The sequence below is a fragment of the Sander vitreus genome, chromosome 4 (assembly GCF_031162955.1).
Source record: "Sander vitreus isolate 19-12246 chromosome 4, sanVit1, whole genome shotgun sequence".
Taxonomy (NCBI): Eukaryota; Metazoa; Chordata; class Actinopteri; order Perciformes; family Percidae; genus Sander; species Sander vitreus.
In genome coordinates, this window is record NC_135858.1 from 17,732,739 (window position 1) to 17,802,676 (window position 69,938).

Here is a 69,938-nt window from a genome sequence, read left to right on the forward strand (position 1 = left end):
CAGCGGAGGAGGAAGCAGGTCTGAGCGGTCACTGGACGGAAACACAGGGTAAGTATGAGCTCAGGAGAACAAAGACAAAAGCTAGGGTGCACAAGACAACACAGACACAACTTGGGCAAACTGAGACCTCAGAGCCAAGTTACCACATGGGTATAGATAACAAACTAGCGCCGCAGAGGTGATCAGCCCGGGTTTAAGTATTGCTGGAATGAATCTTGTAGATGAGCTGCAGCTGTGAGGAACGGCTGTGCAGTTTTGATTCGGCCACGCCCCTTGACCTACTTTCCTCTGAACACACCTCCAGCACTCCAGGTGGAAAAACACAGATACACACAGACAAACAGAACAAAAACACCCAAAACAGGGCGGAGAGAGAGCTGCCCATAACAGTAGCATTCATCAACAATAGCCTAATTAAAAAGCTTTCAAGCTTGTTTTTCAGATCCACTAATCACAGAGACAGTCCAGTATTTATTAACAGCCTGCGTGAAAACAAACATACGCTGCCTTGCAGCAAATAAATCTCCAATAATCCAATTTGAAGTTCTCTACTTAAACGTAATTTGACTTACTCTTGCACACGAGGATACTGTCTGCACTCAAATATATAACACACAATATCCAGACTGGAAACTTGTTTGAAGTTAGGCAATGATAGTGGCAGGACAAAACAAACGACATATCAGATGACAATGCTGCAACACAGAGCAGAAAGCGCCAAACACATCTGGCAGAAAGCAAAAGGTTGTGACTCCTGGATATGTGAAAAAAATCTTACCAGCACAGCATTGTTCTGAAAGGAAAGAGGGAAAGAAAAAACACCAAAGCGACCAACCTTTTAAAAGCACTGATGTTCATTTACTTTAATGAAATTAGTAGAAATACATTAGTCAGAAAATAAGCTTTACTGCGAACTGGGACTAAGAGAAAGCAGCTTTCAGAAGCATATATCTGTCTTTTTATTTTAGTTGTATGGCTATTTGCAGAAGATGTATGAGTCTCCTGTTTGCAGTGTACCTACCACCATACTAGCGGGATGACTTCATAGTTCAGAGGGACGTAACACTGTTATGCTTGATTACATGCTCTCTCTTGGCCTTTCCCAAATCCTGTGAGTACATCTCTGTACTTCCCTGCAGGGATAAACATGTAGACCTTGACCTTGTCATTGAAGACAGTGCTCACATGTGACAATATATGCCTAACCTTAGAAGATGAATAAGTCTAAATCATGAAGAGTAAGGAATATGATGCACACTATATTTAAAATCTCTATACCGCTAGAGCTTTGGTGGAGTATTTCGATTTATTTTGGGACCTTTTGTTAGCTGCAGGATTACTAAACTAAGTGATTATCCCCTTTTTAGGCAAAATAGGGCTTGTCAAATGTATGTTTTTGGTCAATTTATTCAAGATATTGTAGGTATAAAATATAACAAATGACAAAAAACTCAAAAAGAACACTATTTTCGGTTATTTTTAAGTACTGTTTTCACCCGTCCACCTGGATATTTACTTTAATTATAAACCTTTAAGGAGTATAATTAACTTCTTAATGTCCTTGACCACAAACATCATATGCAAGAGTCAGGATATCATGGAAGTCAATTATGCTGCCCGTCACACAAAGACTTTATGAGAGGAAACATCCTCGCTGCTAAATAAAATCTATGAATAAATTATTAACTCGGTTGCAAACCTCGACCCCCGGCGTGTTGCACTCCATCATTCACGTTGTTGTTAAATGACTGCAAGCTTCTTTGCCTCTTCACTTCTTTGCGACATTAATCTTCAGTGAATTTATATGATGCTGCATGGAAGCAACAAAAAGGATCTGTAACGAAGGATCTGTAACATATTAAATGCATGTACTATTTTGGGTAGGAGCCACTAAATTTGTTTTCTCTCACCTTGTCCTGAGCAGCAGCAGCAGCAGCAGCCACCTGAGCAACTGGTAGTCTACGAGCATCAGCCAAACAAACCGTTTCTTTTCATCATCAGCTAATTAGTGTGGTAATCAGGCTGATAATAAGTCTGGGCGTCATGCCATTTCAATCTGACACCAGGCCAGGGCTCAGATCCCCACCTAGAAATACCAAACATCTGAGATATCCCTGAAGACGAGTCTTCCTGGACACGAGAGGAGAGAGGGATGACAAGAGCAACAGCGATGAGTGGTGTTTGTTACTTTTGATGATGACAGGAGGGCATAAATCCACACGTTTATGGTTGCAGTGATAATAAAAACAGCTCAAAAAGGTTCAGACACTCTGCTACTGGATTATCTGTCTGCAGAGTGCTTTAAGAACATGTTTGTCTTATCTCTCTGCAAGCTTTCCAGATTTTTCTGCCCTTTCCTCTCAGCCGCACTCCACAGGGAATTGATGCACACTGTAACACATCCTGTTGACCCTTCAGATACACACCTATTGCAACTCACCTCAACCCCTAAGAACACACACATCCCCAATATCACAGTACTTTAATCAAAAAGAATCCAGTACTATCACCTCCCATCTCCCTCCTCTCTCTCTCTCTCTCTCTCTCTCTCTCTCTCTCTCTCTCTCCCTCTTTCCCTCCCTCCCTCCCTCCCTCCCTCCGTCTCTTGCTCTCACTCTCGCTGCCTCACTCATTCCCTGAGCAGCACACTGAACTGGATAACGTCTCCTTCAACCCGCAGCACAGACTCATTTCTCTACACACCAGCTCTGAGTGGATGCTCAGCAGGGGTGTTTGAGATATTAGCGCGCTGTGGGGGGGAAAGGCTCAGGGACTTCTACCATCCACATACAAAGGTAAGCCTCTGGATCCTTCAGATCAGATTACTGTTTGCTGTCAAGTACCAAAGTGAAGGTGGTTAAAGTTACCCACCTGAAACTACAGCCTTTATGTATCACTCATGTAAGATTCTCAGCAGTCCCAGGACAGATATGTAAGACCTTTTCTTTTCTTTTAGCTGTTTGGACATTTGTACATGTGGAAAAATGACTGCTGCCATCATTATCAAAGACTTGGAGGTATACGTCAGTAGCAAAGCGAATAACCTAGAGAAAGTGTGTTGGCAGTCTGACCTGCGGGTTAATCCTTGTTTTATTTGGAGCAGTACGTTTCGAGAGGAACAGTACCAGTCACTGGATGTAATCTTAATGTGCTTAAAACAAGCAGACTTGAAAATATTTAGTCTCACTTTCAGAGAAATTATTTTATTTTGACAAATTGAACCTCCGATCTGTTAGGTTACACCATGTCACTGGTATGTTAACGTTTCATGCATCATATAATGTCGTTGGTGCTGGAGACATATTCAGAAAATTGCTATTTGAGGTCAGTCTCTCAGCACATAAACAAATGCATTTTCAACACTGAATCCACGAGCTGAACTGGATCATCAGTGTCACTGACCGGATCAGTAGCTTTTTGCATTGATGCTCCACTCACAGTTGACAGAGTAGAAATCAAAAGCTACACAGCCTGTGTTCTCACAATGTTCTACAGATGTTAGTTCCCAGAGTAAAGGGAGTCCCCTTTCTCCTGGGGACTTGAAATCGTCAGCGATGATTGCTGTTGGTCAAGTCAATTTGAAAGGATCTGAAAAACATGTCTTGTTTTTGCTTTATTTTATAAATTATACCTACTATGTATGCATTTTAACTGTAGCATGTGACAGGTGTCTTAGTCTGCTAAGTCTGCTTAATTTGTATTTATTGTTGTAACAATGTTTTAATGCTGCCCTCTTGGCCAGACCCCCGTCATCTGCAGAGGCCTCACTGTGGTACACGGGCATAAAGCTGGAGGATGTTGTGTAGAGCCGCAGCTAGAGGACGTGAAGCAGATTTTCTCTGTCACTGCAGCTTCTTATTCTGTTGCCGGTTGTCTTAGTTGATAAAAATACAAATACACTGACTGTTACCTTGCACTCATAGCAATGAGCAGCAGTGAATTTAATTTATTTTATTGACCCTGGGTTTTATCTCTCAGGCTACACAGAGGCTGTCCTAACCATTTGGTTGGTGGTCTGCAGGACAATCTGCAAATGCTACTCAGGGCGAGAAAAATACCACTCCAATAATGTTTTAATGAGAAACAAAAATATTACTGATATTACAGCTACAAAGTTAAATGAGTTAATAATAATAATGACAATACTTTATTTATAGCATGTTTCAAAACAAGATTGCAAAGTTCATTACAAAAAAACACAAGATAAAAGAACAAAGAAATACAACCGAATTAAACACAGAGCATCATCAGGTAAAAAGACAGTAAAGGACAGTGAAGCAGCAAAAACTGTATTTCAGTCTGTAATTATTTATCTGTTGTCTTAGGTCTCCTTCAACTATAACAAAAAAATGTATTCAGTAGGGTTTGTGCATTAATGATACAGAAATGAACACACATTATTTATTTAATTTCTTAGACTGCTCTTGTTACAACAGGCATGAAGACCAATGTCATCATAATGGTATAAATAAATGCAAGAAACAAGTCACATAGATGTGTGTTCCATGCTCTGATTATTGACAACCTGCTTAATGATTTCAGTTTCATTTTGTAAAGCCATTTCACCAATGCTTAAAACGTTAGGATATTATACTCTATTTGTACAATTTTCTGAATTGAAATGGTAGGAAGCCATGGACTTAAGGGATAGTTTGGATCTTTTGAAGAGGGTTTGTATGAGGTACTTATCCATAGTCAGTCTACATGGCGGCGACCTTGCCAGAACACAGGATTTGCTGGTCTATTACTGCTTCGATCAGTTAGTTTGTTTCTGTTATTGTGTGACTTTGGTGTTTTAAAATTGTACTAGGGAACTAACAAAACAAACTAACTAACTAACCGATCAAGGCAGAGGTAGACCAGCAAATTGGTTAACCAGTTCTGCAAGGTTAAAATTTCTGTTTTTGTCAAAGGAGTCTGGTGGCTTTGAAGAGAGCGTTATAACGACTTCAGTTCCCCTACGCTTAAACCGATATTTTTTAGGTGGCTAAAATATGTTTTGCTGCTGCCCCCGTCCACAGCAGTACATTGCTTAGCTTCCGTGTCGGTACCACCTCCTACTGTAGGTAATACATTAACTATGGAGTACCTCATACAACCCCACTTCAAAAAATCCGCACTATCCCTCTAATATGCATGAGTTTTATGGTTGTTTAAACATACAATTAGAAATGCATGTTGCTAGAAATTTAACTAAACTGCTACAGTCTGCCCGTATCCTAAAAACTATTTTAAAAGAAATAAAACAGAAATGCAGCACAACTTACAATCTGAGGACATTTAAAGATGTTGATCTTGTATTGACACAGTAGACCGCACATTATTGCGTAGTTCTCCGTAAAGTGAGGCTTTGATGCAGTATAACAGTTTCTGTGCAGTCTGATTCTGAGGATGTCAGGGAAGCTCTAACAAGCCCCTGCCTGCTATTCATCACTGTAGTGCCAGATATGTGCCCATGAGTATTCATCAGGAAGGGCTAATGGGGCACAGCAGTGTGAACCTCTGATTTACAGCCCGTCCCCTGTCAGGCCTAATGATAGAGCAATGGAGCTGGTTATGGAGAAACAGGTGCGGCAGAGTGAATAGATGCAAAGCAATGTTGCTGAAAGCCACTGGTGATTGTCGTTTTGTCCCCTGCACATATGCTCATTTGCAATATTGTGTTCACACATACATAATTATTGTGCATAAAAATGAGCTCTTTTAAAGTGGGCTTATGAGGCCTGGTGTGTGTGTGTGTGTGTGTGTGTGTGTGTGTGTGTGTGTGTGTGTGTGTGTGTGTGTGTGTGTGTGTGTGTGTGTGTGTGTGTATGTTGGGAGGGGGGTTAAGTTGGATGGTTAATTTACAGTTCCCCAAATTGTTTCCAGAATAAATGTCACATTCAATATACACAACAACCCTCTGTCCCATATTAACAACAGATGGAGATCAATGATGAAGTGAAAAAAATTGTCTTAAATGAACTCATACACTGAACAAAATGTATGTGGTCAGATTATTAAAACAGGTGCGCTGAGCCCTGGAGAACTATTATTATTACCATACCATACCATACCATACCATACCTTTTTGGCTTGTGGCCCATTAGAATAAAGAAAAATCTACTTGTGATGCCACGCCACCACCTTTGGTCATAATGTGGAGATGCAAACAGTTTTTCTTTTATCTTTCTCAGATTGTTTCATTTAAAGGATTTTGAGAAGACTGAGGAGCTAAACGTATCCAATATTGCACATGGCATAGGCAAAAAATCAGAAAAAGGAAACATCAGTTTGTATCATAAAAATGTTTTTATTTTTTTATTTCTCAACCCTTTAATCATCTTCTGACCCTTCAAAATTATTGTTGTACCCCTTTATTTGATGCCTCGACCACCCAGACTGATCTCATGAAATGGCGTATGTATGACACGCCAATTTATTGGCCATTATTGGCGTGTTATCAAGACGCATACTTGCTTTTTAGTGTGTATATCAATGCCACGTTGGACCACCAGGTTCCAATAATGACTGGTGTCCTTAACAACAAAAAAAAGCAGGACAAAGCAATCCTTGTGTCACCTCTTACTAAATCTCCCAATTAATTTTCCTTTTGAATTCCTCTCACATTAAGATAGCTTGATGGTAAATACATAAATTATAGAGAATTTAGGCATTTAGCTTTTATCAAGGCTGTCATGACTTTTAAAGGTAATACATGAATGGCCAAAAGGCCCATTTTGTGAATTCAACAGGCTCAACAATTATTAAAGGCTATATAAATTAAACCTGGGCTGAAACGTTTTACATTACTTTAGAAAAGAATAACATGTAAAGTGACAAGCTTTTCTGCAGCGAGACCAACAGTTTCACAACTCCTGTCAGTGAAGTTGTTGTAGGTGTTTAGCAGTTGAAGCTCGCTCACTGCAGGTCAGCTGGCACAGTTTACTGATGGATCACTGCACAGCCCACACACACATACACACACACACACACACACACACACACACACACACACACACGCACACTGGTAGCTCTCTGCCACGACCATCCCACACTCCAACAGTGTCTTTCCCACAGAGCCGGCAGTCAGGAGGAATATGGGCAAATCCGAAAGTCAAATGGATATCATGGAGAAATCAAGTAAACCTGGAAAGCGTCGTTGGACTGTTGCAGAAATCGGTCTGTCTGTGTTGCTGCTGTTGGTCAGCTGTGCCTTGGCCGGGTTGGTAGTTCTCTACACATCGGTTGTGAAAGGTAATGGCTCTTGTCAGGCTCACTGTGGAAAGATCTAGATATTACAGATGGCTAATGACAAGTGTCCCCTTGCTCTGTTTTTGTGTGACTGCAAGCTAACATTGACACAGAAAAATATCCTGACCCTAGAAATGCTTTCAGATATGGCCGTGCCATTGCTTTATGCAATATTGATGCACATATGTCATCAGTTTTTTTTTTTTTGAGATTTTGAAATGTTAATGTTACTCACCAAAATAAGCAAAATAAGGGTTTTGCTCATAATATACACTACACACACAGGGCTAACCTTTAAGTTGGGGAACAACTCCAGGTTCTTTTCATTGCAGTTTTTTGAAAGAATAGATGATCTTCTGTGGACTTTTGTGAAACACAAACACAAGGCTGCATACGCCTCAATTGTGTTTTCTCATGCTTACATGTTAAATTATTGTCATAATTTAGAATAAAGTTGTCCTAACTGTGTATAACGTTGTCTAAAAATCTGTTTCTTCCAACCAATTCAGAACAACAAGACAAGACGAGTGTGTCGAGGAGCTCAACAAGTGAAGGTGAGTGTTCCTCGCTTTAAACTTGAACTGAACACAGGAAGCACTGTGTGATAAGTGGGTTGGCATGTGTCATATTGGAGCCTGCATCTCGGATAGTCACTGTAATACTGTAATTCCCTTTACTGCCTGATCAGCAGTGCCACACAAAAGTGAAAGAACAGAGTCACTGCTGACATTGCCTGTCACACACACAAACTACACCAATGATCTAGACTATTTAGAATGAGCTTGTTTACAGAACATCATCCTCCTTCTCTCAGTTGGGGTGTAGTTTGTTAAATAGTCTGCATGCTTTCTCATGAATGTTGACACTGATTTTTTCAGGCCAGATGTTTCGCTCCAGCCACAACAGTGTGTGCACAACTGCGGACTGTGTTACTGCAGGTGAGAGGAGCTGTTTTTTCTTCGCTCTCCTGCTGTTTAAGTTTTGCAAACAAAGCCAACCCCCCATCCCTGCCAAAAGCTGTTTTCTAACCACATGTGGATCTTTATCACCCTTGTCTCTGTGATACCTCAAAGCTGCTCGGCTCTTGCAGAACATGGATAAGTCTGTGAAGCCCTGTGATAATTTCTACCAGTATGCCTGCGGGGGTTGGCTGGAGAGACATGTTATCCCAGAGACAAGCTCCCGCCACAGCGTCTTTGACATTCTGAGGGACAAGCTGGAGATTGTCCTCAAAGGTCAGCTGGGCTTAATCTTTAGTGGTCAGTGGGCTGCAGCATTCAGAGCCATGCGTGGGCTTCATTCAGAGATGAAATGTCTGCATGTGTTTTGTTGTTGCAGGTGTTCTTGAGACAGAGAATGAACAGGACAGAAATGCCATCAAGAAAGCCAAAGTCCTTTACAACTCCTGCATGAATGAGAGTAAGGCTCTCTTTACACCGTCCAAATAAGGGGTGCTTTACTTAAATAAACATCAACAGCTTGGAGCTGCTTATTTTATCTTTCTCAGCCAGGGTTTCTGCAGGTCTCACTAAGTTAAATTTAAGACTTTTAAAGCTCTTTATAATGCCATATATAGAATGCAATTTAATACCTGTTTCATGACCATACTGGCCAAAGTATGAAAGTATGATGGAAAACTAGTAAAGACAATGTGTCCTAGACTTATTTAATATTATATCACATCTTTTCAGTACTTACTAGTAAAGCTGTATAAAGCAATCATTTCTAATGATATCATTAATGTAATTAGTGCAGCCTGGGCATGGATAAGGTGCATTAAAACGGATGGATGGATTAAACAATTAAAATGATTAAGTTTTATTGTTTTAAAGTTAAATGAACACTTACCCATTACAGTATGAGCTTTCTAGTTACTGTTGCTAGGAGTAGTTACAGTGTTAATTACTCACGTCTCACAGCCCACAATCGGATCCAATTCGGATCGATTTATAACTAACTGCCTACAGCAGGCAAGAGAAATATTTAAGACTTTTGTAGATTAAAGACTTTTTATAACTTTCAACCTAAGCTCTTATTTGAGGCATCAAAATGAGACTTTTTTGCTGCAGATGGAGCTACCCAGCTGTCATGCTGTCAGCTGAAATGTAGCCGTTCAAATTTAAAAAAGAATTCTGAACCCTTAAATGACTTTTTGTCCGTGTTGGCTCAAAGGTTGAGATTGAAGGTTTATTCTTGTGGTGAGATTGTTTTTGTCAACTGCTGTTTCCAAGGTAAAAAAACTACAACTTTTCAATCTCAATAAGGCATGTTGTCTTACAGAATGAATAGTAGAGAGACTACAGTGTTTTTGTGTATTCATAAGTTAAGGTATTTTACCTGCAGGCCTCATAGAGCAGCGTGACTCACAGCCCCTCCTGCAGCTCATTGAGAGTATCGGAGACTGGCCTGTGGCGTCAGATGACTGGAACACCACTACAGGTAGAAACACACTCTCATTAATGCCTACACCTTGTTCTGTATAAACATGCAAATGTGCACATGCAATACATCCACACAAACAAGCAGTCACGTTCCTACTCAAAAACATGTGCTCATGCAGAGCTCGTGTATATTTGCACTCAGTGAATTGCTGAGTGTGAGCTTTGTTGGCGGGCTCAAGAGGCCGGCCAAGGCTCTTCAGCTGAACAGCAAAACAGAATGTGTGGAGTTTGGGAGTGTGATGAGTGGGTAGAGGAGCAAGTCCTCACTCGGGACTGTGAAGGATGCTTTAAATAGTCTACACTGCTCTTCCCCAAGCTCCTGGCACTTGACACTTTAATTAAATGTAATCATGGATGGTGGCTCAAACTGAATTAACCACACATATCTGCATCTGCACACACTGATTTACACAGAGGGCCCAGTTAAATGTGCAACAGAGGAAGAGCCTGATTTTTGCATCCTGCTACATTAAATAGTTCTTTACAGTTAGATAACTGTGTTTAAACTAAGTGCCAGTTTTTTTTCTTCCTGTAATTGCAGAGGAAGCATGGAGCCTTGAGGACACACTGGCAAAGCTTACCGCTCGTTTCCACAAGAAGGTTCTGCTGGACATGTACGTGTGGACAGATGACCGGGACTCTCGGCGCCATATCATTTATGTAAGATCACAAAAAAACAGATTACAGTCATAATGTTATTATACAGTCATTATGTGTTAGTCTGTCTCTTAATACTTTCTAACTTCCCCTACCCTGTTTGTGGCACTTATTTGTTTCTACTTAAGATATAAATCTTTAAAAACGGGTGACAAATGTATAGTTTCATTTTTTATGAAAGATAAATCCAACTACTACTCGTAGTAGTTTTTAGCAAACAGTACTCAAACTGGATTAAATGGTGTATCTGTTGGGGACTATCTTCAGTGGTGGAATAATACACATTTGGTGTGCTTGGGAGTTTTTAGGACGTAAATGTGGGATGGACTACATACAAACTACAGGATGTTGTTTGTTAGACAGTTTAGGTCTATCACAGAAAAATAAACTATAACAGGCTTTACCTCCACAGATAATAATATGTGTTAGTAAGACCAGTTCATTATTAGTTTTGGTATTTTCATGGGATTTATTGACAATAAGAAAAATATAGACTATTGCCAGTCAGTTAATTATACTGTTAAAGACATACCAACATTCTTAATTGTTATTCTTGCTTATTCTGGTTAGATTGACCAGCCAGGACTTGGTATGCCATCAAGAGACTATTACTTCAATGATGGAAACTACAAAAAGGTAAGGACTTCACAGTTACAGCTGCATTGAAACTACTTTCTACTGAAGAAACTGTCCACAGTCAGGTCTTATTATCTCTGGTCTTATCCTGAGTAGTCTCGCTTTGCCAGACCCTCCTCCAAAGCGTGCTGAAGGAGATTCTGGCTACTCCATATAGCATTCGGAGATGGGAGAAAAACGTGCTCTGGTTTAATGGCATTTCTTTAAACCAATCAGAATCATCGTCGAAAAATTCCGCACAGAGCCGCCGCAAACTAGTCGGGCGAGAGAAAACTCAGATTGGACAGATATTCTAGCTTGCTGTCTCAATTTGCCCTGCAGATATCTGGGGAGCAGTCAACAATGGTCCTCATTAATTCACCGAATTTAAAATTCCAACACAAAGAAAGTGGAAGGAAACGGAAAATACATGCATCCGGCGGAATTTCCTGCGGCACAGGAAGTGGACCGTCAAGGATATAGTCTATATCCTGAGTAACCAGTTACTTTTTGGAAAATAAACTTTTCACTTTTTCTTTTATTTGAGTGCTGCAAATCTAATACGAACGAGTCACCTTGGTTGTTCTGACACAACCTTGATTTTGTTGTGGAAACAAAATTTAATAACTTGTGATTGCACCATAGGTTCGAGAGGCCTACCTACATTTCATGGTTTCTATTGCGAAGATAACCCGAGAGGACAGGAACTTGACTCAGGATGATGACCGTGTGTGGGAGGAAATGATGCAAGTGCTGGAGCTGGAGACTGACATCGCCAATGTGAGTGCCAGCCTCAACAGGATGGAATTGTGGGATGAGGGCTTAAGGAAAATTAATAATGACAAGATGAAAAATGAGTACCTCCCCTCTGCTTCCAGTAAATGAGAGAATCAGGCTACTTAGTGTGGACATAGGGGATCAGCCAAGCTTTTAACCAGATTTTTTTTTGTCTGTCAAGAGCATGACGAATGACACTTTGCTAATAAAAGGAGAGCAAAATGTGAATATATATAACCAAGCATCAGTTTATAGATAGAGGCTTCTTCCTTCCTGTTGCTGTACAGGCCACATCACCAGCAGAGGAGCGCCAAGATGTCACCGTTCTCTACAACAAGATGACACTTGGAGAGCTACAAAGCACATTCAGCTTTAATGTATGTGTGATTTCACTTCTTTCTTGTGTGTTACATAAAGTGCAAGCACTAAACTATATTTGACTCTGATTGGAGAAACTAAATGAGTGATTGAGGATGTTGACACTTGTGTCTTTGACAAGGGCAGTTGCCAGCTGTCTACTTGGTAGAAGGCAAATGTAAAGACACATTAATTATATCACATTTATACTATGACCATGTCAAATAAAGATTTCCAATTAACTTACACCATGTCCATTAAATAAATAGCTTTAGAAAATACACGTATTTGCTTTTAGACAAGAGTTAGATGAGAAGATTGATACCACTCTCATTTCTGTACTGTATGTTAATATGAAGCTAACTGGTTAGCTTAGCTCAAAATCTGGAAACATTGAGAAACAGCTAGCCTGGCTCGGTCCAAAGGTAACAAAATGTACCTACAAGCACCTATAAAGCTCACTAATTAACATGATTATATCTTTATTTTTTAATACAAAAACTGAAGTGTAATTAGAGGTTGCCATGCAAAATAAACAGGATATAACATGTTATTAGTAAGCTTTCAGGGTACTGGTAGATCCATTTGATTACCTTTGGATAGAGCCAGGCTAGCTGTTTCCCCTTGTTTCCAGTCTTTGTGCAAAGCTAAGCTAACAGCTGCTGGCTCTTGCTACATACAGTTAGCACACAGACATGAGAGTGGTATCAATCTTTGTATCTAACTCTTGGCAAAAAAGTACATAAGCATATTACCCAAATTGTTAAACTATTCCTTTAAAACAGAAACCTTAAAGGTGCACTATGAGTTCCTGCATGGTTTCAGCGCGATTTCATTTTTTGTCTGAAATTGTAGACATCTCTCCTTGATCCGCTAGCTGCCTGCCCCCTGAATACACTGTGAAAAAGCCCGGTCTCGGGAGACAACACAGGGGTCGTAAACATCAAACAAACACTAGGGGCACAGGCTGTGCACCAAAATACAACAAACCACTCCAGCTAATCACTGACAAGATGGTTAGGGGAGGGGGTTAGTGACAGTTAGTCCATCATGACAGTTACGGAAACATGGGGGGAGGGGCGAGCTTGCTCTGTTTTGTTTGAAATTTACTTGGAACGTCAACAGAAGTGACCATGCAGGAACTCATAGTGCACCTTTAAAACGTAGTTTCAGCTAACAGCTAACAAGGTTTACTAGACTGCTGGTAATCATAACAGAGACGGTTATATATAGAGAATAGAGAATATTATTCTTGTAGTTCCGGAAGTAAACGCCCATTAATTTTCTCCATAAGGATTTTGAATATTAGCCATAATGTCTAAACCATCCAAAGTACACTTATCCCAAACTATGAGATTGTGAAACAAAGGTTTATGCCCCTGTAAAAGCCAGAAGTCCGTATATCAACCTTGTTTTAAGAAAAAATGTTTTATTTGCGATGTCCAGGAGAAGTACTACACTACCCACAATCCTAAACATCAGCAACAACAGCGACGTCTCTGATTGGTGGAGCTCACTGTTACCATGGAAATGTTTACCGCACCCGCGAACAGTAGCAGCTTGCCGCAATTAAAAAAACTAAAGAACTAGAAAATGTCATACAATGTATATTTGTTTAGGAAGCAGACAATTAACATCCCCAATTACAGTGTTCAAGATGGAAATATCAATGAAATAAACAGAGGCAGGCAATCAATTCCTTAATTAATATTGACAGTGCTGAGCTCCTTAATTAAAGGATGTAGCTTGTTCTATTTGATGGCACAAATATATAGATTTTGAATAAACTTGAATCTATAGAGATTTAATTTAGCTGCACTAGCTGAGGCTGTGGTGTTGTTACTTTGAACTTTCCCCACCTTTTTGACATGAAAATTAGCTGGGAGCACTTCCATGTAAAACACATTTAACCATATTGTATTTTAACCATGTTTAACATGCAAAATATCTCCTCCCTTTTGTTTTCCAGGGTTATAACTGGACACGATTTATTCAAGGTGTGCTGTCCAGTGTGTCCATCGAAGTGCAGCTAGAGGAGGAGGTGGTGGTGTACAGCTCTCCTTACCTTGAGAAGATGAATGACGTTCTCTCGAAACACAGTGTCAGGTCAGTTCAAGAGTGTTATGCAAACAGGAGCCCATGCAAATTCAATTATTACAGAATTGTTCCAATTCAGTTCAACACTTTGACAAAAAAACTATATATGTTTGCAGAACTATGCAGAACTACCTCACCTGGCAGCTCATCATTGACAGAGTTAACAGTTTGAGCCGCCGTTTCAAAGATGCCAGAGCCCGTTACAGAAAGGTGCGATGAGCGTGACATAAAAGAGCAGCACATATTAAAATGAGCTTGTTCAAAAAGTAAATTACAGTGTGTTGTCTGTGTGTGTGTGTGTGTGCGCGCGTGTATGGTCAGACTCTCTATGGGACCACTGTGGAGGATGCTTGGTGGCGAGAATGCGTCCGTTATGTCCAGAGCAGCATGGAGAACGCAGTTGGAGCTCTGTATGTGCGTGAGACCTTTGCTGGAGAAAGCAAACGAATGGTAAGTCCTTTTGGTCTGTAACCCCCCTGAACATAACAAAAACATCAGCTTCCTTAGAGAATGGAAATCAGTTACTAACACAGAGGCAGTTTACTGTACATCAAACAATTAATGCAAGCTGTCTCATGCTGCATTCTTGTAAGAAATTCATGTGCAGAAATTAGACCTGGAGGCGCCAAGTGTCGCTTTTCGAAATACATTTCACACTCCACTGTTACATATTATAGTGGTAATGACATTGCAATTATAATTATGAACAAAATCTATTTAGACACAAAATGTATCGTGTTACCTGGAGGCCCCATAATTATGACAATTTGTTTTTGTATGGGATTGTGATTACACTGTTCACAGGTCAGTGACCTTATCAGTAAGATCCAGAAAGCATATGTGGAAACACTAGAGGAGTTAAGCTGGATGGATATTCCCTCGAAAGAGAAGGCAAAAGAGAAGGTAAAGTACACAGCCAGGCTAAGAAAATAGCTTAAAAAATAAAGATGTATCTTCTCTGGATGTTCCGTCTTATCATACTAATTGTTCTGCGTGTCATGTAGGCCATGGCAATCAAGGAACATATCGGCTATCCGGATCATATTCTACAGGAAGGCAACCAGAAGCTTGACCGGGAGTATGCTCATGTAAGTAAAAACTCAGTCTATTTCCAAGACCACTGTTAAAAATAATATGTCACTGATCTCTGATTTGTCCTGTTTTTTTCCAGCTGAATTTTAGTGAAGAACACTACTTTGAGAACATCCTTGAGAACCTCAAGTCTGAAGCACACAAGAGTCTGAAGAAGCTCAGAGAACCAGTTGACCCGGACTTGTAAGCTGTCAATTCATCTGACAGTACAAGCTGTCCTTAACAGTAAAACACAAGCTTTTGCCCTCAGGTGGTCACCATGTTTTCACAGTTAAAATGCATGACATAAAATGTCATCAACGGTGACAACACAAACCCCCTCTTTTAAATGAGGTTGAGAAATGACATTCATACATTTTTGCTTTTACTGTTTCTGTTTCTAAGGGTTGTTCTTAGCCAAAACACAACAAACCCATTTTCTAAAATGGACATGGTGCATTAAATGTCCTACAGTAACAAGAGAAAGAATCTCTGTGTCCTCATCAAATAATCCCCAAACAACATTGAAAATTAAGGTTTAAATATTTTGGTTCATGGTGCAGAATATGCTCTGTGCATGGATTTTACAGCACAGTATCTTCAACTGAAATACAGTTTAATGCTGTTTTATCAATTATAAACCTATCACTTCTCAGGTGGATCATTGGTGCTGCTGTGGTGAATGCATTCTATTCACCCAACAGAAACCAGATCGGTAAGAGCTTTGCCTCTGTTGATAAATGAGAGATGTTTTTTTAATATTTATGGTAACAATGTATGGTTTAATGTTGCCAGTACTCAATTGTGTTTTACTTCTGTTGTTTTTGTCTGTCCAGTGTTTCCAGCAGGAATCCTGCAGCCGCCTTTCTTCAGCAAACATCAGCACCAGGCCCTTAACTTCGGTGGGATTGGAATGGTTATCGGACATGAGATCACACACGGATTTGATGACAACGGTGAGACACGAGTGATTCATCGTGGATATTTGTGGGAGCCCAAACTGATAAATGCAGTTTATTTTTCGCTGCAATTTTATAATAACAGTTTATTTTAAGTTAGCTGGTTACACAAGTTACTGCTTTTTAGATGCATCATGTTTGGCAAACAGTACTTTAAATGTATTATGTTTCCTCACAGGGCGTAATTTTGACAAGGATGGTAATATGCTAAACTGGTGGAGTAATTACTCTGCTGAGCATTTTAAAGAGCAGTCACAGTGCATGGTGCAACAATATGGAAACTTCAACTGGAAGCTAGCTGGTGGACAAAACGTAAGCACGAAATTAGTTGTTTTGTCTTTTGGCTCTAATCTCCGACAATGTAAACTATGTATTAGGTGATCACCAGAATGAGTGTTTTCATGTCGATGTGTGTGTTTGTGTGTTCATGGTTTTGTCTGTGTGGCTGCAGGTCAGTGGAATCAGCACTTTGGGGGAGAACATTGCAGACAATGGAGGGATTCATCAAGCATATAAGGTTGGAAGTTAGCTCTACAAAACCATATTACTATTTCAGCAACAATAACAAAGTCCAAAATGTTTATAAAAAACATTCTGTAGTTCTGAAACCTGTTTTTGTGTGTGTGTGTGTGTGTGTGTGTGTGTGTGTGTGTGTGTGTGTGTGTGTGTGTGTGTGCGTGTGCGTGTGTGCGTGTGTATGTGCGTGTGCGTTTACAGGCTTATCTAAAGTGGGTGGAGATGGAGGGTGAGGAGCCCCGTCTACCTGGTCTAGACATGGATTACAAGCAACTTTTCTTTCTTAACTTTGCCCAAGTAAGTAAGAATAATGAGGGAATATGTTGTTTCTGAATGTATTATTTCAGCAGACAGAAGGCAGACAATAATTTCTCCGTCTGGAGTCGAGAGTTGAAGCTCAGAGGTGCATTTTTCAATGGATGTTTGGTGCTGAGAAGTAAACACTGGGACAAAGGGAGAGGGATCAGGGGGTTAGACTCTGAAGCAATCTCTGCACAATTTAGTGTTCAGCTACACACACAGGGGATGAAGAAGAGCTGCCAAAGTAAAGAGCGTCTCAGTGCCAGAGAATGAAAAGCATAAGCACGAAACTGTCATCAGCAAATAAACAGGTAAAATGTTACAAATCAAAGATTCCCAAATGTGATGGGGAATTTTACGAGTCAGTTGGTGCATTAGTAAAATAACTTTGAAAATTGCACTATAAAAGCTGGGAATTAGAAGAATCATTAGATGCTAAGTGCTGTAAATATATAGTATAAACATATAATATGATATATTATATATAAAGTTATATTTGAGGTAAAATACAAAATCTGTAGTAAAAGTAATTTTTTATGTTAACAGTCTGCAGAAAGCTTGTTTTAATGTTTGAAAAGTAGATTACTCTCCACTTATGTAATCAGTTTTTTTTCTTCTAGGTGTGGTGTGGTGCTTATCGGCCTGAATATGCCAGCCAGTCCATCAAGACTGACTCACACAGTCCCTTAGAGTACAGGTAAGGAGCTTTAGTATGCTCAGATATATAGAACCAATACGACTATTTTAACAGGTAGGTAGTTTCATGGATTTTAATTAAGCAATATTACATGAGAGGGTTTGATTTAACGTCATTATTGGCATGACAATGATGCGGCTAGGACCGAGGTGCTTTAAATGTATACTTTAAATGTATACTTTAAATGTATACTTTAAATGCCAATAAACCATTTAAATAAATGCCAATAAATCAGCTTTATTGGTTTATTGGCATTTCTTTAAATGTCAATAAACCAGATGTATTGGTTTCAAATAACGTTCAAAGGTTGTTTTAGTCGTGCAACAGAAAACTCAGATTGGACAGATAGTCTAGCTAGCTGTCTGGATCTTACCCTGCAGAGATCTGACAAAAGGTTAACCATAGTCCTCATAAATCGACTGGAGTTTAAAATGCTAACACAAAGGACACCCAAGGCGACGGAACGAAATGAGTGAAATCGGCGGAATTTCCATTGGCAACGGAACAATCCCGGCAGTGGAACGTCCAGGATATAGACTAGCTTGCTGCTAAATTGACTCCCTCTGGTTTAGAACTGAAAATCTAAGGAAACTTTTACCAGCTGTGCTAAACTCAAAGAAGCGCCTTTAGCTTTTATCATGTGTTTCAGTTTTCAAAATAAGATCCATATTGATATATGTGTTGCAGTTGAGGTTACAAACACATTTAAGGAAGCCTCTGGTCATTGATGGATAGAAAATACAGTTAGTTTGTTTTTGTTGAATCCAGCTAACCCCATATAGAACCCCATTTAATATACCTTAAAGAGTCTATAATTCATATTTTAATATTAACAATGACATGACTACTTCTATGTGAAAAAAGGTTGCTCGCAATGATGAACCGACAGATGTTTATCACCCGACTGCAGTTCCTCTCATTTGTTTTAGGGCGCAGCAGACAGTTGTTTTAAAGCTATAGTGCGTAGTTTCTGCCGCCCCCATGAGGAATTCGTAGTAATCCGTCCACATGATACAAGCCCCCCCCCCCTCCACGCAGTTGCAGGGAGGACATGGAGAATTAAAAAAACATGATGTACTCTAATATCAAAAAGTTTTGCACTAAAGCTTTAAGAAAAAATAGAATCTCCAAAAAACAATGCATTTTAAACGGCAGCCAGACAAAGCTAGCAACTAGTTGGTGAACATAGTGGAGCATTTAGCAGCTAAAGAGCTAGATATATTTGTCATGAGTTGGTGGAGATCAATGGAGAGCTAAAAGAAAGTGAATGTTGGACTCACATTCACCAGGTGGTCAGAAACACAACTACAGCTGGATGGGTAAATAGCTGTTTGCTAACAAATGTGTCATATCACCATAAAAGGTGACAATACGTTAGTGTTGTGTTCACGGCTTGTTTCTGTTGCCCTCAAAGTGGCCAAAGAAAAATGAGTTATTGTTGGTTTAATTATTGTCTTTTCCCAAAATAACAATCACTAATTTGGCACAATGTTAATCTCACAACTCAATTAAGTATTGGAATCAGTGCAGCTCCATTCGCTGATCCAAATGTAAGGACTTGGACTCTGGACTCACACTTAGCAGTGCTCCTCTAACATTCATAACATACTTTATAGCTTTTATCACTCTGATAACGTTTTGTTTTTCTTTTGTTTTTAGGGTGCTTGGATCGCTCCAGAATTTCGAAGCGTTCTCAGAAGCTTTCCAGTGCCAAAAAGGCAGTCAAATGAACCCCGAGCTGAAGTGTCGTGTCTGGTAGAAAGTTTTACTCTTGACAAATGTACTTCTTGACTTGGGCAACTCAAATCAAAAGAACAAGTTGTACTTCTTAAACCTACAGAGACATCCTGCTCATTTCCAATTTATTTGCGGTCAGAGTGATGACACAAATATTTGCATAGATGTATTTAAAATGGATGACATCCTGCACTACACCCTAGTTTCAAAACATGAAGCATGTATAAAAGAAACTTGCTAGAGTATATTCTGAAGTTTGAGGTGTTGAGTAGGTCACTTTTTTTTTTTTTGTTGTTGCTGCGTCTCACGGCAGATGACGAGTGGGTATATAAATAAAAAAGGCTACATAGAAAACTAAGACCTTGTGAAAAAGGTTAAAGCTTATAGACAACTTTTAAATGCTCTGCCAGTCTTTTTTGAAATAATCCTAAAAGAATCTCTTGTGCCGATCTTTGTGATTTATCCATTATCATTTGGCACTGAGATGCCTTGGTGTCTTTCTTCTGGTGTATTGTTTTCCAGACATTGTGCCACTTCAGAAGAAACAATAGTGAACATATGTAACTGACTAAAGAGTATAAAATAAATGGAAGCTTGGGGCTTTGCCGAAGTAAAGCTACAATAGAATTAGTCACACTCTAAGAGTTTGGTCATTCACTGTTACATGAAACAAATTACCTAAAGACTTTAAGACTGTTAAATATTTGCAGCTTTAACCTTAAATTAACATTCTGAGAGAGCTGCGGCTTTCAACATTTTTACACATAGAGTGGATAAATATTTAAAATTTACAAAGCTATTTAGTACTTTTTGGAGGATATTTTTTTCTAAGTTTCTTTATCTCGTCCTGCAAATGATTGTTGCTCAATACTCACTGTAGAAATGTATATGTAAGTCATGACAGTTTTCCTGTAAGAAAACATATTCAAGATGTTTTGAAAAATACTGGTACTTTTTTAGCTAGTGAGATAACACCTGTTAGAGATGATATGATATTGATTAAAACAAAACAATATATATCACTTTATTGCATTAATGGTTACTGCCATGTTTGGATATACAGTAGGTTGCTAATCACAGCTGTGTTTTGTGTTTGAAGCTGGCTCCCTCTCTTTTTTCTGCTTCCACACATTCCACCTTTTACTTAATTTTAAGAGGTTATATAGCTATCAAAACTCCTAACACGTGCCATTTGTTAGATGGCACTTACCTACGTGTATTGAAATTATAATGTTTGCTTGTACGATATTTGTAAGTTTACATTTAACTGGTGATTGATATGTAAAAAAAACTGTTATTTCCTTCACCATGCGATCTCCTGAGAGGAGATGTAGACACAGAGTGATTGCAAGACTTTTAGCTTCTGGGCATAGCCAATTACATGCTAACGGGAAGGGAAAAGAAAACCCCTCACACACGCATGCACGCACGCACGGACGCACACACACACACACACACACACACACACACACACACACACACACACACACACACACACACACACACAGGTAGCAGATGAAGTGGTTTGCCCTCTGATCTCGCATTGATCAGGGCTGTGTAAGATGAAAGAATAAAGTGCTGCTGAAACATAAAGACTGACCGCTGTAGAACCCCGAGCCCGCAGGCAGATAAACACCGGCGAATGGGGCTTGTCATTAAAGAGATGGCCAGGGCCAGGACTGTTATTTTCTACCTTTATTAACAAGTAATGACAGGAGAATCAAAGCAGAAGTAATAACAGAGTTACCGGTTGCAGGAAGCCACTATATTTAAACAGAAAAACAAACACACATAGCCGGCTTTAAATGTTTGCTTGTTATTGGTCACGTTCAGGATGCCTTGGTAAACTGAACACGACTTTTTGGTCTCAACAGAGGCTGTAGAATTGAATGTGCATTTTGAAGCTTTACACTCTTCTGTCTGTCTCTCTGTCTTCACATATTGGCAAATACTGTTGTGTTGAGCAGAGGGAGACGCCACATTAAAAAAAAGACTGTTTTACTCAGAATGTAAGTGCTAATGTGCAGCCATCTTTAAGCAAAAGTTTGACATTTTGAGAGTTGAGAGAGTTACATGAGAAAAATTATTTAATAGAACTTTTATTTTCAATGCCAGTCACTGTTGTAGCTCCATATGTCTGGCTCTATTCAACAGTAACAAAATCTGCCTTCCAGCATCTCTAAAATTGACAAAAAAAAGGAGTAGTTCACCCAAAAACAATATAAACTGTATATAGTACTCACCTCCCTAGGCTCTCTATGGTCCCAGAAAAAGTTTTCTGTTGAATGGCAATAAGGAGAGCAGAACGCCTGAAAAAATAAAAGCAACAGAGTTTGAAAGACAGACAACAAAAAAAAAAAAGCTTAAAAAACATCAAAGAAACTCTCTTAAAATTCCTGTGCAGCATTATCCAGGTGCCTTCTATCCATTCCTGGGCTCATGGAGACAAACAGAACTATTTTTCCTCAACTGTTGCTAAACAAAGCATTTCCTGTCAAGCAATGTGTTTTGCACCAGAGGATCTGAAAAATGCTTTGTAAAACGAAATATATTTAGTTAATAGTTGTCATAAAAATGTTCAGACATTTATAACCTTTTCTTCTGTCGTTCGTTCGGCTGATATGCTTTTATTTTTTGGGCAGTCTGCTCTTTTGAACGCCATTCGATAGAAAACTTTTTTGGGACCATAGAGATCTTAGGGAGGTGAGTGGGTGCACTATTCCTTTAATATGTTGCATTTTAATTTAACAGGAATTTAACTTATGTTTAACTAGGTTTTGTACATGTACAGATTAAACAGGCTGATTTTGTTTCCTGTGGATAGAGCCAGGACAGCTGTTTCCTCGTTTCCAGTTTTTGTGCTAAGCTACTGCTGCTAGCTGTAGCCTTATGTTTAGCAGAGTGTGGTATCAATCTTCTCAAATCACTCCCTCTGAAAGCGAAGAAGCACATTTCCTCAAACTATAGTCAAACTATTCCTTTTAATAAAAGGTGCTTTTATCATGTCTGGGTCAAAAGAATGCTGGAGGATAAATCATAAGTTGCGGATTTACCCTTGGCTGTCATTTGAAGGGTAACAGCTTAGGCTTTTGTATATCTTGTCTGGTTTTCCTCAAAAATAGTAAAACAGTTCAACATTTTTAACTGAACACTAAAGGTTACATAATATACAATGTGTTATTATAGATACTTGATGTTCTATTGCAGTATTTACATAAAAAGGATTCAAATCAGGTAAGAAAAGAAGGGTACATTTCTTGACTTAGTTCTAGCTTCACATTTACGTACATGGTGAAATTGTCGTTTTGAAATTACCAGCCAAGTACAAATACATTTTTGTTATATATAAACATGTTTCATCTATATACCTATCAGAAGAGTTTATTTATCTACATGAATATTTATGAAATATCATTGTTGCTTTGTAAGAATTTAGACATTAAAGGTGTTTTATGAATGTTCCTGCTGCTATGTAATTATCTTGCCATTAAAGTGACTGTCTCAACTGTTACCATCTCAAGTCTCTACTTTAAATGTGTAATTTTAATTTATTTTTCATGAAAAAAAGGAGTGAGTGGATAACAATATCTCTTGCCTTGAGTTGTTTGTAATGCTTCTTGACATTTAAGTTCAGAATAAATTCTGTGTGCATTCGTGATACTGTAATTAATATCACAAATTACTGTAATAAAGCCCTAAAAGCACTCAGCCAAAGGCATTATGTTCATCTTCATGTACACAGAATCATAACGTCAAGTGTCTTACAACCATGCTACTTCAGTTTATAGTCTGTAAATGAGAGCCATGGTGGCTCAGTGGTTCTAGTACAGAACAGCCCTTAGGCATGCTTAGCACTTATGTGACTGTGTCAGCAGGTACCATAGACAGTGTCATTATTAAAATAGTAAAATGCTACAACAGCAGCCTCAAAGGTGCAGTAGGTAAGACTTATAAAACTAACTTTCTGTCATATTTGCTGAAACTGACCATATGTTTGAGTAGAACTACATGAGGCAGGTAATTTAAAAAAAAAAAAAATCTGGCTCCTCTGGCACCACCTCCAGGCTGTAGTGCGATTTGCAAAAATCCAACGCTCCCTGTTCAGATGCACCAGTCAGGGCCAGGGGGGGGGGTGTCTAACTGTGTGTCAATCACTGCTCATGCACACACATTCATTCTCCCTTGTGGGGGGAGGGGCTTAGGAGACCGTTTGGGGTTTTAACGGAAAGGGGGGGAGGGACTGAGAAGTTATCGATGTTCAAATTTTTTGGCTAAGTCCTGGATCTTCACAATCCTACCTACAGCACCTTTAAGGTACATTTCTAGTTCTATAAAAACGAAGACTTTCACGTTTTGGAAAAAGTTCAATTGCAGCAATATATTACATTTCAAGCAAGTGCGTGACTCTGGAGTGACAGCATCACCATCATACTGCCCTGCAGTAAACACTACGGGCCATATAAAGTGAAGATTTGTTGTAGGCGAGTGAAAGATAACACTATAATCGTGATGTGTAACCCTGTGATAGAGCCATTAGAGTTTTGAATTATTAATGTAGTGTACAAACAATTGATCTTGCATATAGTCAGGATACCGGTTTGTCATGTCAACAAGTTAGATACCTCCTCACCTTTTTATTAAACTCCACCCTGGAAACTGCTCATTGACTGAAGTAAAGGATTGATTTTAAACATTTATTATAACTATATATATATATATATATATATATACACACATATATATACATATATATATATATAAATATATATACACACATATATATATATATACACACACATATATATATATATACATACACACACACACATATATATATATATATATACACACACACATATATATTTATTACACAATATACACACATTTATATTTAATATATATATTTACCCTTTACGCACCTTTACTTATCATCAAGCTGCCATATTTCCTCGTAACACATCCTACTGCTGGAGGCATGATGGAGAAGGACAGCAGCAACACAATTCTGAATGGCGCTTTTTATTTTCCAAAACTACTGGACAGCTCAGTACAAGTCGAAAGCCATATGCACATTGTATAAGCCGAATTAAAATATCCCCGAAGCACGTCAAGCTTGAGTTACCACCTACAAGCTAAGTATAGTAGTACAGTTAACGTGACTCAGGTTGATGCTAGCGGGCTCAGGGAAAGCACTATTTTGGAGAGCGCTAGTTGCCGACCTGTGGAAACCAAATCCCCCAAAAATACTACAGCTGTATTGCGAAATGGGTGGCAACTAACTACAGACCTGTCAGCATCGTAGAAGACTCGGGTCTTAAAGACTACGGTTGGCATGTTCTGACCCGTCTTACACATTGCCGTCGAGGGGGACAGTAGTTTCACGCATACACAGCCTGTACGATACGGAGAAAGCAGCCCAACTGGAACAGCTGCAAAGGGCAAACGCTGTCTCATTAACCGGTGATCACTGAACGTCAGTGAGTAATCAACATTATTTAGGAGTTACTGCACACTATATTGACTCTAGATTCAAATGTGTGACTAGATTCACACATTTTTCTTTTGTTTACAGTACATAAATAAATAAATAATAAATAAATACAAATCTTAAAGTCAAGTTCATGAAGTAACTTTCTTTGCATTCATTTGATTCCCAATCAAGCTACACTGGTAAAAATAGCTTTCCATTGTTAATATGTACTTAAAAACAGTTCTGAAATGCAAAATAATAGAATTTTAATCATGTGATAAAACATGCGATTAATTATAGAAATTCAGTGATTAATCGCGATTAAGAAAGTTTTTTATCGTTTGACAGCCCTAATATATATATATATATATATATATATATACTGTGTATAATGTGGTAATGATTACAAAGGTAATGTCACTGTTGCTTTCACTGTACAGATAGATAATACAATAATATGTTATGTGACTGTCACAAAGTAGTTTTATGTTCACTTGAGCATTTTGATGACAATCCACTTATTAAATCTCCATTTGAGCTTCCTGATGAGTAGATATTCATCTGGTACAATGGGCTGCTCCTTCATCATCGTGTACAAACAGCATCATTGCACTGCAAGAGAAGGTAGGTAAGGTTTAACAGCTTACTGCATATTACATACTGTACATATGACAAATCAAGTGTTTTACTATTTAATGCAAGAATATGGATTGTTGTATGATCACGCAGAGAATTAGCTGTTTACATTGCCTGCTTCACTGAATCAAAGCAGTTTTTTCTAATGACCACAAGTCTGAAATAATTATAAAGGGGAAGAAATTATGTATTGGACATGTATTTTATTCTATTTCCATTTTTTTTACAGATACAATGCTCATTGATCAAAGAAAACTTTTTTTTTTTTTCCAATGAGCCAGATTTAGCATAAAAGGCTAAAATGCTTGAGTATAAATACTATGATTTATTTTGGCATTTTGCCTTCACCAGCCAGGAAACATGGTGAGAAAGAGGTGGATGGTGAAACAGGATCATACTGAGGTTAAGTACTGTATGTGTCGACTCTACCACCATGAAGCCCAATGTCAGCAGACTTTCACTACTTTTTTGTGAGTTACTTACAGATATGGTGATAGGTGAGTATCACTCCAATTTCTATTATAGAAGGCCCACATGTGGGCAACTTTGTTTACCTAGACTGAGCATTAAACAAGTCTTGTTGTTGGGGCCTCAGAATCCCTGTGCTGAAGTTAAGACAGTGTTTTCTCTTCCATCTCTAGACACATAAGAGAAGTAAACACTGCCTATCAGCTATAGAACAAGAAAGGTTTGAACATAAGCATGTCAGATAGCTTGTGACTCGCATTTGTTTCTACCACATTTTGACCCCTCAGAAATAAACAAGGTCTATTCTGTTCCTGGGTGGCAGCAATGACATCTGTTGGTCTTTAGACGGGTCATGGGGATGCCTACTAGACTGGGGAAACCCAGCCCGATCTGCTGGCGATTTGATTTCGCCCTGCAGCTCAGGCTAGAAACCTGTACGTTTATCTATCCTGCTTCCATTACAAATTTGCGGGAACCAATCACAAACTGGCTTATCCACCTGGCGCGCTATTGGCGGGTTAGACATGATGATGATAGAGAAGCGACCAAGCAGCTTTTTGTTTACATTCAACAAGCCGGCCACCGAAGCGCTCCATGGCAGCAACGCGTTGATGCTGCTGTCGCTGCTGCGTCACCCGGATCGTTGGTTTGATTGGTTGAAGGACTATCCAATTGCGTACAGAGTCATTTGATCTATGCCCGTTGATCACGCCTCTTGTGCAGTAGAAAATACAGAGCAGACTCCCCAGACTAATGTTCAATCTTAAAAGACTGAGCTTGGTCTGGTGATAGCCAGACTAGATGCCTACTGTAAATGTTGCAAAAGCTAAGACATGGTGGGTTTTGTCAAAAGCAAGCAACAGAGCCAGAGGGAATGGGCGTGGAAGACCATGTGTTGGATGTCATGGGCATGCCGAAAGCCCTGATGATCACAGGACAAAACCCCTGGTGCTCTGGGCACAATAGCATGTCATTGACCACTGTGCAATTCTCTAAATGTGTCTCTAAATGTGCTTTTATGGTATCGTGCACATTAAGTTGCAAAGTTCAGCATAGCTACTACCATGTTAAAAACACGGTGAAGGCACAAAACTTATGCTTACATCTGTGAGAAGCATATTCTATCTCAGATACGAAAACCATTACTTAAATACCTGTATCTATGTGTTATGTGCAAAGACTTTCCATTGATTTCATAATAGTAATCACTGATGCACATTAAACCTATCCTTTCTCTATGATATACTTGACATTAAATTCTGTAGAGCACTGCTGAAGTTACATGACAATCGCTGTGAGAGAAATAATAATATATATATTTCATAAATATTGTGTAAACCTGCCAATACTGGCTTTACTGTTTTTTTGTTAAACTACTTATATTGTAATAATAAGTTCTCGGTTTGTGTTTGCAGAGCATTTTAAAGTACAATACAGACTGATATCATCACTCAAGTTTAAAAGATTTTGGGGGCCTATGACACAGATGCTGACAGACCATAAAGATGGGGTAATAAGTGTGAAATTGTCTGATGCGTGTGTTGCTACTGACGTAAAATAGAGTCTGCTGGAAAAAACTGACATCAGTTGAGTGTGCTTTAGTAAACACAATAAAACCATTTATTTAACCGCTTCACTGTGCACCTCAAAGTTCACTCATGGGCACCAATAAATTAAAAGTTAAAGCAAGGGAGGAAATGAAAAGTGGAACATGGAAAGAGTGTGCATCTCAAGAATTTAGTGTATCTTTTCTTGTATGTTTATGGGATGTCTTACCACTGGCATCTGTCCTGCTTTTGCATTGGCTGAGATACCCAAAACCTTGGCAATATCTTCCAGAGGTACGTGGTCTCCCGGTGAATCCTGGATAAAGTGCACTAGGACCTTTTTTCCACCTTTGCAGAGCAAAATATATTAAGGAGGAATCATCAAGTAAGCAGCTTATCAAATGAATTTGCTTTGGTGAACTCATGACTCAAGATGACACAAAAGCAGTAATACAACACAGTGCACAGTTAAATTCAATACAATGGTGATAAAAGGATACTGACAAAATAAATATATATATATATAAAATGTGCAATACAAAATGTGCAATACAGCCTAGTTTTACCTCAAAGCTTCTATTTATTAACGTTCAATAGTAAGGAACTAAATTGCCTCTTAAAACATTTAGATGCATGCCTAAACCTCATCCAAGTGGTTAGGTGCTCAAAGAGGAGTAATGCTGGGTGAGAACTGTCTCCAAAAAGGACTTTTGGTAGAGCCAACATTTTTAAATTGAGGGGTCTGACAGGACAGAATGACCTATAATCTCCTTCTTCCAGCTGATTCCTTTCCATAAGAGAAAACTGCCTATACTAGACCATAAAAGAGAGTATCAGCACAGCACACTGATAGATATTGTTGATTCTCTTCTAAGTTTTCCAAGTGTTGTGCTGTAAACTGTTTTGGACTGAATTTGCCTCTCCACTCCACGTTACAAAACGTCTCCCCTGTATGCAGATTTATTTCCGAGAATTATTAACCCAACACACTATTGCACGTTTGAATTGTTTAATCCTTATACTTGTGTGGATACAAGAAATAAAGAAGTAAGGAAAGTCAGCAGCCCTGGAGAGCACTGACGTTGAAGGTGAGTGGTTTTGAGGGCTCACTATGAACGTCCAACCTCAACACAATGATGTGATGCAGTATTGCCCTCTAGAGGAGAGGCTGCAAGAATGCATTTCTTTGACCATTTATTAACCTTTATTTAGATGAGTGGACAAACTTCACCCATGATTTACATGCTGACATTGTGTTTTGAAATGTCATATTGTTCAATTCATTTATACCCTTTCAAAAGACAAGCCCTTACTAATACCCCCTTTGGTGTATACTCATTGTACCTTTGGCCACGATGAGCATGCCTCCGCTCTGGAGTAGATCTCCTGAGAAGTTTCCCTGAATTCCTTCAGCATTGGCCTATAAAACAGCAGGGAAAACAGGCAGCTAGAGGTCAGTGTGTCAATCTGGGTCTCAGCAACTTTACCCCTGCTTTACCCCCTGTGACCAAAGTACATATGAACCATAAAGTAATCATATAACTATGAAGCTATATACCTTTGCAGCTGCATTTCGTACTTTCTTCCCCAAAGCAGCGGGAACCACAGTTAAGGCTGTGTACCTGAGTGTGAGGAAACAGAGTCTCTTGAATAGAGATCATCACAAGGCAGCTAATCTTTTGCAAAGGAGATAAGATTAGCATGAGTGGTGAAACCTAATATCCCACAGCCCAAGGACATGCATTCAAATGTCTTAATTTAGTCCAACAGTCCAAAACCCAAAGTTATTCAGTTTATGATCGTAAAAGACAAAAATAGTAGCTAATCCTCACATTTGAAAAGCTGGAACCAGTAAATGCTTGGCTGTTTTGCTTGAAAAATGACTAAAACAATCAATTATTAAAATAGTTGCAGATGAATCGTTGCGGCTCTGAAGTATATAATTATAGTTAAGACATCATGAAGGCAATTCACATCAGGGTCAAAGCAAACCATAGGTCGTATAAAACAAACTCACCTTTTGAAACCCAAATCCTTGTAGCTTTTCTTTTGTTCATCAACATAAATGGCTACAAGAAAAAGATAATTGATGGTTATTTACAATCCTACAAAATGTTTGTTTAAAGTGAATCCTTTTGTTTTTGTGGGTGACACTGTTCACTGAACCCATCATAACTGGGGAAATGCTTTAATTTAAAAGGAGCAGTGTGTAACACTTAGGGGGATCTATTGGCAGAAATGGAATACAATATTCATAGTTATGTTTTCCTTATTGTATAATCACCTGAAACTAAGAATCGCTGTGTTTTCATTAGTTTAAAATGAGCACTTTATATCTGCATAGGGAGCGGGTCCTCTTCCACGGAGCAATACATCCAAGCCTGCCATGTTGCACCGCCATGTTTCTACAGTAGCCCACAACGGACAAACCAAACACTGGCTCTAGAGAGGGCCTTTCACGTTGTTACGCTGCCTGAAGGCACCGTAGGTTCTACTACACACTTGGAAAGGGAGGGGTATTGAGTTGGTTGTAATCTGCAACATCATTAGGTGCTTTCCGATGGGATAGTACTTGTACTTTTTAGAGGAAAAGTACACTTCTAAACAGTTCTAAGAACTACTCTCCCCCAAAATGTTTTTTTACGTTTGCATTCCCACTGGCCAAGTGGCCATAGGGACTGGTAGGAGGGGTAAGGGAGTGACGCAAGCACGGCAACGGTCTTTATAGCATCGTCACTAGACCTTAGCGCCACATACAACAACAATAACAAAGCAGCATTCCGTCCATTCTCATAGTAATTCACGTAATGTTTTGCTCAACACAGACGGGGCTTTATTATATTCGGAACGGCCGGCAAGCCACAGGACACGCTTGTGGAGTTTAACTCTGAGAAGACAGTTAACCACAGGTTCCCGTTAATCTTATGATGGACATGTGTTGTGATATTTAAACAAACAAACCATCAACATCAAAATAAAAAAGCCTCTTATTTACGAGAGCGGTCTGAGAGACCTCCAGCTTACAGCGAGGTGTCTGAGCATGACTGGCCGAGCGACAAGCTAGAAGCCGGGGCAGGCGCTTGCTGGCTGTCGCCTCACTTCATCGAGCTTCTCAACACCGAAAACTTTGAAGCAAATTGTCAATTCGGCATCAATTTTCACAAGACTGCCTATATTCGAAATCTAAACAGTTAATTTCTTGCCTAAAACGTTGTCAGAAGTGAATTTAATGATGAATAAGATGGTGAAAATTGTTAAAAATGTCCCGTTGTTGGTTGTTGCTCTGTCTGCAAGTTCCGAGTTGGCAGTGGGCGTGACTTATAAGTTCGACCAATCAAGTACACCTAGGAAAAGGGAAAAGGCCCTGCTCTGAAGTAGGAGCTAAAAAAAGTACGCTACTGCGGCCAGAGGAACTTAAAAATCCCCAAATTTTTCCTCAGAACACAACGAAAAAAGTGTTCTAGGAACGTTTAGTTCTAAGAACTGCAAAAATCCCTCCGGTCAGAAAGCAGCCTTTTGCTAGATGCCACTAAGTCCTACACACTGAGCCATTAAGTTACAAGTAAAAGTAGAAATATCTTAGTCTAAAAATAAGGACGTAAAAGTCCTATATTCAAAATGTTACAAATGGGGATAAGGGATACTTTTGCCGATATTCAACCAACTTTGTATCATAATAATGTTGGTAGTATGTGTAAATGAACAATACAGTATTAAACTTCTCTCCGTCTTACCAGTGCTCATATGGAGGAAATATTTATTCATAATTCAAATTGAAAGTCCAAAGAGAAAACAAAGCGAGATCAAATTAAAATTATTATTATGTTACTACTCTACTAGGAAAAATCATGCCATAATTAAATTTAAAAAAGAAAAAGGAAACTGAAAAAGCAGAAAAGCAAAGTTGAAATGTAAAATGATAATTTGAAAATGTAAAGTTCAATGTAAAAAGTCAAATTTAAAATGCAAAGCTTAAATATAAATGCTTAAACTGAAATCTTTGAAATCTTTTATTGAATGACAGAAACATCAAATCAAACTCAAAATGTGAAATGGAAAAGCTTACATAGAAATACTTAAATTAAAATCTCAAATAGAAATAAATAATTAATAATTTTCAATTTTAAGTTTTATCTTTTGAATTTTACATTTGGTAATTGCCTTTTGACATTTTAAGATTCACCATTGCTATTTCTATTTAACATTAAGGCTTTTCATTTTGAAGTGACACTTGAGGAGGCGTGGCCTAACGGCTGGTGGGAGGGTTGAGAGACTTCCAGCGGAGAAAGCGGAGTCGCTGAGCTTCATTGGCCGGCTGGCGAGTAGGCAATGCCGGCCGCAACTATATATATATATATATATATATATATATATATATATATATATATATATATATATATATATATATATATATATATATAATATAATTTCAAAGATTTCAGTTTAAAGGGGTGATAGAATGATTATATGGGGTTGGGGAGTATGGGGTTTCGTTAGCTGCGACTGTCCCTTCAATCCTATGTGTACAGATCACGGCTGGTTAGCTTCATTTTTGGCGTATTTAGAGTATATTTACAGTTTGAATTTCATCACGCCACTTATATAACATCTACCTCAAGGTCTTATAAAGCTAACAATGGTGTCCGATTTCAATGTAATGCATTTTTGTGAATTTCAGAGGAATTCTAAGAGGAGGCTAGCTAGCTCTCATTGATAGAGCTCCATCCAGCTGCAGGCTCTATCAATGAGACTTGCGGACAAGAGGCGTTTATTTCCCCGATTGTTTGTTTAAATAACTCAACACATTATAATTACACACATTATAAGATTAACTGGAACCTGTGGTAAGAGATTGCTGGTGTAACAAGCTCGCTGACCACGCTCTCACTCACACACACCGGCCATTTAGCAGGAAGAGGGGAGCTGCAGGCCCTGGAGCTCTGTCAGGGCAGCGGCGTTTGGTAGTCCATTAACCCAAAAAACTGTGACTTTGCCTGGGTATGGAGTGCCGTGGGCTGCCAGCCGTGACGGAGCTCCAACTACCTCACAGCAGGCCGGGGTCTGTGAAGGAAGGCAGGCCGGGCGGTGAGGCAGCAACACAGGCAGCACCGGCCGCTGAACTTCGACACACAGTCGGACACAATTTGCAATTAGCCATCAATTTTCGTAAAACGGCCCATATTTGACCTCTACATAGTTGATTTCTCGCATAAAAAAGTCTCAGAAGTGAATTTAGTGGTAAAATAGCAGATGAACAATGTATACAATTTCTGAGATCTGCGCAACCTATTCAGAAGACTAAGCTGACCTCAGATCAGTGGTGTGATGTAAATGTTTGGGCGTGACAAAGATAGAGACTAGAGCTAAATAAGGAGGAGCCGCCGAGTTGAGATTTGCCCGTTTTCAGAGGCAGTTTCAAATTGTGAGATTTGCAGAGGAAAGAGGTATCAATGGGATTTTGAGGTTCTACGTATGTCCTAGTTACCCACTAAACTGTCATTATTCAACTATGACAAGGTAAAATCGGTTTTGCATTAAATCACCCCTTTGAAGGGATTGCAGATGGAAAGTAGTTATTTTAACTAATTCTGGCATATTTACATGGTGTTTTTGTACAACAGTGTTCATAAATATGCATGGTCCCTATCAAATAAACCAATAAAATAAAAATAAATGAACTTACTGTTTAACTGTTATACAAGATTGTTTCTCACCAGAGGTAATTCTGTGTCAACAGAGCTCAACAGTGACCGCCCACTTTTTGAATGGCTCTGGTTCCGTAAGTGATTTCCATTGATCTCCATTGACGTTTCATTAAATGCTTATATAAAGAGTTTTAAGCCTTGAACTAAGCCAACCATCTATGAGATGAATTGTGACCATAAAATATTCGGCGCACAAGAACATTTTGAAAACGGCAAAAAAGGCAAAGGTACAAGACAGTGTACAGAAACGATCATAGACTTCAATGGTAGCAGCTCACTAGCTGTTTATAAGGGTTTGTGGGTGCTGTAAACATGTCCATGGTAACAGTGAGCTCCACCAATTAGAGACAAGGAGGTTGTGGGTAGTGTAGTTTTCCTCCATGACATTGTGAATAAAACATGTTAGGTTGATTTCATACGAACTTGTGGCTTCTACAGGGGCAAAAAAATCGTTTCACAATCTCCTAGCTTGTGGTAAGTCTAACTTGGATGGTTTAGACTTTATGGCTAATAATCAAAATCCTCACAGAGAAAATTTATGGGATTTTTACTTCCGGAAACGCACTGTTGAGCCGATACATGAGCATAACGTCAATCACCAGCGGGAGGAGGCCACGGGGAAGACCCAGGACTAGGTGGAGGGATTATATCTCCAACCTGGCCTGGGAACGCCTCGGGATCCCCCAGTCGGAGCTGGTTAATGTGGCTCGGGAAAGGGAAGTTTGGGGTCCCCTGCTGGAGCTGCTACCCCCGCCACCCGATACCGGATAAGCAGACGAAGATGGATGGATGGATGGGACCAGCAGGAGCATTTATTGGTCTGGTGCTGTGCTGTGCATTTTGGTAGTTGTAGGTTTTCTACATTTTGAGTTAAAGGGAATATTACAGCTTCTTTTCTTTGTTTTCTTTGGCCATGTAGCACCAATTTAAAAAATAAATGTTTGTGCTACTACATAGACAGCCTAGTTTTATGAAAAGGCCCTCTTTCCAGTAAGTAAAAGTACAGTATTAACAGTTAAATGTATTTAAAGTATCAAAAGTAAAAGTACTCATTATGTAGAATGCAGAATGGCAGAATATTATATTATTCTGTTTTTTATCACAAACAAATTCATGTAAGAGCATTTTAATGTTGCAGTTCGTCCATGTGGAGCCAATTTTAGATACTTTGAATACTACTGGGTTAAATAGTAGTATAGTACTGTGTTATATCATATAAGCATTTCATATTTGTAATGTAAAATGTAGGCTAAGTGTCAAAGAAATGTAGTGTAGTAACAAGTACAATATTTTCCTCTGAAATGTAGTGAAGTAGAAGTATGAAGTAGCATAAAATGAAAATACTCAAGTAAAGTACAAGTATATCACAATTGTACTTAAGTACAGTAGTCTACTTGAGTAAATGTACTTACATTCTACCACTGTTCCAATGCAAGAATTGAAGTACTGGCCCAAAACAGCTGTTTCAAAAATAAAGTTGCTCATTCATACAGTTGGATCATGTTATGTCATAAAATCTTTGGCCACATTCAAAAATGAATGAGCAGACAGAAAGAAACTGACCGATTAGGGCTGTAGTACAAAAATAGTTTTAGTGGAGCAGATTTAAGCCTTGTGTGTCAAGATGTGTTTTCCAGTTTAAGCACCACATATTTTTCATTTGAGTGTCAGTGCAACCAAATTAGGAAAAGACCCTTGTTTTGTAGATGAGTAAGTACTGCTTACATCCTTTGAAAAACCTTCCTTCTTTGAAGTCCTTCAGCCCCAACTCCTCTGGTCCGACCCCCACCAGCGCTACACCGCTGGCTCTCAGGTCCGGCTCCAGTTTGCTGATCTCTGTTGCCATCCACCGACACACCTGACAGCCAAACCTGCGCAGGAAGAACAAGACCACCGACTGGTCCTGCCACAGGGACTGGAGCTCTACACTCTGAAACAGACAGAGAGGACAACTCACAGTGAAATCACAAATCAGGTGACACACAGGTAACATTTGGGAAATGGGTGTAGTTAGTGTTTACTATTTTGTATCAGTTTTCTGTGAAATTGATGATAGAGAATACATTAGATTTAAACAGAGCAATATCATGATTCACATTCACATATGTTCCCTTCAGATCATCATTATGTCAAGTTTGAGGTCTCATTTGACACCAATTATACCAATGCTGTGAGGTAATGGCAGGTTTAACACGGCAGGTCTCAGCAGGAAAACACAGGTCTCCATGGGGAACAAACAGCACGGCTTTATATTAAAAGAGAGCACCTTTAAACACAATCCAATCAAGCAAATATACATCAAATAAGAGGAAAGCTCAAAGGTGTACAGTACCAGTCAAAAGTTTCATTTAGCTTTCTAACCGTCAGTCGCCTAATGTTAGCTTAATAGCTTTACGTACCTCGCCAGTGTCACCGTTCTTCAACAAGTTCTTTCCAACTTGAACAAGGTCGACGTTTGCCATTTTCTACGATTGATTTACGAGGACTGCACCGGCTGAACAATGTTACAAGAAATGTAGTTTCTACAGTGTATAAAGTTATAGTAACAATGTTTGAGTAACGCCCGCGCAACAGTTGCAAAACATCTGCATCGTGATATATAACCAGCACTGACGTCCAATCAGATTCGGTTGGTGCTGAAAAGTCAGCCAATTACAGCGTGCGGTGTGTGGAACGGAGGCGGGGCTTCGTAAGGGAAACTGTCAGCACTTGCATCTCACAACTAAAATCAACATAAACTGGATTTATTGTAAATAGGCTACATCAGATTTTTGTTAAGTGGTTACTTTACACCTTGCATTACACGTAAAACAAGTTTTAACATGGACTTGTGTTGACATAATGCAGGCTTGCACAAGGTGTGGTGCATGTGAGCTCAAAGTATGCAATTTATTACCTGAACTTTGTTTCCTTAAAGCTCGTATGGTTCATCTGTCAGTTTTCCATTAACTCCTAAGAAAGAAAGCACCCATCTTGTTCTGCTTTACGATTAACATGTTTGTACAGAGGCCCTAAAGTCCTGAATCCCTTTTTCTTTTTAATCTTGTGCGCACTTGGGCTCTTTATGTTTGGCAACCAGTGGTGGTGGAACCACTGTAACGTTAACTTAAGTTTTTTCATCTTCTGTCACCTACCTTCTACTCCATTACCTAACCTTTGAAGATCAAGATTTTAGCCTGCATAAAAACCATGTTTCCATATCTAGTCATAACCCAAAACAGAAATAATTTCATAAAACTTTGGTCACAAAAACATAATAGGCTTAACTGTGGTTTAGTGACATTTATGCTAATTCAATACATAAGTGTTTTAGAGGTTGTTTCCATCCCTCCTGTAAATCAATTCAATTCAAAGACAAAGACCTAACAACCCCCCCGCCCAAGAGCAAGCATTTGCGACAGTGGTAAGGAAAAACTTCCTTTTTACAGACAAAAATCTCGGACAGAGCTTGACTCTTGGTGGGCAGCCATCTGCCGCTGCCGGTTGGGACACTGATACAGATATACAAAGAAATATGATTCATAATAATAATAATAGCAGTTGGTATGATGTGGCAATTAAAGTAACAATAAAGATAATAGAACTATGACTAGAAATAATAGTAGTAGCAGTGCAGGGCTTGGCAGGGCGTCGAGCAGGACCACGGCAGCAGCTGCAACCACGATTTAGGTGCCACGCCAACCCAAGGAAAACTGCTAGGCGACAAAACATCAGGACTCTGGGGAATAAGCTTACCGGAGCTAAGCTAGTAACAAGCATTACTGGGACATGAATGCACACAGATGGAAAGAGAAACTGCAATCTGCCTCCCACTACTGGCCAGTGACTGGCGCTTCACTTATTCGGCCTCGCCTAGGAACCTACCATCTGCATCTGCCATCAGCCACACCGATTTAAACCATATAAAGATTATAGAATAACAAATAACAAACAAAGTATTAATTTAAGGTTCCTTTGTTACTGCTGACAATCACATTTGCTGTATGGGCACACACCAGTCACACACGCACACCCATGAGTGCATTTACTGCATGTCATAGCAGGACAAGCACAGGTGTAACTGATGACATTAAAAACAGCACTCTATTTAGGTGAGCTAGTGGTATTGTGTATGCTGGCTCAGTGTCTTTGCTTACTGGGGCACGTAATGGAACTGACACCTTGTTAATAGAATTTGTTTCACCTGTGCTTTTCCTGCTATGACAAGTCAAACCGTCTATTTGACCCCCCCCCCTCTGTCACTCACTGCTAATCATGGACCTAATCATACACACCTGTTTTCACTATCGATTTAGCAAAAGATGCTCCAATTAAAACCTGCTTACCTGTTATTTGTATAACCTCATTGCCAGATTCACCAAAACACTAGCTTGAAAATAACAGGGCCTTGTAAAATATCTATCCACTATTATCTTATACTGAATGAGAATTGTATTGCTATAGTGTTATATTACAGTCTCCTCAGGGATCATTTCATCTCACAGTTTATCGATTTGGCACAATCGTTGAATGACTTTGTCAAACTATATGACTAGTTATATGAACATTAGGTCAGTTTTTCACATGCATTACACAAAATGCAGTGAGTAAGCCTTGCAAATCAAAATAGTTTGCATTCATTTGCTATTGAATCCTATTACTCTCAAATGCAATTATACACATGTTCATTGTTTAAATCCTTACATGCAAAATAGAGCAACCAACAATGACAATAAGCTGTCACACATATATAAGATAAATAATAATTATGTGGTATTGTTGTAAAAGTTGTCAGATGGATAGACTTAGGCTATAGGGAACAATTTAATTTCCTCAATATTTAGAGGAACCAAACGCAAACAGGTGAGGATATCACAGCAGATTGTAGTGGCATGCCAAAAAGTTTTTCACTCGTTGCATCGCAAGGGAGGACATCAGGTGTGACGTCAATAAAACGTTGTGACCAGACAGAGAGGAGAGATTGGATGACCCATGAGGTTGATACAGCATATTTTCTTTTTTCTTGCACATATTTTACAGTTTAATCATTTTTGCTGTTGTAAATCTTTTTTTCTGTACAAGCTTTCTTTATGTAATGAGAAATAAATGTTGAAAGTATAGAAAGAGCCATGGCTTACAACAATACTATTCAGCTGCCTAAATATATAATGTTAGCAATTGGACAATATTAAATAGAGTACACTGACAAGATGTATTTGTATTTTGACTGTCTTGGTACAAGCAATGATCAAGTAACATTTAGTTTTGATGACGATTTATTCATTGATGGATTTTACAACTGAAACATGAGTTAACTATTTTACAGTAATTGAGTAATCACCCTTAGCAGGTCACATAGAGTGATGTGCTTAATGTACTACATGGTATGAGAATTGTACTTAGAGTTTTGACAATAGTAAGTTTGTTGTAGTAAATATGCCAAATTGATTGAGAAAAACTGTATTTACTCAAGTCAGAATGTATTGATGTATTGATCTTACATGGCTTGCACTTTTTGTGACGTTATATAAAAAACAGCAAGACATGTTGGCACACTAGTACAGGGGTGAATAATTGCTGACCAGTGACATGCATATAAGTGAGAAATGCGTGCGCAATTTGCATAATTATAAGCATAAAATCAGAAAAATAAATTGCTATTTTATTTAACCGTTTTCCCTTTTCCCCTTATCTATAAAGTTTTAAAAAATGTCTTATTTGACTCTTTTTGACAATTTTATATTCTGAAAACCTATGCGTGTTTGTCTTCATTGAAGCTCTGATGTTTAGACAGTGAAATATTCAAACCCAATACACAATTTTAATGAATAATGAATAATATGGATTTGTCCTTGTCATTCATATACACATTCGCCCAAAGGACATCCTAGCATATTTGGTATATTTATTTGAAAACCTAAGGATTTCGACTAGAATTTAAAATAAAGTTGTGGGGTTTGAACAATGTTTAGCTAAACATGTTGTTTACTTTGTAATGACAAACCGAGGGTTAAACAACTGAGGACCCTCTAATAGGCTACATAGCCTAATTTGATTAGTGTTGTGGAGGCATTTCCACCAATAAGTGAAGCCTAGGACCTACACTGTATGTATATGCGAGTAGAGGCTAGATAGATAGATGTGGGTTTTTTTCAGAAGGGACTGTCCCCGGTGCTGATGTTGCAGGGAGGGGCGTGACGTCAAGGGAGAGACCGGGAGGAAGAGGAGAAGGGGGAGAGGAGAATAGGGGGTAGGAGAAGGGACTGGGGAGAGTGCGGGGGGATGACTGCATGAAAAGAAACAACAATCATGACTCCTGTAATTCATCCTACGTCTTTTTTATAGCCTATATCATAATGGTTGGTCTGTACACAGCATGCCGCAATAAATGACGAGCCTCCCCGATAAGGTAATTATCATCTTTCACGTTTAAATTTGCACGCCTGCTTCATCTTCTAACACAGTTAAGTCGATTGTGTGGTGTACACCTTAAGAAACAAATGACAAGTCGAAGGTAATATCGAGGATCATTACAAAAAAGACAAACATATAGCATATATATAAAAGCATCGATCTGTTACGTGGCTACATATAGGATGGGTCAGATGTTTAGTGTAGGCTAAGCGATCATGACATGTTATCTTTGTAACTTGTCTTAAAAGCCATCATTATATAACCTCCATTGGCTCCATTGTTTCCGATTTAAGCTTCCTCCATGAAATATTAAAATGGAAACAGGCTTAATGAGAGCGGTGCCGCATACACTGCTGTAGTCAGCCACGCGAGCACATGGGCTTTGCGCACAACACTAACATGCGCATTGGTTGCATTGCGTCGTGCCCATCATTGCTGTGCCATCGCTGTTGTCTGCTGACGACTGCAGCGTCCTCTTGGTAGCACTACATAACCAGTAGCGGCACTAAGTTACTCACATGACTACGATGCTACATTGTGATGATCTTGAATGACCTCTAATATGAAAAATCAACCCAGAACAAGTTTGAACTTGGCAATGTTTATCACCCTTTTATATGCTTCAGTTTCAGCTGGTTTGAGAGAGATGTCATCTCCGGGAATGGGCACCCCCAGTGACCCCCTTTTGGCCAGTCCAGGAGGGAGGTTATCTACAGCTCAGGAAGGTCTCTGGAGGAGCTCACTCCCCAAAACCACCAGCTTCCCAACGTCCACCACTCGGCACCTCAGTCACCGCGCCAACAACTTCCAAAGACAGCCAAAGCGCCGGAAGCTGATAAGACCTTCACCGCCGCCACCGCCCAACACCCCCTGTCCCCTGGACCAGCTGGACCTCAGTGAGCTTCCCCCAAGGCGTACCTTCCAAGAGCTGCTCTTCAATGGCTGCATCCTGTTTGGTATTGAATTTAGTTATGCCATGGAAACAGCTTATGTGACTCCTGTGCTTCTACAGATGGGCTTGCCTGATCAATTCTACAGCTTGGTGTGGTTTATTAGCCCCATACTGGGTAAGTGAACAACAAGGCAAGATGATCTCCTGGTGGACAGGGTGATACATCATCAAGTGATTTTGAGTAGCATTCATTTTGTGCAGTACTTAAGGCTCTTAACTCCATCTTCTGTCTTTGGCTTGAAGGATTCCTCGTTCAGCCTCTCCTCGGAGCGTGGAGTGATCGTTGTACATCCCGGTTTGGACGAAGGAGACCCTTTATATTTGCCTTGGCTGTAGGTAAGAAATGAAGTATTGTGCTTAGTAAGTAAAATACTAAATACATATGTATTATATGTAATAAGTACATATGTAAGTCTAGTTATGTAAAGTTGGGGGACTTAAAAGAGACAGATTAATGGTCAAAACGGATGCAACAGAGGCTGAGATATACTGCCTTTTTGTCTATAATATAAGCAAAAACACTGGATAGGCCTAATATGCTTCCAATAATGTAACTCGATACAGATCTTTTGTTAGACCTTTCACACCTGCTGGTAAAATGCTGCTGTCTCCCAAACTCCACGGCCCAGTTGTAAACAGGTTTACTATTAGAGATTTTCAGTCTCCAAGCCCACACTGAGATAGGCTACCTTGTTGATGTCACTTAAATATTGTTCTCTGACTTTACAAAGCTTCTCCAGAGCCACAGAAGACATTATACAACTGCTTTGACTGGCTTTGCTCTACTCTTCATACCTAGTAAATTGACTAAAATCAGTGGACTGCCCTTGTAATGATGTAAACATTAATGATGTCTTACTAGTTAGCAAGATTTCTGTTGAACTCTTTTTCTCCCCTTCATAGGGGCTCTGTTCGGTCTAACCCTGGTACTGAACGGGCGGGACATTGGAGGTGCACTGGCTGACACTGCATCAAATCACAAGTGGGGAATTGTCCTGACGGTGTGTGGTGTGGTTCTGATGGACTTCAGTGCTGATTCAGCCGACAACCCAAGCCATGCCTACATGATGGATGTGTGCAGCCCAGAGGACCAGGATCGGGGGCTGAACATCCATGCACTACTGGCAGGTAAGAAAACACTTAACGCAGTCACAAACTCAGGGTTACTTTATTATTATACAGTAGAAGCTATAGCTTATGTTTTTTGAAGGTAATTTAGAGAAAATATACCTGAAATAAAGCTTTAAGCTATTACCAGTCACTGCAAAAGGTAATTTATTTGTTTCTTAATCTTGCTCTGCAGGACTAGGCGGTGGATTTGGCTACATTGTGGGTGGCATCAACTGGGACCAGACACAATTTGGAAGGTCAATGGGAGGTCAACTGCGGGTCATATACCTGTTCACAAGTATCACTTTGGTGTTCGCCACAGCCATGACTCTGATGAGTATCCCTGAACGGCCCCTACCAAAGAACAAAAACTCCAGCAAAGCTCATCTAAAAAGCCCCAGCCTCCCTCTTCCTCTCTCCCCCCCTGTTGCGCAAGGATCGTCTTTGGGACTGGATGAGGAAGATGAGGAAGGTTCTTACAGCTACAATTACTCAAAGTCTCACCCATATAACTCTGACCCTCTTGCCCATTCTTGCAGTGCCAATGCACGTCTCTGTGCTGGCCTCACTAGCCCCATATCACCCATGAGCCCCCTCACTCCGAAGTATGGCAGCTTTATTAGTAGGGACAGCTCGCTCACTGGCATCAATGACTTTGCGTCTTCATTAGGAACCTCCTATATAGACAGTGTGCTCATAAACTGCTACACAGGCCAGCAGACACCACAGGCCCTGGCCTCTAGTTCCACCACTGCGCCCCTGCCTCCAGGGGACTCCCCTTCTCCTGACGAGTCCACACAGGGAGCAGGGAGCCATCCTGCAGGACCGACCCAGGCTGATGTTGTGTCTCATCCAGCTGGGGAAACTCAGGATCCAGAAGCGCCACAGCCTGAGGGAGATGCACAATCTCAGGTCACAGCTGGGGCTCAACCTGGTGCAGGGTCACATCGGGGCTCTTCTGCTGGTATCCTGAAGCGACCCCAGAGTCTTGCACTAATGGAGGAGCCCATGGCAACCCAGATTGTTGAGCTGGAGAATGGACGCAGGAGAACAGTGACCTTCAGCCAGCAGGTCGGGACAAATATTTTGAAAATGACAAAAGCTGTTTAGTAAGTAGCCACCATAGCATTTTTAAACACAGTGTTGTCTTTTTTCTCTGATGAAGGTTGCAAACATTTTGCTGAATGGGGTGCGCTATGAGAGTGATCTGAGTGAGAATGTGGAGACAGGAGAATCGCAAATGTCAATGAAGCTGCTGTGTATAGCCATCTACAGGATGCCTCCCTCTCTGCGGAGTTTGTGCACTAATCATTTCCTGGGTGAGAATTATCCCTATTTAAATTGTATTGCACATAAAACCCTGCAACACTGTCAAAATGGTTTTGTAGTTAATATGAACTGAGTTGATACTTATTTTCACTTATTATATTGTTCTCTCTAGGCTGGCTGTCCTTTGAAGGCATGCTGCTCTTCTACACTGACTTCATGGGGGAGTTTGTGTTTGAAGGAGACCCCAAGGCACCCCATGACTCTGAGGCTTACCAACGGTACAATGCTGGTGTTAGCATGGGCTGCTGGGGAATGTGCATCTATGCATTCAGTGCTGCTTTCTACTCAGGTAAGCTACACTCCTAATAACAACATATACTGGATGCAGCTCTGGCCAGGGAAGAGTTTTTTAACCAGGAATGTGTCTTTCTTTCCTTGGCAAGCTTTACATGTGTGCCTTCTGTTAATCTCTGGGTTTCTTCTTCAACTTTCAGCCATATTGGAGAAACTGGAGGAGCGTTTCTCTCTTCGCACTCTATATTTTTTTGCCTACCTGGCGTTCGGTTTGGGCACGGGCCTGGCCACACTATCCACCAACCTCTACGTGGTACTTTCTCTCTGTGTCACATATGGGGTGCTCTTCTCTTCTCTATGCACACTGCCTTACTCTCTGCTGTGTGAATACTACCAGAGCCCTCAGGTCAGTATCTAGATATGTAACTTATATCATTTGAGATTTTACCAGGACCAACTTAGAGGAATAGTTATTACAATTTTGGGAAATAAGCTTATTCTCTCAGCAAAAAAGTAAATAAGCGCATGTCCCAAAAATGTTGAATTACTCTTTGAACGCTTTGATTTGTGGTGCACTGCATAGATTGATCATATACCTGAAGTGTTTGCATATGTTCTTCAGTTTTGTGGCTCGTCAGAGGAAGGGACCAGACGCGGGATGGGGGTGGACATCTCTCTGCTCAGCTGCCAGTATTTCCTGGCTCAGATCCTGGTCTCTGTGGCGATGGGACCTCTGACCTCACTGGTGGGTGGCGCCCAGGGAGTGATGTACTTTGCAAGCCTGATGTCATTCGTGGGCTGCCTGTACTCCTCTCTCTGCATGGTGTACCAGCTGCCCCCCCCTGAGGGTGAGCCCCCCGATAGCGAGACCCAGCCACTATTGGTGCACATTTAGAAAAGCCTCTTAATTTACTTTACCTCACACACACTAAACTGACACACGCTCTCACGCAGTCGTTTAGTGTCTGAGTGTGTTGACCTTCACAACACTGATAGGACGAACACATCATGTCGCACACTGTACAATTCCATATATTGTTTCACACTAATCAGCACTACTCTTCTCAGAGCTAGACAGACAGACAGATAGACATTGGCCACTGCTCTAAAATGTATATACATGACCAGTGTGTTTATACAGTGTGTGTCCATGCATTTTCTCCTAACTTTTGCAAATGAATGTGACCTTTTTGAATGCTGTGTGTGTGTGTGTGTGTGTGTGTGTGTGTGTGTGTGTGTGTGTGTGTGTGTGTGACCTTTTTGAGGCTAGATAAGCCTAAGCTGTTCTTCTGTCTGATTCTTTGCTGTAAAATCTTGCATCATCTTTTTTTCATCCTGTTGGTGTTTAGTATAGAAATGTTGATCACTACGTACAGGTTAACCACAGCTTTCACCGTTTTTCTTCCTTTTATCAGTTGCCAAATGTCTGCATGAGCTGCAATGTAATCTCTCAAAGCCTTGTGTTAATGTTTTGGTAATACGGCCAAGGTAATGTCTACCTGCCTGTTTCTCTGAGTTAGCATATTAGCATCACAGCTTAGGCAGGATTTTTCTGACTAAATGAATGTGCTGCCAGTGTCCACTCACACTCACTGTTAATGCTCCTTCATTAATTCAAGAGCTCTTAAATTTAGCAAACACATACAATAGTCACTTGAAATTGAACAATGTTTAATCACAGTTACAGTCTTGAAGGGCTTCACATTGTTCACATTTTAACATCAAATAAAAAACCAAACACTTTCCACACAATTCAGTCAATATAAGACTTACTAGTGTGCTATCCCCAATTTGCACACTTTGGTGCTGGGTGACTCTTAATCAAGTCCCAAGTATGAGTATAATGCCAATTAAGGAACTTAATCAGCATAGAGTTATGACTAATAGGATGACACACATACACACACTCGTACGTAAACTTTCAAAAACAGAGAAATGTGTGCTGGTGGCAAATTCTGTCTGGGCCCTCACTAAGCCATGGTACAGCCGTGAGCTGTCACCCTACTCCTGGCCATGCCATTGTAATAATGACAGTGATTCTTGTCATTATCAGGAAGAGGAGAAGTTGAAACTGGGGTGTGAATCAGCATTCAGTTGGAAACCGAACAAAACAGAAGAACAGCAAAAAAGGAGAAGACTCGTGAACTATGGGTAACACTGAAGGTGGACAACATTGAAAGAAAAGACTGTTGGTTCATAGAGCAAGTGCTTATTGTCATCATTAGGGTGCATGCTTAAGGTAGTATGCTTCTGCTCCACCACGCTCGGCCCGCCAACTTTGTTTGATATTTCCTCACAGGAAGTATCAAAACTTCATTATGTTTTCCATTCTAAAGAAGCCATCTTTATCAGCAAAATGGTAAAAAAAAAAAATCACATCTGTTGTGTCATGACAACAGTATGCTTTGTCTGTTCAGCCTCAACACAGGAGCCTGACTTCAGGACTTTAACAAAATGTTAACTTTAGTATATAACCTGTTTCAAGCCTACCACTGGCTCAGACACTAAATACACCAACATTATAGTGCCAGTCATAATTGTTGCCTCAGCAGAATGTCAAATGACTACTATTTAAGCCTCCTGGACTGAGTAGATTCACATCATGCTAATGTTTCTAAGGAAACAGTATCTGTATGGATCATGCTGTTACAGCTTGCTTAAAAAAAAAAAAAACACTTTGTGTTATATGGTACCACCAATTGCTCAATATTAGCAGTGTTACTGTAAAAGCTACTTTTATTCAGGGTTCAGTTTAAACTAAAATGATAATTTTGCCATTTTGGACTCCTGTGTCAATTATTATTTATCATTGATAACCATTGTGGCCTATACCAGTTGTCATTCCAGCTGACTTCAGAAATAATGATCTGCAATCTTAAAGTACACCACACAGGGGAGACATAAGACAGCAATCCATTGATTCTGTGCACTCTTTTCCATCACCAAGTGAATGAGATTATTCCTGTTCCTTCCTGCATCTAAGCCAGCCATTTTCCAGGTTAAGAAAAATTGGGTCAAGTGACATCATCTACTTATAAAGCTATGGTTTTAAGAAGCACTAATGATCAGGTAACATACACACAAACACATAATTAAGTAAAAAGACAATTTATTTGTTAATCAGAATATACAAAGCAGTGGCTGAACTAACCGAATGTCATTCTGGTTCTGAAAAAGGCAGTCTTGGACACAAAACTGGTCTACCCAGCCATAAAATAAAACTCATTGAAAATGTAAGAAAAACAAAGTATAAATGGTACAAACTTGCGTGGAATGCATACAGAACAAATGACCAAAGCTTTAAGATTTAAGAGGGGTTAATTTACATTGCAAAATCCTGCCTCCATAAAACAAGGTCAAGCAATTTTATCATGGAGGCGCAAGACAGAGCCCCTTTATTTATTTGCACCATCTGTTATGTTAACAGGGCAGCCAAGCCAAGGATTAACTAGCAGCTCAACACAAAAAAATTATGCCTCAACTAATAATGCTAACAACTGTCCATTAGCCCCTGCTTAAAACTTATCTTTGGTCCTTTAAGTGAATCTGAGAGGTCAACATGAGCCTTGGAGGTGAGCAGCTGCCTGTATGTATGAATCATCTGGTCAGCACTGACATAATAGAGATTGTGCTTCTAACATACCAATATAAAACCTCAAGAAATGAAAAAAAAAAAAAAAAAACTGATCTCATGGTGTGGCCCAATTTGTACAAGTAGAAAAAAAGCTAATTTTAAAGACCAATAAATAACATTTCATAAAAAAGGATGCAGGGCCACTATGTTTCAGGACTCCAGTGCAATGTGATAACATGGGAGCAAACAAAAAATATTTCTCAAAAAAGGTACAGAAAGCACAAGCTCTACAACAGGATGTTGACCAGGCTGGTAAGACAGTGCTGCAAACAAGTAGCAGGGCAGAGACCTAAGCCTTCACCTCATCCTCTTTTGAATCTCCATTTTCCTCCGTTTTCTGCTTTTTTGTCTCCACCTTTTCCTATTTAAAAAAAAAAAAAGGGAGAGTATTTCATGCATTAGCAAAGACTGAAGTTTACTGGATCAACACAATAAAAACGCTTGATTACAATTGTATTTTTCAACCTTGTGATAACATACCTCCTCCTCTTCAGCTGCACGCTTCACAGGCTGTGCATCAGTCTCCTCAGCAGGGGGCGCCTCCTCTGCATCCCCTGTAAGCACAGTTTGTCTCTTCAGAAAATACATCTTTTACTTGAGTGTAATTAAGACAAGATTCATGTAAAAATGTATCTTGTCGAAATGGAATTTTGACTTCAAGGCTACACAAGGTGGTAGCATTTATGAGGCAAATCAGAAGCAACCAAGGGACAAATTTAGATTTTTAAACACTGTTACTGAAGATTTGTTTTTCTGAAAACAAATTTCTGAACATACCATCTCCATTCTTGTGTTTCTCCTCTCCGTTTTTTCCCACTTTGTCACTGTGATCAGCACCATTCTGAATGAAGAGAGGGAAATGTCAGTCCATGAACATCATAAGTCACGGTTGGGCTTTTATTGAGCAATGCTGCAGAGAGAAAAATCCAAAAATGAAATCCCAAGCATATTTTAACAATCCTCACAGAGTCTTACATGTAGAGACTTCTCTGGAGACACTTAAAAAAAGGCATGCGTGTTGAGCTTACTACTCCCTTAAGGATTAGCTACCAAGCTAGACTAGAGACACCAATGGAAACGTCCAAAGGCTTGCTAGTTAACATCTGTGCCATTTCACAACCCAAACAAAGCACTGTGTGGAGAGCAGCTGAACAGGAGGGGGAGGCGGGTGCAGCGACACCTGCATGATGAGGGGTGTTAAGACAAAAGGCCATGAGGCTGGTCCTCCTCTCCAACTCACTGTGCCATTGGCAGGTGCGTCCCCGTTGTCCGTCTTCTTCTTCTCCTCCTCCTCCTCCACTTCTACTTCTTTCTTCTCTTTCAGCTCCTACAAAATAAAAGCATGCATCTTGATCAATGTGACGGTTCAGCAACGGGTTTAATCTAAAGTACCACACGTTCTTACCACGTATGCTTTTAATTAAAAGAAAGCTCGTTTTGCATATTTGGGTTAAAGTCTAATTCAAGGAAGACTATATTAGACAGTGGCAATGGCGAACGTTTTCATCTCAACTCGTAATGTAACGTTAACGTAACGTTACCGTGGCTTCCCGCCCAGGAGCAGCTCCGCTTCACCAGCTCCTTTAACGTTACCGCTTTGTCTACAAGACATTTTAGCTAGCTAACCACATCACATACGTTTGAATTTCCAGACAATATTTAGCTGTCGACGCTGTTAATTACAAATAAGTCACCTTGTCGGTGTATGGTTGTCGACAAGTGGCATTTCTAGATAACGTTAAGTCATTTAGGTAACGTTATGACACTTTCCCCAATTAACGTTAACGTTACGGTTTTAACTCAACATTAAGTACTGTTACTGCAGTCACCGACGGTTGTTTATCCCGAGCTAGCAAAACCAATTGTTAACACAAATAAAACAACTTTAAAAAGTTCCAAAAGCTTTTAACACGACAGTTCAACCGAGAAAAAGAAAATAAAACTGAATGAAACGCACCTTGACTGTAACCTCTGCAGTTGCGGTCGTGTCAACAGCTGTGTCTGCCATGGCTAATTTTGTGAATTAATTTATATAATAATATTCCTGTTCAGAAAAAGATTTTTTATTTCTTGGCTCTTTGCCTTCGTGTGGATATATGTCCAAAGGCGCTGAGAGAGAAATGGTGTCTGCCTGTCTCCGCTTTTCTGTCGAGTTCGTTGAAAATCCACTCTCCGGGTCGATCCCGCACACGATTGGACAATGTCGACCACCGGAGAATTTGATTAGAGGGATATCCTGTCAATTATGGCAAGGCGCCCCGCCTACTAGCTATCTTATCGTTGATAGGTCAATGGTTTTAAAGCACTGCACTAATGGTACCAGACTTTTTTTTTTCTACTCATCAGTTTGCGTTTGATTTTTGTACCTAAATTTTGAACAATGGAGGTAAGTGGCCCGTTGTTAAAGTTATAAAAATCCATGAGTGTCTTCTGACGGCTGAATATTGTGTTAAGTAGATGGAGTGGAAAAGTTTCTAAACATATGCCCACGGACATCTTTTGTCTTTGCGCTCTTTCTCTGCAGAGATGGAAAAAAAAATGAGTAATGTGCCTCGCAAACATTACGGCCACTCCTCCTTTCTATATTTAACCCTTGTAACGAAATGTGTTCCTTGTTAAGTGTGCTTACACTTTAACTATTTTACGAACCTGGTAAATAGAGTCAAACCAGTAATAGTGCACATTAGACACACAAAGCATAATTAAGCAATTCATTATTCTATTACAAAACTATATACCCTGAAGACGCAACATAGACTACCTGCATAGCCTGAGAGCTATACATCCACTTTACAAATGGAAATGTATTAAAATATTAAACTTGGCAATACATAATTGTTGGATATCAATGTACATGAATTGATAAATGACAATTATACTTTGCTTATGTTTCCTTCTAACGTATTTCTATAGTCATTGGAGAAGAATCAGTTAGTAAATCTAGTTGCAGTTAGCAGTAAATGTGTTGCTTTGTGATTTGTGAGTGTATCAGAGACAGTAGTCTAATGGGTTGTGGTGTGTGGTATAGTAAGTGTGCACAGTAATGTGTGAAAACCTTTACAGTTGCATTGAATTACAGCTATTGTCATAATACAAAGTGACGTTGATAAGCACTTATACATATGGCTACACATGCAAAAAATGGAAAATGATACAGTGCACCCAATGAATAGCCTATATGATGTGTCTGGGACAGATGAAAGTGATTTGCCAGAGATATTTTTCCCCTTTCCTGTGAATTAAGAAACAGTTAGTCTTGTTGATAGAGGGTTTTGTCTGATATCCCAAACTGGCTGTTTTTCTTCTCCTTCAGAAGTTTTTTGAGGTGAACTTTCTTTGCCGTCACTGCTCTTGCTCATCCAACTGTTAAACCAAAGGAAGTGGGCGCACACAACTTTGTGGGCTGCGAACTCTTTCATTTAAACCTGCATATGGTCAGTGCCTCACTGTCAGTTAAAAAGAAGGCAAAATTCTATTTTTCACAGGTCTAATCTACACATTTTGTGTCATCACTCTCTGACCTACAATGGAATGCCTCAAGTTTCAACAAAATAATTTGACCGTGAACAACCTTACTTGCCACGCCTGTTATTGTTTCCACCCACGCACGGCTATCATTCGTTTTCATAAAACGTTTACCTGCAGTTATCAGATAGTTGTCAGAGCAACAGAGTAATTTCCACTTGTGTGTTCTGCAGATACTATGGATTTCAAATATTTCTAGACTATTGTTAATCCTTAACTTGCCCCAACACACCCAAGTATATTTTGACACAAGTATGTTTTCAGTCTCTAATTTTAGGGCCTCCTAGGACATAATCCTACACCGCCTCACTTATCTTCTCCATGCCATGCCAGTATTCAAGCCACTGAATTTAAAGAAGCCTCCAGGCCCTATTTAGTCATTCACCTCACATTCAGCTGAAATATAATTATAAAGACTGTAATTATATGCAGAGATCAAAAGGTTGTGTGTCAGTGTAGTAGCTGGTTACTTTGAGATTTATTTTCTGTCTCATATAAGGATGTTTTTTCACCTAGTATTGTTCTACCATATATTTAAAAGATTGCTATTTTTAATATGAAAGCTTTTAATATATTATGTGAAAGACAAAAAACTATTCATCACGAACGAACAAAAGATAATGATATTGACACAGCATTGGTTTTATATCATGTGGTTAAAAATTAATACACAAAGCAGCAATAAAAGACATCATGTCACTGCACTTAAAGACAAGGAATCATCTTGGCATTGTGTTATAGCCCTTCATTTAGGAAATGAAGACCATGTGGAGATTGCAGAGCACTGAAGCAGACATCCATAATGGTCTCAGTAGATCCACAGGAGGAACAGAGGAGCGGACTAAAAAGCAGCAGAAGGCATTACACTCTTTTTCTGTAACTGGAAAATGGGAACAATCTGAGAGAGGGGGAGTGTTTGTGAGATCATTTCCTGTCTTTTTTTCTTCTTATTTGTCTACCTCAACATGTTTCCATACGCCACCACTCTGTAACAGAAAGAAAAAAATCCATCTATGGGCAGCCTGTTTCAGGTAAAGACATGAACTAAACTGTTGCAGCAAGTATAGGGCAGTCAAGGAAAAGTTGAAAAAGATGCAATTTATGTGGCAATTTTTGCAAACCAACAACTTGAGTGTTTACCACACTTTCCAAAAGTAGGAACTGGAAAACCTTTTTTTAATACTATTCAAAGTTACGGAAACACAGAAATAAATAAGAGAAAAGCCTCTTTGTGTTCATATTGACACTTTTGAAAGTGTACTATTTTGCATCAGTTCCCATAGAATGGGGAAACATTTCTTTGAATGTTAAACTGTTTTCTGCAACAGGTCTGAGGATATAAGATGGGAAGTACACCACCTTAATTTCACCTTAATTCTTCAGGACAAAGGACTGACCTGACTTGTGGAATGTCAGTGCTCAGGGGTTGAGCAAAGTGGGGGCCCATCAAAGAGCAGAGGTCAGGATTAGGCGGGGGAAGGGTCCCGATAATTGGAAGAATTGATGGGGGAAAACTGAGCTCTTTTGTTTTGAACAGCAGTGTCCTGCATGGTCTGGCTGGCTTTCTCGTGGGTTTCAGGTCCTGCAGAGTACAGGGACAACATAAAGTTGACTTCTCAGTGGCACTCTTTAGTCGAATGCACAGTGAGGGAGAAAGTTATTGATCTATAATTAACACAATTAAGTACAGTCATTATTGACGGGAATAACAACATGTCTAGTAGTGCCGCCACAAGACCCCCAGAAGCTTGTACTGCATTTTCAAATGAAAACGGCAGGGATGTTCCTAAAGTAACAACTATATGGCCAAGAGTCACAGTACATGTATAATAACGTGGCCAGGCAAGATCTATTTTTAATGGAACAACAATGACATTTCATGAATAATTGTCTTTATGGTGCTGCAAGAAGTAAAATATTCTTTTTTATTTTATTTTTTACTTTATTTGACATTGTGATATAAATTATTGTAGTAACAATGACAGTACATCCCAATAATAACACAAAGACCCAAGAAAACATAAAACAAAATATAACATCAGCAAGAATAATAATCCAAAACAAATTAATAAATAAGTACACAAATATATGGATACATTAAATTAAACAAAAATAAGTTTACATTCAAGGAGTCAATAAAGTTTCCACTTAAAAGTGAAAACTAAATAAATAAAATCACTTGTCACAGCATAAACTCTTTACATTTTAAGACAGAGTAGAACATAAGACAACATTTAAAAATGTATTATGTTATTTATTTATTAATGATCGCTTTGGGACTATTATGTCACTGCAGCAGCCAGTTATAGGATTCAAAAAAATAGAAAACTAAATTAGTATAAAGGTGAGCAATAACATTTAATGCAGTATAAATAAAAAATATTCAGCAAAAGTGAAAATGCAAGTCAAGTAAGAAAACAGAAAATGAATTTATATGCAGCATGAAACAATAATTCAAAAAACTGTATCTGAGTCTACAGAGACCCACACAATGTAAACCAAAGCTCCTCAGAGGCACTGTGCCAAGAGCTCCTGAAATCCTGCTGCTCTGGATATTGTTGGGGCTGTTGTGGTTGACATGTCTCTTCAGTGTTGCATGGATTAGTCTGTGAGTACTTTGAGGATTTTGTCTTTTGGTCTCTGTACACTCGGATTTAAAGCAGTGTTTGTCACTATCTCAAGCCAGTTCTAAATGGGTGTTATTCAAGTATGTGTGTTGTTTCCTTCCCTGTTTGTGATTATCATGGGCAGGATATCAAGGTTCAGCTAAGGTCTGTAGAGTGTTTTTCTGTTAACATTGGGTTATGAACTCTGCTGTTTCTGGCTCATATTTTGATGCACAGGAGCCAACTGCTCCTGAGTGTAAAGTAACTTGGGGATTAGCCTACTACCGCCTCCAAAACTGAGGCTAAGAATTATCTCTATAAAAAGATGTATTATCCGATCCAGGTGAGGGAGAAGCAACAACCATATGTAGAGGAGTTCAAATATTTCAGGGTCTCATTATTAACAAATCGGGCTAGAACGGTCAAATGCATCAGCTGCAGTAATGTAGCCATTATATGCATGGTGCTGAAGAGAGAGCTGAACCATAAATCATGCTTATTGGCTATTCATCTTTAATTTGACCCTCACCCCACGTAAGTAGTGACCAAAATTATAATGAGAATACAATTAGCTAAAATCTTTGAAAACCTCAAACTCTACATTGGATGGTCTGCCTGTGGGGGCCACCACAGAAGGACTGCAAAAAGATTCAGGACATGCCACAGGGACTACATCTCCCAGCTGGCATGGGAGCACTTGGTGGAGGTGTTGTAAGAAACTGTTGGGAAAAAGGTCACCTGGGAGACTCTACTGACTGTGTTGCCACAGCGACCTTGACTCAGAAAAACTGCTAGAAAATGAATATATGGATGAACAGATGGACAAATGGATGACAGATATGATGTGTAAATGTATTATGTACTCACATTACAGAAGCCAAGATACTGCATGTATTCTGTAAATTGTATTCAAAACATAGGTTGAAATGCAGCAGCAGTGGCAAAAGACAAGCATATTTCAGTGTCCTATTGCAGTGCAACACAAAATCTGTCATGATACATACATATCTATCTATTCATATGTTTGTTGTATTATCTTTAGCTGAATTGTATTTTTATTGTTGGTGCTACATCACCGTATCATTAAAGTTTATTATTTTTCTTACACTTCAAATTACAATGTCTTTTATAGATCTTGCATAACTTGTGCTTTTTGTGATGATTTTTGTTTTTTTCCATTCAGATAACCTGGTTATTTTATGGCCACATAAACACACCAGAACCTGAAAAATACTACTCTTGATGTTTGCTGTATAATTTACCAAGATTTCTAATCCAAAAGGTATTGAAAAGTGAACATACAAGAATTATTCAACAACTTATTGCATCCACGTTGGGACATTTTCTAACATTGTCGTACAGTACGGTATATCAAGGGTGCGTAATTGAACAAGATTTAAGATTGAGATGTATTGTCCCAGAGGTCAATTCCACAAACAGTGATACATAATAGAAACCCAGATGCCAGTGATTAAATGGATAAAATTCATGCATCATTTGTTTTGGTATTATATAAAATAAAACATATTAAGAGACTGTTATTAATCAAAGGTTATAAGAACAGAGGGCACTGTTATACTACATTTCCTAATGAGCTAAAATGTCTTTAAGGTTTTATAAACCTAATAGTAGAAAAAGTTCTTCCTCTGCACTGCTTAAATTCAACTGCACTACCTTATTTATTTCACCTTCTATAGCTCCGCCCCTACAACTGGCTTGCCAGAGAAAAGTGGAAATTTCCAGTCATTCCTTCTACTTTGCAAGAAATGCTCCTCCTCCTTCTAGTTTCCCGCCTTTCCGCCTACCTGCTCCTTCCTGCTGCAAACTGGCCTGAAGACCTCCCAGCCCTCTGCTGCTGAACCTTGTGGTGCCCAGCACATTTTACTGTGTACAATGAGAAAACGTACTATTTCTCACATAGATAAAACATAACATGTTTTTATGCTTCTGGCATCATACTTGGTCTATAAATGTATTAGCACAGAAATATGTATGTATAAATAATTGCACTTATGTGAATTGCACTTATCTGAGAGAGTTTGCCCTGTTTCTTTGTTTACTATTTAACACAATGACATAGTCTCTTGTTACCCTCTGAATTACTATTAAGTTTTAAGCTATGTGTAAATACTAAATTAGCTCTTGAATGATGAACAATTGGGGTTGGTTTGGGATCACAGAACAGATGGTAGATTTGCATTTCTATTTCTCTGGCTGATCTGATATTCTGGTGTCTGGTTTGTTTCAGAGATATCTCATGCTCCAAAGCTTGTCTTCAACTGACTTGCCTAAGAATCAAGAAATGTGTCTAGAGCTTTGGAGAAATCAAAGAAGGCCTACATGTAGTGCAGATACTTGAAAACAAGATATCTGTTAACGTGTTTACAGCCTAAGAGGTCCAGGCTATCTCTGCGTACATCTGTGGTTTTACAACTTCCTCTTAATTCAAGACCACAGTATAACCGTGTACACATGAGCAGCCCTGATGCTTGCTAGAGAATCATTTTTGAGAAACTACAAATACAGCCACGAGACAGCTGCAGTGGACAAGTTTGAGTGTGTTGATGGCATGAGGCACACTGACCTTAGACCCATTGTGAAGCACCAACAAAGAGCCATCTGCACAGCAACCAAAGCTGAGATGAGGGACTCGCACACAGGGGGATCGAGGAGGGGGAGGAACACAGGGACCTGGAGAGTGTAAAAAAGAAAAACAAATCAGCGATAAAGAAACATTTGAATGGGACTTGATCAGCTGGATCATGTCTGAAACCTCAAAGCAGTTGGTTATCATATTTCAGAGGTTTGTACAGAAAGAAAACAGGAAGCTGCACAACATATTAGCCCAGGGATCTCTCCACTGCTGGTAAAGTGGAAGACAAGAGCTGCTGGCCTAATCACTCAAGAGCACATTTCCTGCCTCCTGCATGATGAGATGAAGTCAATTGAAGCCGTTCAAGGCTAATATTTAACCCAAACCTTGATCGCAAATAGGGTGGGTATCTCATTCATTCTGCCTGCAGAAACATAGTTTCCTTGTCGCAGAATTGATCTGAATTGTAATGATATATTTTATAATAGGTTCATATTTTGCATGGTAGGTTTCATAGTGAAATAGGTTTCATAGTGCAACCAAAATATAGTTTTTCTTACAAATGGGCTGCATTTCAAAATGGTGAAAACAAAGACAAAATGGTGTCAGGGGCATCTGTAAAAATCACAAATGTTTCACAGGTAAGACATGAGAGTCAGGATTGCTTGGCAACAGCAGTAAAAAAAAAAAAAGAATCTTGCAGCCTGTGTGGTAACGGAGAAACTGATCTTGCTGCCACCTAGTGGTGCTCTGCTAGTATATGTTAAAAATAAGAATGATAAAAAAAAGCTTCTCTAAAGCAATGTATGTGCAGCAAGATGAAATAGCCACAATTACCTGTAAGGTGTAAACCCATAATTGAAGAAGGACTTGATAGAAAAAAAAGTGATATCCTCTTTCCTTAACAGTGTTCGGAAATATGTTCAGTAATTTGATTGGCTAGAAAATGCACCGGGTCTCATGTTGCTAAGCAACATTCATGGAAGGGTTGTATGTGGGTGGGAGAGTGTGGGGGGAGGGGGGTGTTCGTCTAGGGGAGGGAGCTTTGTGGATGCAGGCAGACTGACTGGGGAAATACCTGGCAAAATTCCCAGATAAACAAAAAAGAGGACAGGGTTATTTTCTGCATCCAGATAACAGTCTTGTCTGAGATAAAGGGAACAAGGCATTTTATAAGTGCTAACACAGTTTGTTCCCAAAGCAGAACAAGACTGCACGGGGACAGGAAGTGGAGAGCATTTAACTGGTGAGATGGAAGTTGACAAGAACTTTACAATACATAATAAATGGCTAGTGGCTTGAGATAAAGTGAGACTCCAGCATTAGTTTTTAAAGGAACCACTATGATTGGCATAACAGGATATGGGCCGTTACAGTTGATAAGGTGTAACAGTTTAACAAGGAACCGAGGAATAGGCTACAGACAAGCATGTAGTTCCCAGATGAATGTGGAGAAATGCTACCTGTGCTTGCATGTTTTTGTCCGTGCGGTTTGGTGTGTGTTTGGATTATTACTTTTTGATCAGGATGAGTTTCATTAAATGCAACAATCTCACCAGCCTGCAACATGTATACAATCAGAATCAGATTTATTGCCAAGCAAGTTTACACCTGCAAGGAATTTGCCTTGGTGTATTAGGTGCATACAGTAAACAATAACCATCTTAAAAAGGGAATAAACAAAACAAAGTACTGCTACAGTCAAGGACATAAATACAGAATACATATACAACATTACAATAAACAAGAATGTAAAAAGCCTGAATGAAAAGAATGAAAAGGACTAAAATGGCAAGAGATTATGAGTTGTGACGCAAAAAGTGCAATAGAGAATGGGGAAACTGTTAGGCTTAAGGAAGAAAAAAAGGTGGAAATGTGCTTATATGGAGCTGGAGGGGTAGGCTACACAGCCTGGCTGCAGTTGCTGGTAGACCTACCAGCAGAAGGTGGGCCTTGGAAATGGCTGATGCAGGCGGTCTCTACAGGCAATGAGGACTCTTTGTCAGGAATAGGAAATGAGGTTTCTGTTGTGATTCAAAGGAAGGTTTCTATGGCAATGTAGAGAGCCGTGTGCACAGAGAATTTGTTGGGAGTGGAGGGGGCTAAGTGAGAGTAGAATTTCAAAGAAAGCAGCCTCCTCTATCTCATCTCCCAGCACCGCCACCCCTCTGCCTTTCCACAGCACCCTTTCATCTCTTATAATCTGTTTTCATAGCCACACAGTTGCGACTGCAAGGGGGATTATCCTGAGCAAACCCAAGTCATTGGTCGATCAGTCACAAATGTTTACAAAGTATCAGTTTCACTTCCCGAAATCGCTGCTGTCAAAACTCACTGGAAAAAACTTGAACAGATAAGCTAATTAAAACCACACAACTCAAGCTAGATAATTGACATAATAACCTATATGTTTCTTTCTTGTTTAGACAGATACACTTGAGTGAAATCATCCCCTTTCCTTGTACAGCCCATGATATAAAAAAGTATGATGGCATTAGTTTGACCTTAAAAACCTAAATATAGTAACACCCTTTGTTAATTGTTTCACTGTAAAAAATATATTTCTTAAAATAAGTTCCCGTCCCGATGTTCTCTTTTGTACTGAGGAAGTTGCTCACTGCAGCAGTGACTGTCATCTTTGCCCCAACACAGACTCGCACCAGGATGTTTGGATTAAATGAAATTTGAAACTCCTGAGGATCAAAGTGAAGTTTTTTTTTCAAGCCACACTGAAAATTAAAGAGACAGATGCTCTTATTACTGGTACATATGAAAATAATTTGATATGCCTACACTACCAATAGGTAACTGACTTTAATAGGGTAATCATTGTGGTGCATATAAACAGAGAACTAATTTAATGGTAAGGTCACAGTTTATTTAAATAATAACACTGATTTTATCACAGAGATCTGAATAAATGAGTGTGATCCGCCAAAATACATCTGAGAAAAATCATTATTAGTCCACCAAAAAAAAAAGTGTTTAAAATCAGTGTGTTCAGTGAAGCGCTAAAAATCCTCACCTCCTTTTTGGAAACACAGACTCAGGGTCTCAGCATGCCAATTAGAATTACAAAAGGTTCTGCTGCCCCCAACCTTTTCGTTTGAGCATAGCAGCAAGTACCATGTAATGAAACGCTGCCAGTGCGGGAGGGCTGTACTGCGACCAGATTGTAGAGTCAAAGCCAGATGGCAAGTCACACATCAAAAGGACAGCTGGTTACCAGAATTTGAAAATGCATCTTTATAGCTCCAAACCTAATTAGTTCCTACTAAACAAATCATAGCAAGATACAGGCTTTGAACAGGCCATGCCAATAATACATCATAAAAGGTGGCATACACATAACATAATTAAACTTTAAATGTTTATATGTGCAAGCTATATTGATCTATACTGCCCTACAAGTGCAAAAGACCTTTACTCGCTAGAGTGTGGAACTGAGAAAAATGACTTTAAAGTGTTTTAGTTGTCCAGCCAAATGAATTATAGGTAGGACACTGGAAATCTGGCAACGATATGTTTTAGTAATGAAATGTATCTACATATAAAAGCTGGAGCTCAAACTTAACTTTTAGACTTTTGACCTCTATTTTGAAGTTACTGTACTCTGCCTTTGTATTGTCTGCAAAAAGTAAGAAGTCACACCAAGGCAAAAGGCAGTAACTTCCACATTATCAATATTTGGTTGCTTATCACCATTTACAAAATCATTATAGTAACACTTGTATACATTGTAGTGATCATGGCATATATTTTTACTTATAGCCATCTACTTATTGCTATCCTGTACCCTGACTCAATTTGAGTGTTCCAAAACAAAGTCAAAGAGCGGTAACTGGTGTTACGGTGTTCTGCCTTGGTTTCTCCTGGGCTTTTAGAAGTTACTGTTAAAGGACATTGGGACTTTAGCATATTCACCGTATCCCCCAGAGTTAGATAAGTCCATACATACCCTTCTCATCTCCGTGCGTGTCGTAACTCTGGCTGGTTCACCCACCGCTTGCCTAGTTTAGCACAGATCCTGAAGGTAACCGGCTCCAACTAGCCTACTGCTCCCAATAAGTGACAAAATAATGCCAACATTTTCCTATTTACATGTTGTGATTTGTATAGTCACAGCGTGTACAAATAACAAGGTCACATGAGACACAGACATCTTCTAACCGTATACAAACTGGGAACTATATTCTCAGAAGGCGAAGCACTGCAACTTCTGCTACTTGGGCGGAATGATTTGCACATGAGAAGCCCCGTGGTGAGGAGCAGAGAGTAACAACGGTGCTTTTCAGGTGTTGCGCTAATCACTCCGCCCAAGTAGATGTGCTTCGCATTCTGAGAATATAGTTCTCAGTATGTATACGGTTAGAAGATGGCTGTCTCTTGTGACCTTGTTATTTGTACACGCTGTGACTATACAAATCACATGTAAATAGGAAAATGTTGGCGTTATTTTGTCACTTATTGGGAGCAGTAGGCTAGTTGGAGCCAGTTACCTTCAGGATCTGTGCTAAACTACGCTAGCGGTGGGTGTGCCAGCCAGAGTTACGACACGCACGGAGATGAGAAGGGTATGTATGGACTTATCTAAATCTGGGGGTTACTGTGAATAAGCTAAAGTCCCAATAAGTTGGCGTGTTCCTTTAAGACAAACCTTTATTAAAAAAAAAAAACTAAATTGACTCAAGATACTTATCCAGATGATAATATATAAAAAAATATCATTAACTCATTTTCGACCAAAACCGAAGTTACTGCCTTTAGTCTGGCTCAACGGATGTTCGTTGCTGAGATAAAGCCTGATGTCTCTCCCGTTTTGCTCTATCCGCTATCGGGGCTTAGTGCTGCCCAAGACGGTTGTGATTGGTTTAAAGAAATAAAAAATAAGCCAAAGCGTTTTTCCTCCTAACCCAGAATAGATAGGCGGTGTAGCCAGACTATACTACGCTGAGGAGATAGATCTAGCAATGCGTGACTATATTACGGTAAACAATGGAAGCCAGCCCTTCGACTCATTTAAAACCTGTGCACATTAACTACACTGATCATGTCAATGTGTCAGATTAGTGCATCTTCCAGGGAGCGTTGTCTGCCATCAAACTGATGACTGATCTTTGAGGCTTTGGTTGCTGACTGCCGGACTGAACTCTCTCTCTTCAAAACCTGTAAATCAGATCCAGAAATATGAAAAAAGTACTTTAAATTGATCATGATGTAAAGCATAAATAATTACTTAAGTGTAGGATTAGCACTTTGTATTGCACTGACCCCTTGTATAATTCTTTTGCGAAGTTCCCACTGTGAAAGGGGTCGTTCTTCCTCATCAGTGACAGGAGACTCTTCTGCATCATACTCCACACTGAGGAGTCCAACCAACACAGACACACTCATCAACCTGATGTTCAGAGTATTTAAATGTATAGCTTTACTAATGATAAACAAATGGGGATAAAAAGAACAGATAAAAGGCCAACCTGTTGAATGCAGGTTGGATGCTAATAGTCTGCTGAAGCAGTTCTGGATTTTGACCCAAAAGAAATTTGGCCAGGTCTTTTGGATTGTAGTCCTTTTCTAGATCCTGTAAGAGTGACAAATACAGAGGCACATTATATTACAGGGCAGAAAAAAAAGAAAGTACTGTCTATACAACAGGAATGTATGTAAAGAAAGGTAAAACAGAACCACAGGCTAACAGGTTACTTTAGAGTTGAGGAAAGCTTGAACGATGAGCAGCTCGTTGGTCTTCTGTTCCACCAGACCCAGGTAGGACATGATGTTGTTCTCACTGATCCCTGTAGAGGAGCCCAGTAGATCCTCTATCACTGAGCGGTCACACTCCATTTTAGAGAAGATGCTGTTCACTCCTGTGAGATGGAAGAAACTAAAGTCAGGAGTAGCAGCTTTTTTTTCTTTTCTTTTGAAACCTTTTTTTTTTTTTGCGTGTATGCTTGTATTTAAGAAAAATCTGTATTTCATAGGTCTTTAATTTCCTGATGATTTCATGGAACATTTCCGGAAAAAATAATCTAATTTGATACTAACTTTAGGGGAAAATTAAACCCATGTAAATATTCACTGCTTATCCATTTACTATTGGACATTGTTCTTTATGTGTTGAACTGTATGCTTTTCTGTTAACAAATTTGAATTTTTTTCATGTTCATATGAAATGCTGAAGTGCACTGACTAAAATACTACAGGTTACACTACCTATTTATTGGAATCAATTAATTGGAATTATACTAATTGAACAATGTCTCTATTACCCCTTCAATTACTAATTATAAAACATATTATAAAATTATTAGGTAATTTCAGACCGTTAAAATAATTTGTTGCAAACCTGTTTTTATTTCATCCAGGATTTTGCTCATGATGCTGGCCTGGTTTTCATAGTCATCAGCTTGAGACTGGGTTTCCTTTTGTTGCTCATCAATGTCTCTCAGCAGAGAGCGATGATCTTGCTCCTGTTGCAAACCTGCTACTCGAAACCGCTCAGTCTCTGCTTGTATCTGGAGATGCACACATTTCAGCACAGACGTTTAAATATACAGATAAGTCATATGAAGCAACACCATTTTTCCTCCTTGAATACTACCTGCTCCCTTTCACACTACAAACTGCTGTCAGAAATAACCTATATATCTTTACCTTTTCATTTAATTTCCTTGAACTTACTAGAATTTGGTAAGAACTCTACGACCCTGGACTTTGAAGTCCATAATACTGGTTGCTTGTAATCTTTGTGAACAAGGAATTAAGTGTATCTGTTCTATTGTTGCACTGAATAGGAGTAGAAGCAACTTTTGTAAAGGTAAAAATGAAAGAAATTAATGATGAGTAATTAGAGAACACATACTCACCTGGCTGATGTGATCTCTCAGTGCTTCAGCCTCATTGTTTTGCTCATTTACAAAGTTGAAAAGTGCAAAGTTCCGGTCTTCAACTACACAGTGAAACAGCAATACAGCAGTCAGATACATTTACATATTCTGAACTGAGTCTTATAATTCTTATTATCAAAGTGGGACCTTAAACCTATTTAGCTTCAGTGTTCCTCCAAAGGCAGATAACCTTTTTTCTCAAAGGAAAGAGATGGCTGTAATTATGGTGCCATTGTCTATAACAACAATAAATAGAAATAACATGTTATGACAGGTCCTGTCATAACAATGGTTTCCAGAGCCATAAAGACTGTAAAAAGTGTTGTCTTTGTGTATAAATGAAATAGTCAGGTTGTGTTGGTAAGACTTACCCTGGATGAACCTGGTGACCAGCATGTCCAGGTTGTCCTCCCCTGTCACAGTCTGGATCCTCTGGAACACCTCCTCTAGAGCGTCCAGCGACTCTTCCCCCGAGTCCATTCTCCTCTGCTCCTTCAGCTCTGACACTGGAACAAATAAGAACTATTACCATCCACATCAGTATCATCAGAACTGCATAACAGCCAGTGCCAGCAATATTATTATCATTTAATACTATACATGATGTTAACACAGACATTTTTCTTATTCACCTATTCCTCCTTTGACAAACTTAAATCAACAATGCCAAATCTGTACATCACAATCTTCTACTGTAGTAATTTACATTGATTTCTTTTTTGTATCAGTGCTGCTGACTAGTGGCTGAAACAAGATAAACACTGTAAAAAGGATCCTATTATTTATATTACAGTGTTCAAGGACTCACTGGCAAGAGTGACTGCACTGTTTCACTGGTGTTGGTTTCCAAACCAACAAGAACGTTTTTTGTTTTTTTATGTTATTGATTTAATCTGTGGTAGTACATTTACTCTGGCTTCTGTCTGCTTGTAAGTTATGTTTTCCTCACTGAAAAGGAACATCTACCAATAAAAAGAACAAATAAACAATGTGACTAATACATCTGTGGACATGTGAGCATAAACTGAAACTAGGCAACGCTAGTGTTTGCCAGTATACAGTTTGGCATGGGCAGAAAATGCCCAATAGATGTCTCAAAGACTCAAACAAAGTTCCTCTAAATGTTTACATTTAAATGAGATGTACTTTTCTTATTGTGCACCCCTTATACTGCTGCCTTATTGGCCAGGGCTCACTTGTAAAAGAGATTGTAATCTCAATGTGATTATTTTCCCTGGTAAAATAAAGGTAAAATAAATAAAAATATACGACATAATCCCCTAAGACCATTCTCAATGTGGCTACAGTAGGCTTTTCCATCGTCTCAAAATCTATTTATAAAGGACATTATATTTGTGCTACATGAAGATCAGATAAGATTGTGCTCATGAGATATATTGTAATAGACTGTGAAGGGATTCCTAAATGCATCCATAAAGCACAAGCTAATATTTGGTGAGATTCCCCACTGAATAAACATTAAATAATCACTACCAGCTTTATCGTTGTCGCTAACACTTTCTCCATTATCATAATTATCAAGCAATGGCTGTGTCTTACGCTGTCTCATATCATGGCCATCATCCTGCCCGCTCCTCTCCCTGCACTTGGTGGTCATAAACTCTTTCAGGTTGCACTCATGTGCAATAACCCTCTCCAGTTCCTTCATCTCAGTGTTGTACTGGGCAAGGTCCTTTACTGCCTTCTCCCTCATCATGGTCATCTTGGACTGAGCCTCCACCCTAAAGTAGAAGGGTTCATCAATAAAATATTCAAAAACCAAGAACATGTCATGCGTTTTTTTTTTATACATATTATTGCACAACTGTCTCAAATCTGACCTGGCATCGTAGGCAGCAGTGGACATGTTGACAATTTCCCCGATCTTCTTGCGGATATCTTGCAGTTCCTACAACACACAAAAATCAGTGCAGAGACGTGTTAAAAACCAGAGTCAAAAATTGTCTCTGAATCCCTTATGGTGTGACCTCTGACCTTGTCCAACCTGTTGTGTAGTTGCTGGAAACGAACACGCTCAATATGAAGAGTCTGCAACTCCTCTCTCAGGTGGCTGTTTTTGGTCAGCTGCTCATTGAAACGAGTCAAGGACTGGACAGGACATACAGCACATGCAAACTTTAAAATAATACAATAGAATATAACAATATGTGAAGATATGTACTTGAAAAACGGACAAAGAACAACAATATAACTTCTACATGATAATATTAAGGGATCTGTCTGTTTTCTAGGTATTTTGTGGTAATAACTTGCATGACTCACTCTGTCCAGTTTGTATTCCAAAGTGCGTATGGCCTTCTGAGTTTTCCGTACCTCAGACTTTTGTGTATCACCAGAACTGACCTCGCCTTTTCTCAGCTCTGCCATCTTCATTTCCATGTTTGCAATCTGCCCACATTACAGATACATGACCTAAACTGTGGTTTGTAACCAGAAATATCAGTAAACATTTAATTCGTAGTATCATATAGAGTGAAAAGGACTTTATTCACCTCTTTCTCTAGCTCTTTTTGATACTGCTTCTCTTTCCCCAGCTCCTCCTCTAGCATGTCTCTGTGCTCCAGCAGAGCACGGAGACTCTGGGTGTCCTCACCGTCCTGCTGTTGGCGTGACAAGCTCTTACACGCACCAAGGTTTTGATGCAGCTCCTTCTGCTCCTTCAGCAGCTTCTCTATCTCCTGCCTTCATCCACATTATAAAAACAACCAATCAGGCACATAAACACACACACACACACGGTTGACAATGTGATGTGTGTGTAGTGCTTATTCACTGTTGTTTACGGATCTGCTCCCGGGCCTGAATGTTGTAGGCCTGCCGATCTCCTTCCATGATCCTGAACTGTCTCTGCAGTTTGGCTATCTCTGATTCTGCTTAAAAAACACATCAATTTGCAATTTTCAAAATAACATTACTTAGAGAGCATCAACATCTACTAGTTAATAATAGCAACATAACCAACATTACCTGTACCATCAAAATCCATCTCACTGCTGTCTGAGCGGGCACTTGTGGCCGATCTACCTCGAGGCATTGTTACACTCTGGATAAAAATAAAAAGGTAAAGTGACGCTGTTTACAAAAAATATGGAACTTTTACTAGTGGAAATGTCTTTATCCTCTCACCATTAAGTTGAACCTAGTCTCATATTTAGCTTTCAAACCTAGATTTAAAGCTGAATATAGTTAGAAATGTTTTCTTTTTGACTGCCTGGAAGCAGCATTTGATTGGCATTGATCTTGTCTGCATATTATATCACTAGAGTAAGACTTACACAGGGGGAAATTACATTGTCTTACTTTTTGCCTAAATTATTTACTTGAAAAATACATTTAAAAAGATATAGTTTTTGTTGTTATTTGATGAATGCATGAAATTGCATCTTATAGAAAAATAATTTTACATTGAACAATACACATTTATCTTCACAAACCTTTAGTGTGTACTGCTGCAGATTGCTGTAGCATATACAGTTTTTCATTTATAGGACAGGCCATCGAATCCAACATATCCTTAATGCACATAGTTACTTTTACATAACTAGCTAAACCACACAAAGGACTGTAGCCATGGTTCTTACTAGCTGGTATGAAAAACTTGCAATTAGTTAGCTTGTTTATAGTTAGCTAACAAAGCATTGAAAAAGGTGCCAGCTGTTAAGGACAAATAAGAATTTATCTCGCAACTTTGAAAAGTTCTTACCTCCTAGGACACACAGCAGGATCACAGTAGTCTGAGTTGTTAGCAACCGTTGTTAAGTGCCCTGCCACTACCGTTTCCCAAACTAATACGCACTAGGAAGGCGAAGGAATGTCCCGCCCTACTCTGCCTTACTCTGCCTCTGATTGGCTTACATGATATTATTACCCTAACCAATTTCACTCCTCATGCCTAAACCTAACCAAATATTCTCTATTACCTGTGACCCATGATTGTAATAAGAGAACCAATTCAACTAACGAAGGCAACAAGTACTTAGAGGCAGAGTAGGGCGGGACATTCCCTCGCCATCCTAGGAAAACGCAAATTCGCGACCCTACTTGGCTACATCATGATGCACTCTATAGCCTCTTTCCGACCAAGTAGTTACAGGAACGTAGTATAGGCAGTGCTTGAAGTGGAAAAAAAGGTGCCGGTACGCTCTTGCATTGGCAAATCATTATGACATTTGAGATTTCTACAGTGAAGATATTGCTGGTACAACAATTTATTGTTATTTATTAACAACATAAATGTATGCATTTATTTAAACAAGTCATGTGTGTGTGTGTGTGTGTGTGTGTGTGTGTGTGTGTGTGTGTGTGTGTGTGTGTGATTCTCTTGACAGCTTTAGTCCCCTCTCTGTCTGGTCAGCAAGTGACGGGATGCTGCTACATGTTTTGCAGCCCATTTTGTTATCTTTAAAAACGAGCCAGCAGTTGGTGGAACCAAAATACATAATTTGGTCCCTTGACCAACAGTCAGGCCATCCATGTGTTTCGTTACTCACATTATTGTTGACTCAGGTAACATTATTATTATTAAATGAAGGCTGATGGCCCCTCGGACGGACGACGGCACAGAACACACCGAACAGACTTGAGTCACTGACCTTGCCAGACTGTCTGTCGGACGATTATTGGCTCGGTGTGTAGTTACCTTTACAGGAACTGTGGCCAGAGGAACTTAATAATATCCCAAATTGGTCCATTCGGAACAGGAGAAAAAAAGGGTTCTAGGAAATTATTGTTATTAAAAAATAAATTAAAAAAAATAAATGTCTTAACATGAATCCAATATAGATTTAGCAAATCAGCCTATTTGTCAAAAAGCTATGTAAAAGGCATAGGGCACAAAACACGTTATTGTAGGCCCAGTTTAGTATGCAATTTAATTTTATACAATATATGTAGTAGGGACCCAGATCTGTCTCTCTCAGTTAAGGAGTCCTTTAGTCCTTGGCTTAAAAAACATTGAAGACCTCTGCAGTACACACAAACAACATTTGAGGAGGAGCTGCCATACAGGACTGAAGCTCTGTGGACAAAGGTGAGCTGAGTAGCTTAGCTTGAAAGTTTCCCTACTTCTTATTTCTAAGTTACTCCACTTCACGTCAGTGGTTAAGTAGTTTTTAGTAGCAACAAAGATTCTCCTACGGTTCTAAACCGTCTCTGGTAGCAAAAACACAGTGCGGAAATACTCTGTTCCAAGTAAAAGTCATTCATTTAAAAGTTTACTTAAGTAAAAGTACCAAAAGTATAAGAATCAAACCAAAGTACTCATTTTACAGAATAGCTCATTTCAGAATAATATTTATTTTATTTTTGGATTATGATTTTGTTGCATTAATGTGTACACATCACTTTAAAATTGCAGCAAAAAAATGTGGGGGTAACTTTAATTGATATCTGATTGATATGTTACTTTATATACAGTAGTCTACTGCTGGGTAGCTTAAGAATTTTCCAAGTGGGGATCAATACATTCCTATTGTTTGATAGCATAATGTATTTGTTTCATAACTAGTAACTAAAAGTTTGTAGAAAGCTGGTTTGGATCAAAATGCAAGTGACCAAGCAGGCAGGTTGACAGAACAACAGGTGAGCTTTAATAACATAAAGCTGAATCCAAAAACACAAGAAATACTAAACACTGCATATAGCTTTAAAGGTCAACTTATTATAGCCTAATGTAAAATATGTTCCGTAGCCTATACTGTAGGCCTAAACTAGTTTAATACATGAAATTCACAAACACTCTTTATTAAGCATGCAAGTGTACATTTTACAAAATATGATTGTTACAGATATTTTCTTTGAGATTTTATTCACAAAGACAAAGCACTTTAGTCTACTTCCCTGTCTCTGTCTGTGGCTGAGGTTCCTCCTGAGCTTGTGTTAGTGGGACACCCTCTAGGAAGGTACAGAAGTGCTCTGCTGTATTGAGCTCAGGTTTTCTCAACAGCAGGTAGCATTTTGGGAAGTAGTAGGCTGCCACCAGTCCCAAGTTGCTTGCCAGGGTGAAAGAAACATGGGCAATAGACCTGTCCTTGTGACTCAAGCCTATGTAGATCGGAATAAAAGTCACCCAAATCACACAGTAGATCAAGGAGGAAAAGGTGATATCCCTGGCAAGGTTATACTGATGAGGAGGCTGTGCTGCCATGAAGGTACACATGAATGATATAAGGGCCATTACACCGTTGAAACCTTGTATTATGGCAAATCCATGCAAGGGTTCCATTGGACATGCCAGAAATGCGCTCACAAAGTCTATTTTCATGTTTGACACATATTCAGACAGCGAAGGCCCTTCCTGAACAAACCAGACACAGAGACCAGCCTGTACAGCACAGCAGACCAGCACAAACAGCCAGCTTCCAGGGCCTCTTAGTATATGGAGGTGAGAGGCGGCCGTCTTTGGGACCTCTGTCACGTAGAGTATCTGTTTAAAAAGAGGGGATTGCAGCCTGATTACAATGTGCACTCTTTATTTTGTCCTCCAGTACAGTGATGTATTTGAATGTATTGTCATTCCTCACCTGTAGTGAGATGGACATGATAATGGAGATGGCCACTGTTTGGAAAATGGAGGTGAGGGGCAGCTGAAGATGACACACCACGTCCCCTGGCTGCCCCAGGAAGAGCAGCAGGCTGAGGCAAGCTCCCATCAGGCTAATCAGAGCCACAAAACCCAGGGCTCCCCCTGAGGCCGCTACCAATAGGGTCCCCCGGTGTTTCAGGAACACAACACCCACTGACACCTGACATACCAGGAGCAGCACCCCAGCCAGCATCATTACCAGAGCCACGGAGGTGTCCCAGGACAAAACGAAAAAGGTGGGTTTGGTGCAATTAATGCTGCGGCCTACAGACCATTGACGTTCAGGGCACTCTTTGCACTGGATGTCCTCTATGAGTCAGAAAGCACAACAAGACATTTTTGATTGCAATGGTTTGATTGCATAACCATTGATGTCTTGCAGAGAGTTAGATGGCAAGAGTAATGCCACTGTCAGACAGGAGAGTGATATAAAAAAAAGCATATTTCTCAAACTATTACACTATTCCTTTAAATAAGGATCAAGTATTTGACAGATACGACGTTACCCTCATTTGCCTGGTAAGTGCCTGCCAAACAGTCGATACAATCAAAACAGCAGGAATGGAAGCCTTTAACTCTGCGGACCTGGCCTGGCCCGCATGCTGCCGAACAGGTGGACTCAGGAACCTGCATTACAGTTAGGATTGTCATGGTAACAATTACAACATTTCAGAAACCTAAATTGGATTAACCACAAAGCTTTTAAAGTATATATTTTTAAAAGTTTATATCACATTTCTAATAGATTGCTGAAATTACCTTTGCAGTGTGCCATTTCAAGAGGGTTT

The 69,938-nt window shown here is 39.4% G+C and overlaps 6 protein-coding genes and 1 long non-coding RNA gene across 10 annotated transcripts in view; 2 read left to right on the forward strand and 5 right to left on the reverse strand.

The window, feature by feature from the left end:
• The first annotated feature begins 2,649 nt into the window (after nt 1-2,649).
• Nucleotides 2,650-22,957, forward strand: mmel1 (membrane metallo-endopeptidase-like 1). The gene is made up of 24 exons (XM_078248805.1): nt 2,650-2,795; nt 7,060-7,236; nt 7,743-7,787; nt 8,112-8,171; nt 8,307-8,468; nt 8,572-8,652; nt 9,577-9,672; nt 10,216-10,334; nt 10,902-10,967; nt 11,592-11,726; nt 12,011-12,100; nt 14,050-14,186; nt 14,294-14,387; nt 14,499-14,627; nt 14,982-15,080; nt 15,182-15,265; nt 15,349-15,452; nt 15,905-15,963; nt 16,085-16,204; nt 16,386-16,519; nt 16,659-16,724; nt 16,925-17,020; nt 17,644-17,720; nt 19,380-22,957. Exons 2-24 carry the CDS (start codon nt 7,080-7,082, stop codon nt 19,477-19,479), a joined length of 2,310 nt encoding a protein of 769 aa, XP_078104931.1. The 5' UTR covers nt 2,650-2,795; nt 7,060-7,079; the 3' UTR covers nt 19,480-22,957.
• Nucleotides 22,958-24,301: 1,344 nt separating this feature from the next.
• On the reverse strand, nt 24,302-35,901 carry prxl2b (peroxiredoxin like 2B). 2 transcript variants are annotated; one of them, XM_078248806.1, is made up of 8 exons: nt 35,683-35,901; nt 35,009-35,213; nt 34,696-34,743; nt 29,596-29,647; nt 29,137-29,200; nt 28,923-28,998; nt 27,808-27,926; nt 24,302-25,539 (listed from the first exon to the last, which is right to left on the reverse strand). In XM_078248806.1, exons 1-8 carry the CDS (start codon nt 35,743-35,745, stop codon nt 25,513-25,515), a joined length of 654 nt encoding a protein of 217 aa, XP_078104932.1. In that variant the 5' UTR covers nt 35,746-35,901; the 3' UTR covers nt 24,302-25,512. The 2 variants fall into 2 exon arrangements, with proteins under 2 accessions (XP_078104932.1, XP_078104933.1); XM_078248807.1 differs by lacking the exon at nt 34,696-34,743 and having other exon boundaries at nt 35,683-35,900.
• Nucleotides 35,902-38,172: 2,271 nt separating this feature from the next.
• slc45a1 (solute carrier family 45 member 1) lies at nt 38,173-46,954 on the forward strand. Of its 3 annotated transcripts, none has more exons than XM_078248810.1 (10): nt 38,173-38,259; nt 40,303-40,743; nt 40,872-40,964; nt 41,532-41,756; nt 41,932-42,809; nt 42,904-43,057; nt 43,180-43,356; nt 43,502-43,707; nt 43,924-44,149; nt 45,355-46,954. In XM_078248810.1, the coding sequence occupies exons 2-10, from the start codon at nt 40,323-40,325 to the stop codon at nt 45,381-45,383; spliced, it is 2,409 nt and encodes an 802-aa protein (XP_078104936.1). In that variant the 5' UTR covers nt 38,173-38,259; nt 40,303-40,322; the 3' UTR covers nt 45,384-46,954. The 3 variants fall into 3 exon arrangements, with proteins under 3 accessions (XP_078104936.1, XP_078104935.1, XP_078104934.1); XM_078248809.1 differs by lacking the exon at nt 45,355-46,954 and adding an exon at nt 39,608-39,671 and having other exon boundaries at nt 43,924-45,284; XM_078248808.1 differs by lacking the exon at nt 45,355-46,954 and having other exon boundaries at nt 43,924-45,284.
• LOC144517027 (uncharacterized) lies at nt 46,394-49,093 on the reverse strand. Its single transcript, XM_078248811.1, has 5 exons — nt 48,893-49,093; nt 48,176-48,262; nt 47,713-47,776; nt 47,416-47,489; nt 46,394-47,296 (listed from the first exon to the last, which is right to left on the reverse strand). The coding sequence occupies exons 1-5, from the start codon at nt 48,941-48,943 to the stop codon at nt 47,225-47,227; spliced, it is 348 nt and encodes a 115-aa protein (XP_078104937.1). The 5' UTR covers nt 48,944-49,093; the 3' UTR covers nt 46,394-47,224.
• A 2,009-nt stretch (nt 49,094-51,102) lies between these two features.
• LOC144516269 (uncharacterized) lies at nt 51,103-56,011 on the reverse strand. Its single transcript, XR_013501827.1, has 3 exons — nt 55,651-56,011; nt 51,858-52,042; nt 51,103-51,446 (listed from the first exon to the last, which is right to left on the reverse strand). It is a non-coding gene; the product is annotated as an uncharacterized LOC144516269 (long non-coding RNA).
• Nucleotides 56,012-60,257: 4,246 nt separating this feature from the next.
• odad1 (outer dynein arm docking complex subunit 1) lies at nt 60,258-66,353 on the reverse strand. Its single transcript, XM_078247478.1, has 15 exons — nt 66,271-66,353; nt 65,535-65,610; nt 65,341-65,437; nt 65,060-65,249; nt 64,830-64,955; nt 64,542-64,655; nt 64,388-64,455; nt 64,107-64,288; nt 62,918-63,052; nt 62,526-62,608; nt 62,006-62,174; nt 61,363-61,526; nt 61,137-61,240; nt 60,931-61,021; nt 60,258-60,825 (listed from the first exon to the last, which is right to left on the reverse strand). Exons 2-15 carry the CDS (start codon nt 65,599-65,601, stop codon nt 60,721-60,723), a joined length of 1,695 nt encoding a protein of 564 aa, XP_078103604.1. The 5' UTR covers nt 65,602-65,610; nt 66,271-66,353; the 3' UTR covers nt 60,258-60,720.
• Nucleotides 66,354-68,148: 1,795 nt separating this feature from the next.
• tas1r3 (taste receptor, type 1, member 3) overlaps nt 68,149-69,938 on the reverse strand; it is a 4,026-nt gene continuing 2,236 nt past the window's right edge. Inside the window, exons 5-8 of the mRNA XM_078247479.1 lie at nt 69,910-69,938; nt 69,657-69,777; nt 69,089-69,459; nt 68,149-68,991 (exon numbers count right to left, since the gene is read on the reverse strand). The exon at nt 69,910-69,938 is cut by the window's right edge and continues 169 nt beyond it. Of these exons, the coding sequence (XP_078103605.1) occupies nt 68,398-68,991; nt 69,089-69,459; nt 69,657-69,777; nt 69,910-69,938 (1,115 nt within the window). The 3' untranslated portion in view covers nt 68,149-68,397. The remainder of the gene's footprint in view (nt 68,992-69,088; nt 69,460-69,656; nt 69,778-69,909) is intronic.

What these genes read in the sequence shown, in the direction of transcription:
- mmel1 (XM_078248805.1), top strand. Translation starts at nt 7,080, where the DNA reads ATGGGCAAATCCGAAAGTCAAATGGATATCATGGAGAAATCAAGTAAA. An exon ending in TGCGGACTGTGTTACTGCAG is followed by an intron (nt 8,172 to 8,306) that starts GTGAGAGGAGCT and finishes GATACCTCAAAG; the next exon opens with CTGCTCGGCTCTTGCAGAAC. An exon ending in CTCGGCGCCATATCATTTAT is followed by an intron (nt 10,335 to 10,901) that starts GTAAGATCACAA and finishes TATTCTGGTTAG; the next exon opens with ATTGACCAGCCAGGACTTGG.
- prxl2b (XM_078248806.1), bottom strand. Translation starts at nt 35,745, where the DNA reads ATGGCAAACGTCGACCTTGTTCAAGTTGGAAAGAACTTGTTGAAGAAC. An exon ending in AGGAAGGTTTTTCAAAGGAT is followed by an intron (nt 34,744 to 35,008) that starts GTAAGCAGTACT and finishes TTTTTGAAACAG; the next exon opens with CTGTTTTGGGCCAGTACTTC. An exon ending in TACGAAATGCAGCTGCAAAG is followed by an intron (nt 28,999 to 29,136) that starts GTATATAGCTTC and finishes GCTGTTTTATAG; the next exon opens with GCCAATGCTGAAGGAATTCA.
- slc45a1 (XM_078248809.1), top strand. Translation starts at nt 40,323, where the DNA reads ATGTCATCTCCGGGAATGGGCACCCCCAGTGACCCCCTTTTGGCCAGT. An exon ending in GTGCACTAATCATTTCCTGG is followed by an intron (nt 43,058 to 43,179) that starts GTGAGAATTATC and finishes TGTTCTCTCTAG; the next exon opens with GCTGGCTGTCCTTTGAAGGC. An exon ending in CAGTGCTGCTTTCTACTCAG is followed by an intron (nt 43,357 to 43,501) that starts GTAAGCTACACT and finishes TTCAACTTTCAG; the next exon opens with CCATATTGGAGAAACTGGAG.
- LOC144517027 (XM_078248811.1), bottom strand. Translation starts at nt 48,943, where the DNA reads ATGGCAGACACAGCTGTTGACACGACCGCAACTGCAGAGGTTACAGTC. An exon ending in CTGCAGAGGTTACAGTCAAG is followed by an intron (nt 48,263 to 48,892) that starts GTGCGTTTCATT and finishes TTTATTTTGTAG; the next exon opens with GAGCTGAAAGAGAAGAAAGA. An exon ending in GAAACACAAGAATGGAGATG is followed by an intron (nt 47,490 to 47,712) that starts GTATGTTCAGAA and finishes CTGTGCTTACAG; the next exon opens with GGGATGCAGAGGAGGCGCCC.
- odad1 (XM_078247478.1), bottom strand. Translation starts at nt 65,601, where the DNA reads ATGCCTCGAGGTAGATCGGCCACAAGTGCCCGCTCAGACAGCAGTGAG. An exon ending in GAGCAGATCCGTAAACAACA is followed by an intron (nt 65,250 to 65,340) that starts GTGAATAAGCAC and finishes ATGTGGATGAAG; the next exon opens with GCAGGAGATAGAGAAGCTGC. An exon ending in ATCCAACCTGCATTCAACAG is followed by an intron (nt 61,022 to 61,136) that starts GTTGGCCTTTTA and finishes TGGACTCCTCAG; the next exon opens with TGTGGAGTATGATGCAGAAG.